We start from the raw sequence: 71434 nt of genomic DNA, 5'->3' as shown, positions 1-71434 counted from the left end.
ACTATAAGAAATTTTTTTTTTACTAAAACAATATTTCTTTCAAATATCTATGACTATTTTGAATGTCTATATTAGAAAATAGTGATGAAATGTGAGAATTATAAAACACAAATTACAAAAGTAAAACCCTTCCTCTTTCCTACCAAAAAAAAAAAAAAAAACTTAAGGACTAAGAAGACAGAAGTGATAGGTTATCAATGAGTTACCATCTCAAATGCCCTGTCTTCCAAGATGTTTCCTGTCAGACCGTTGAAGATCAGGTATTTCTACTGCCAATGAAAAGTGTGCATACTATGAAAAATACTTTTATTTTTGTTTAAAGAAAATATGATGATAAAATCCATTGACAAGAGCATGGTGAAAGAGTTCTGGGAAACCATACCTACAAAATGAGAATACGACAATTCTACATGAAATGTTAATAATCTAATCTGGCATTATATTAAAAGAAGAACCTAAAACGACAAATCAGGATTCACTCAAGGATACAAAGATGGTTGGTACTGAATATTTTTTGTTGTCTTTTTTTATACTTTTAGTGTCATATCAAAGAATCCTTTGCCAAATCCAAGATCACAAAGATTTACTTCTATATTTTCTTTCAAGAGTTTTATATTTTATTTAAGGTATTTAATCCATATTGTGTTAATTTTTATATATAGTGTGAAGAAAACATCCAAATTCCCTCTTTTGTATATGGTTATTCAGTTGTCCTAGCACCATTTGTTTAAAGGTGATTTTTTTCTTCATTGAGTAGTTTGGCACTCTCGTAAAAAAATCAACTGACTGTAATAAATGGGCTGCTTTGTCGACTCTCATTTTTTTCCATTGATCTATGTTTTTCCTTATATCACTACAGTATTGTTTTGATTTCTGAAGCTTTGTAGTAAGTGTGAGATCTCCAATTTTGTACTTCTTTTTCAAGATTCCTTTTGCTATTCTGTGTCACTTAAATTTGCATATAAACCTTAGTATCAGCTTGTTAATTTCTACAAAAATGGCAGCTGGAATTTTGCTAGGAATTATGTTGAGTTGTAGATTAATTTGGGGGAGCATTTCCCTCTTAACAATGTTAATTCATCCAATTTATGAATGTGAGTTGTCTTTCCACTTATTTTGATCTTCTACAATTACTTCATTATGCTTTATAGTTTTCAGAGTTCAAGTTTTGCCCTTCATTTGGTAGACTCCTTCCTGAGTATTTTATTCCCTTTATGTGATTATAAATTGAATTGTTTTCAGAATTTCATTTTAGAATTGTTGATTGCTAGTACATCTAAATAGAAGTGATTTTTGTATATAGATCTTGTATCCTGTAAACTTACTCAACTGGTTTATTAATTCTAACAATTTTTAGTGGGGTTTAAAAGACTCTTTATGTGCAAAATCATGTTAATTACAAATAGAGGTAGTTTTACTTCTTCTTTTACAATCTGGATTCCTTTGGTTTATTTTGTATATAATTATAATGGCTGGAACTTCCAATACAATGTTGACTAGATATAGCAAGAGCAAATATCTGATCATAGGGAGAAAGCTGCCAGTCTTTCACTATTGAATATGAGGCGTGTTCCTTCTATACACAGTGTTTTGGGGTTTTTATGATAAAGTAATGTTGAATTTTATCAAATGCTTTTTCAGCATCACTTGATAATATTATTTTCATCCTTCATTCTGTTGATATGGTGCATCACACTGATTTATTTGTGTGTGTTGAACCATCCTTGCATCCCAGGGATAAATCCCTCTTGGTCATGATTAAAGATCTTTCTAATGTATTGTTGAATTGGGTTTGCTAGTATTTTCTTGAGTGTTTTTGCATCAACCTTCATCAGAGGCATTGGCCTGTAGTTTTCCTTTTTTGATGTGTGTTTGTCTGGTTTTGATATCAGGGTAATACAGGCATTGTATGATGAGTTTGAAAGTATTTTCTCCTCCTCTGTTTTTCAGAATAGTTTGAGTAGGACTGGTATTCATTCCTCTTAAATGTTTGGTAGAATTCAGTTGTGAAGTCATAAGGTCTTGGGCTTTGCTTTAATATAGACAAAGACTATTAGGCTTTACTGTGTTACTTGTTATTGTTCTGCTCAGGTTTTGGATTTCTTCGTGGTTCAATCTTGGTAGATTGTATGTGTCTAGAAATTTATCCATTTCTTCTAGATTTTCCAATCTATTGGCATATACTTGCTCATAGTAGCCATGGGTGATTCTTTGAATTTCTGTGGTATCAGTTGTAATGTCTCCTCTTTCATCTCTGATTTTATTTATTTGGGTCTTCTCCATTTTGTTCTTCATGAGTCTGGTTAAACATTTGTCAGTTTTGTTTACCTTCGACAAAAAAAAAAACAACTTTTCATTTCGTTAATCTTTTGTATTGTTTTCTTCATTGCAAATTCATTTATTTCTGCTCTGAACTTTTTTTTCTTCTAATTTGTTTCCTTCTAATTTACTCGTTTTTATAGTTCTTTATGATGCATCATTAGGTTTTTTATTTGAAGTTGTTCTTTTTAATGTAGGCATTAACAGCTATAAATTTTGTTATTAGTACAGTTTTTTCTGTATCCCATTGGTTTTGGTATGTTGTGTTTCCATTATCATTTGTTTCGTAAAATTTTTCAGTTTCCTTTTTAATTTCTTTTTTGACCCACTGTTCATTTATGTGCATATTGTTTAATTTCCTAGGAGTTGCCTAGGAATTGCAGTCTTTGTGTCCTAGGCTTCCCTTCAAGTTTACCTGGGACCCCAGGGCACTTTGGCCTGTAGTAGCGTGGGTTGCTGAGAGACTCAAGTTCTCTACCCTGGAATGGGTGAATCCCCCCTAGCTAGGTATGGTCCAAATGCTCCCTCTGTGAGTGGGCACTGGCTGAGCCCAGCATGGCTTTGCTCTCTGCTACAACAGGGTAGCGCTGAGTTCAATGTGAAGTTTCCGGTTACTGTCCTCTTCTTCTCCCAAGTGTATGGACTCTCTGGGCTGCACAGTTGCTGTCAGGGGATGGGAGAGGGGTGGCATCGGCGATTTAAGACTGTCTCTGACCTCTTGAATGCCTGTTTCAACAATATGGATTTAAAACCAGGCACTGTGATTGCTCACCTGATTTTCGGTTCTCATGATGATGCTTTTCTGTATGCAGATAGTGGTTACAATTGGTGTTCCTGCAGGGGTACACAAGGTATAGCCTCCTATTCCACCATCTTTCTCTGTCCCTCTAGTTGGTTCTTGACAACTATTGATAAAACGTATTATTAAATGCAGTATCTGGGCCATCCCTAGGCAAAATGCGATTTGCTGTTTTCCACTAGTTCTCTTCCTTTATTTTTCCCACACTTCTGTTTCCCCTCATTACCTCTCCAGAAGATTTCAATATTAAAAGACACTTATAAAGACTATTTCACTATTTGAATGAAGTGCTAATAGAATTTTAGGTATCACTGGGTAGAGTATTTTTTTAACAATGCAATTTTGTGAGAAGATGAATTGATGTCATTCTGGAAGGTCTTTCCTAGAAGAAATACAATAGAACTCTGATTTTTTAAAAGGAGAAATGAACTTCTGGTATCATGAAACATATGCCTTATGAATGTATAATTTTGTGTTCAAATCAAGAAAAATATATTTAAATATTTATCCTGGGGTTGATGTGAGAGCAATTTGTTTCACAGTTGACATTACTGAAGGAAATACTAGGAGAGGATGAGGAGGAAATTCAGATTTAGTATTTATTAGTAAAATAAACTCCTACGCTAAAAGTTAACTTTACTAGCCAAGTTCCCTCATATCCTCTTGTGCTTGGAAGTTAAGATGGATTTTTTCCTAGGCTTGAAAGTTCTTGAACCTCTTTCCCATAACTTTCTTCTTCAAAATCCCCATGTTGTGCAAGATATTCACACTGTACTATTGCCACTAACAAGGCGAGGATTGTGGTGAGAATCTGGTCACCGTATAGTCTTGATTTATAAAAGAAACAAGTCAATGTGTTAAGAAATTAAGTCAGGGTAAGAGAGGGATCAAATAGTATAGTGTGGAAATGTATATATGCTGGAAATAGGCCAATCCAGGGGTCCTCATATGACTGTGGTGAATGGCCAGTGGAGAGACAAAGTAGACTAGGACTGAAGAGTGAGCAACATGAGGCTCCTTAGGATCATCCGTTCCAGTGCCCTCAGTTTACAGATGAGCTCCAAAGCTCACAATTGGATTGCAATGAAGAGCATGCCAAGAATTGAGCTGAAAGACCCCTAACCAAAATGTAAGATTTCTCTCAGGCTTATGGTCTTGCCCCTTTACCACACAATTTCTGTGGCTAGCCCTTTAAAATGATTCTTGATTTCCATATTTGTAAAATGAGAGTTTAACAGTTTATGTGTCTCTCCTTACTTTGTGTGGAGGATTCACTTATACAAAAGATGAAAGAAAACCCAAAACAGACTTCTGGAATTTTGTAGCCCTGTTGGTTCTTCATTTGCAGGGGCTGTATGAACAGCATGAAGTGAAACAAATAAATAGCAAATGCTTATTTTCTCCACTAAATAGTTATTTAAATGCTATTTTTTTTTTTCTGGGGTAGTAGGGATAAAAGCTTTGAAGAGTTCATTCATGAGGAGTAGGGCTTGAGAAGATTACTTCCAAGTTCCTGAGGGGCTCCGAGCCTGGGCAGAAGGGTATGAACACGAAGCCTCCTTAGGTCTATCTCAGCCTCCTGCCTTTATCACCCAATAGTGAGGCCCTGCTTGCCTTTCCTGTTCTCTTGGTTTCCAAGGCACCCTGGGCAAGTTATACCACCCTGCTACCCTGGAAACCGATCACTCTTTGTTTGCACGTTTGGACTCTCCTTTCTAGTGTCACTGGTAGGGGTGCGATCCAGGCGGACCTCATAATCTCCATGGTTCCGTCCATGATCTCCCCTCTCCTGCTGGCTACAATGGTACTTCCCAGGACCAGGTTGGGCAGGCAGAGGGGCTTCACTAGCAGACACAGTGGAGAGGCAGCCAGTCAAGAACGAGGAGGAGGTGAGGGACTAGGGTTCCAAGGGCTGTGGGGGGATACCCTGTTGCCTGAGTCCAGGCCGCCAGAGCCTCTTCAGGAAGGTCTGGAGCAGTAGCTAAGGAGTTAGAAGGTATTCCAGGACCAGTGAAAGTTAGCCAGAGCCGAGAAAGATTCCTTTCCTAGCTTGGTCAGTAATGTGCAGTGTGCCCTGCTTCTGGCGAGTTATTGTCCATCTCTGGGCCTCGTTTACCTCTTCTGCTTGCCCAACACTAAACTTCTTGATTTCAGTAAAGGAAGTGCCGCTAATTCCCCTTCCCCTCAAGGCCTGTTTGAAGACCCTAGTTGTTCTTTTGAGAACCTTTGGGCCCTGGTCCTTAATCCTTTCAACTGAGCAGAGGGTTCATTCCCCAGGACACCCAATTGTAGTTGAAGAGCGCTCTTTCTTTTTGTCCCTGGGCGAGAGTCAGGTCTTACACAGCTTGCCTCTTCTTTTCTCTCCAATTCCAGATAACATCAAGATGCCGAAGACTGAGGAAACTGTGTTCCATAATGATCCCAGTGTAGCAGAGAATGGGGCCCCTGAGCCTAAAACACCAGGGCAGAGCCAGAAAAGCAAGAGTTTCTGTTTACATGACCAGTGTCCTGGTAGGTCTAGAATCATGTCATCACTTCTATTGGCAGCAATTAGGCTAAAGGAATAGACAGCCTGTGATTTAAGGGCCTTTAAGGGATATAGAAGGCTCTTGCAACCCTGCATTTTTCCTTACTAATCCTTCTATTAGTCCTCTTTTGGATTATTCTTTGTCTTGTCTTTCTGCCCCCTCTAATTTTTACATGCAGGACTTAGGCCCCTAATGGGTAAGTAAAATTAAAAGATTTTGGTTTTAGAGAAAGAGACCAACAAAGCAAATTACTTGTGTTTTACAATAGTCGATAGTGATTCAGTCAGTTCAAAGCATGGGAAATAATAGCATTCTTGTATTTCGATTTTGTAAAGTGTAAATGGTAGATCTAGGACAGATCAGAAGTGATCCAAATTATCTGTTGCTTCAATTGTGTTCTGTCCTTTTCCAGGGGTGCTTTGTTGACATAGGAGTTACTACTGCTCTGGGGTAAAATTATTTAGATCTTTAATAATAGTATTTTTATGTGAACTTTGGGACTTTAAGTCTTTTTCACACCTTATGTTAGGCATTTGAAGCTTTGGCTTGACTAGTCCAACCTCACAGGAACTCAAACTGCAGTTCTTTTACAATAATCTCCAGTGAATTTAACCAAAGATTAATCTGCAGACCTCTCCAGATGTAGCAGTTTGATCTAACCTCTTGAAGACTGAAACGGGAAAAAGTATGAAGTTGAATCACGTGTGTATCTCTGGTGGCCACTTGGGGCCACTGCTAGTAAGCAGAATGGCACAATTCAGACTTCATAATACCTCTCAAATAAATGATGTCTTAATGAATTAATTAGATGGTGTACTTTAACATATGTAGCTTTTTCGTTAGGATAGAAAGGAAATATCAGTTGATGAGACTAACTTTTCAACAAAAGTCTCATCAACTGTTTTTTAAATGAAAAATAAATGGGCATACATAGACCATCTTCTTGGAGTGAGTTTTAGGATTCATATACGTGAGTTTTATTATATCTTGAGGATAAATAGTTCTCTCTCACCAAGTTATGAAACTACATTGAAATTGAGTTACAAAATCATTTTATTGCATATTTTATTTTACATATCAAGTAATAATTATAACTGCTATATATACTTTGTTTCACTAACGAAAGTACTCTGTATAATGAATTTAGAACATTGGTTCCCAAATTCCAACGCCAGGCTGTGACATAGTTCTTACCAATTTTGAATGAAATAAAACAATAAAGATGTTGTAATGAGTTTTCAAAATAATGCTAAATTGATTCAATTTAAAAGTATTCTTAATGGTGACTGTGTTTTCTTTATACTTTCTGAGGTGTTAAAATATGTTTTCTTTTTATGAAGTGATTATTTTGATGATGGTAGGGTAGTTTCGTTGTTTGTTTGTTTGCTTTCATGTCCATATGTGGAAAAACAAAAATTGTCAAATCATTATCTGTCACTCGTGTTGTTTTGAAATGTTGTCTGTTGACCCCAGATGTGGAAATTACTGTTTTGGAAGCAGGATTCAGCTTTAGAGCTATCTAGTAAGATTTGTGCGGTATTTATAAGGAGATTTTAGCCTTCATCTTGTGTGTAGCCCCTGAGGTAGGAAGAGAACAGTGGGAACACAGTTACTTTTAGATGCACATTAATTTTACAAATCACAACTTATTCATTATTTGCTGTGTTTCACTTATGGTTTTACATTTCAAGTGGAAGGTTTTGAAATCTGTTTTATATTTTTCAAAAACTAATTTCTTCCTCCCATGTCTGACTTCTCTGAGATGTTCAGTGTTACTGAAGAGCAAGGATTTCAGAAAACTTCTAATAGTAAAATGTTTGAATAAGTCTGTGTAAGATCCGTTTGATGAATCTAAACTTGGGAGCCTTACTTGGCAGAGTGAATCTCTAAATAAAATAAAAATTCTCCTTATGTGGGTTCCCTGTTGATGATGGTTATGCTTTTTTTTTTTCCAGAGAGCAGACCTGATGTCTTTTCTGTCACAGATCTGATAGAGACAGTTAATGAAGTTTCAAAGCTGAGCATCGCACATGAAATCATAGCAAACCAAGATTTCTGTGTGGAAGAGATCATTTTACCTCCAAACAGGTACAGATTATTCAGAGTTTTTTTTTTTTTCCATTTTACTCTTCCTGGGGCGTAGGTACATAGCACAAATGACTTTTGGTCAGGTTTGAAGCATCTTATTAACAAATTTAATGGTCGAGTATGTCTTATATAGTACCAACAAACCAGTGTAATTATTACTTTAAAAGGGTCAAAGCAGCAAATTATATTTAAACAGGTAATAATCCACTGCAGTTACAGATTGAACATTCCCAAATCTGAAATCCATTATGCTCTTAAATCCAAAACATTTTGAGTGCCAACATGATGCTCAAAGGAAATGCTCATTGTAGTATACTACAAGTATGCTGCAAATATTCCAAAATGCAAAAAATCCGTAATCTGGCTAGGTGCAGTGTCTCACAACTGTTAAGTTCCAACACTTTAGGAGACTGAGGCAGGTGGATTGCCTGAGCCCAGGAAGTCAAGGCCAGCCTGGGCAACATGGCGAAACCTTTTCTATGCAAAAAATACAAAAATCAGCCGGGCATGGTGGTGCATACCTGTAGTCCCAGCTACTCAGGAGGCTGAGGTGGGAGGATACCTTGAGCCTGGGAAACAGAGGTTGCAGTGAACTGAGATCGCGATCATGCCACTGCAGTCCAGTCTGGGTGACAGAGTGAGATCCTGTCTCAAAATAATAATAATAATAATAATATAATCCATAATCCAAAATACTCCAGTCCCAAGCATCTCGGAAAAGGGGTATTCATTCTGTATTGTCAGAATGTTCATTTCAGGATCTTAGTTAATAATGAAACATAGAGTGATTTTTCAGATCTTTTCAGACAGACTTGGAAGAAGTAACTCCTGGCCCTTCATCTTTTAATTGTCTACAGATTAAGGAGATGCAGATGAATAGATTTTCTAATAGTGGTTTTGTTCAGTCTTCATGGGTAGGAAATTTCAGGGGACATTTCTGCTTCATAATCAGTGTAATAAAGATTCTGCAAATCAAGATTAGATCCCTGTCGATAAATAGTGTGCTTCTACAATTAGGCTTTATATTGGTTTCTCTTAATTATATTGCTATTGCAATATATGATTAAGAATCATTCAGCATTTATGGATTGAATGCTTCTAGTGTTTATTAAGAGTTAAATGGGTTGATTTCTTTGTCCGAATCTGTATTTTATGGTATTTCTGATTTCCCACCTTAAATGCTTCTGTTATTTTGCCACTTTTGGGATTCTGTTACATAAAGCACCCCTGACTTTGTCAGTGGTTCTCTTGATCGTCATACTTCTTAGATTTGCCTTTGCCTGTTGCCAAGGATGGCTTACCTGAAGGAAGTTTTTACCAAAACTGGGGCCTGAGTTAGATTCATTTTTCTCTGATAGGTGTGTGGAAAAAAGTGAAACTAAGAGAATGAAGGTCTGTTAAAGTGACTAGGGATCTCAGGGGGTGGGTAGATGAAGCAGGATGAATGACATTATTTAGGGCTTGAATTTCACTGTGTATTCAAATTAACAGGCTTTTTCAAATGTAGTAATACAAAATGTATACTGGATAAGAGGTTGAAATAGAGTTTGGGGTTATCCATTAACTACAGATAGTTGACAATTAGTTTTCCCTTTGGACTTATAAAATTATACTAAGCACAGTTATTTTTTTGAGGGGAAATCTCATAATCACACATTTATTCAACAAACATTTATTGAGTACTTATTAGGTGGAAGGCAGGATGTTGAAAGCTGAAGACATATAGTTGAGTGAGTCATTATCTTTGCCATCAAAAGGCTTCTGTAGGGAAGATAGTCAAATAGCTACTGTGCAGAGTGATAAGTTACCTCATATTTAGTGTGTGGAGTTCTTTTTTTTTTTTTAATTTTTTATTTTTTTATTATACTTTAAGTTCTAGGGTACATGTGCATAACGTGCAGATTTGTTACATATGTATACTTGTGCCATCTTGGTGTGCTGCACCCATCAACTCGTCAGCATCCGTCAATTCATCATTTATATCATGTATAACTCCCCAATGCAATTCCTCCCCCCTCCCCCCTCCCCATGATAGGCCCCAGTGTGTGATGTTCCCCTTCCCGAGTCCAAGTGATCTCATTGTTCAGTTCCCACCTATGAGTGAGAACATGCAGCTGAGCACTGCATAGAACTCCACACACTAGTCCCTTTGAAAACTGGCACTAGTGTGTGGAGTTCTATGCAGTGCTCAGCTGCCTGGGGAAGGTTGGTGAAGACTTTCTTTTTTGTTTTTTTTTGGAGACGAAGTCTCGCTCTGTCGCCTGGGCTGGAGTGCAGTGGCCGGATCTCAGCTCATCGCAAGCTCCGCCTCCCGGGTTTATGCCATTCTCCTGCCTCAGCCTCCCGAGTAGCTGGGACTACAGGCGCCCGCCACCTCTCCCGGCTAGTTTTTTGTATTTTTTTAGTAGAGACGGGGTTTCACCATGTTGGCCAGGATGGTCTCGATCTCCTGACCTCGTGACCCGCCCGTCTCAGCCTCCCAAAGTGCTGGGATTACAGGCTTGAGCCACTGCGCCCGGCCGGTGAAGACTTTCTTAATAAGGTAACACTTGAATTGAGTCTTTTCAGGTGGTTTAGGGGAGAAGGGACTCTCCTGGAAGAGGAAATGTCATTTCAGAGGCATAGAGGGATGGAAGACAATTATATATTAATTATAAGTGGACTGTTATTGTTAGAGCACAGGACGTAGGAGGAGAAAGAAAGTTAAGGCAGGTGAAGTGGCAGAATAGGATCGTGAAGGGTCTTAAAGGCCACGTACACTGCTAGAGACAGGCAGCTTCTGAAAAACTTTAAATGAGTATGCTATTATGATCAGATTTCTATCTTGGAAAACTCATTGATTTTATCAAAAATATGTATCATTGTTGGGGTAAGGTTTTGTAGGTAGAAGGTGGCCATTTAATAGACCATAGCAATAGTTCGGGAAAGAGATGACTGTGGGTGGGGACTGATTCCAGAGATATTTTTGAAGCAAAATCTCTGGAATTTGGTGACTGAGTGGATAAAAGACATGAGGGGAAAGGAATTACGAAGGGCTGCAGTACATACCAGATAGATAATAGTTGAACTTTCACAGGTTAGATTGTTGTGTTGGAGGAGAAACTTTGAATTTTTATTTCATATATTTATTAATCACTTGTGTTTTTGTAAACAGAAAGCATACATTACTATTATATGTGTATGTGTACACATACACATACACATACATATATGTATGTGTACGTATAGATATATGTATATGTACATATGCACATACACATATGTATATGTACATATGCAAATACACCCACATGTGTAGGTATACACATACACATACACTTATATGTATATATACACATATACACATACCCATATGTGTGTATATGCATATACATATACATACACATATATGTGTGTGTATATCTACACATGTATGTGTATGTGCATATGTACATATACATATGTGTATGTGCATATGTACATATACATATGTGTATGTCCATATGTACATCTACATATATACGTACACATATAAGTACATATATCTATATGTACACACATATATGTATACTTATACACACATATATACGTGTATACATACACACAAATACACACACGTGTGTGTATACATTCACACACAACATATATGTGTATACATTCACACGCAACATATATGTGTACACATACACACACATATGTGTACACATACACACACAGATATGTGCATACATACACATATATACACACAGATATGTGTATACACATATACATCTATACACACAGATATGTGTATACACATATACATATACACACACAGGTATGTGTATACACATATGCATATATATACACAGATATGTGTATACACAGATACCCACACTGATATGTGTATATACATATACATATATACCCACACAGATATGTGTATATACATATATACACACACAGATATGTGTTATACATATACATATACACACACACACATATATGTGTGTATATATATTTTTGAGATCGAGTCTCGCTCTGTCACCAGGCTGGAGCGCAGTGGCGCTGTTTCAGCTCACTGCAAACTCTGTTTCCTGTGTTTAAGCAATTCTCCTGCCTCAGCCTCCCGAGTAGCTGAGACTACAGGCGCCTGCCACGACGCCCAGCTAATTTTTGTGTTTTTAGTAGAGACGGGGTTTCACCATGTTGGCCAGGATGGTCTCAAACTCCTGACCTTGTTATCCGCCCGCCTCGGCCTCGCAAAATGCTGGGATTACAGGGGTGAGCCACCACGCCCGGCCTACTGTTACATTTTTTAAAGAGAAAAAGTCTCAGATTTCTGGTTACAGAACTAAGTATACGTGAGGAACAAATATAAAGAAGGAAGATCAGGAGTTCAGTTTTGGGCTTGCTGAATTTAAAGTGTCTCAAAAGACCTTCAAGTATTATCAAGAGATAAAATCCTTTCCTAGATTTCAGGCCTGAAGGAAAAACAGCATCTGGTTCAAAGTTTTAAGTCTCTGACTGTGGAAACTAAGTCACACATCCAGGCTAGATGCAGAACTGGCGTTAGAAGTCAGAGTCTCAACTCCTAGTTTATGGTTCTTCTGCTGCAGGAAGAGAGCGTCTCTGGAACCCTGAGGTACCCTTCTGAGAGAATTTAGCCAATGCTTTTCCATCTGAGACTAACTTCAGTTTATTCAGCCCTTCTCAAGTGTAAACATAGGTCCTCCTAGCCTGTCAATTTAATAGTCTTTCATAATTTTAAATGTTGTTTGGGAAATTATGATCCTGTATCAATTCTCTAGGTAAAGAGCAATCTGCTCATTTAACCCTTCTTATAGTGTAGAAGGCAGGTTTGCGGAGGCAATGTACAATGCTTTTTGGAACCATCTGAAGGAACAACTATTGAGTACTCCTCCTGACTTCACCTGTGCTCTTGAACTTCTAAAAGATGTTAAGGAGGTGAGTAACCAACTCCCATTCGTGGATGGGAAGTTCCTGGGCATCTCAGAACCTTGGATCGTCAATGGCTATTAATATATCAAGTAGCATACTTTTTTTTTTTTAACGTGACCTACTACTTAAATAGATGGGATGGGGCAGCTTCCATTTTATTTGTATGAGATGAAACTTGACCATTGGGCGATTACTGTAACAATATATAACTCAAATAAACAAATTCTTACTGAAACTCCACTATGGTCTATGTGTTTCAGAAGCCCAGAGATGAATAGGAGAGCCCTTGCCCACAAGGAACTTACCTGTGTGAGTCAAGGGAACCTTAAAGATTCCAAATTTGCTATTTTATCCTCACACTTTGGAGTAAAACAATCTAAAAATGTCCTTATCCTTTATTAAGAATGCCTCATCTCCTTGTGGTGGTGTGTATTTCATATTTCTAATATCCTACACACTTAAAATCACGTTCTTATTTTTATTCATATTTTTACCTCATTCTACCTAAAAAATAATAATGACTACTAATACAACTGATCCCAATGAAACCTTGAATGGTAATTGTCCTCTAAACAGAAAGAAATAATACTCTCTAAGAGACTTAGAGACTCAGTTTTCTGCTCCCCTCCCCCGCCCCGCTCCGGCCAGAAGACATAATCTGGGATGCCTTTGGCCTAAGAGTATAGTTCATTGGAGAAAGTTTGAGGTTCTAAACAGAACTTGGCTCCTTTGATTTCCTTTGTTGGGCAGACCTTGCTATCACTGCTATTACCATGGCAGAACCGCCTAAGAAATGAGATAGAAGAAGCTCTGGACACAGATCTCCTCAAGCAGGAAGTGGAACATGGGGCCCTGGATGTCCCTCATCTTTCTAACTACATTCTCAATTTGATGACTCTGCTATGTGCACCAGTTCGAGATGAAGCGATACAGAAACTAGAGGCCATAACAGATCCAGTGCAGTTACTGAGGTGAGAGTCTAGATGTGCTGTCCCCCAAATCTGCCTTAGACACTGTGCTGGAGAACTCTGAGCCAGATGCTGTGATATAGCCCCCGTCTTATCTAGCTCTTGTGTACTGATGACCTGACTAACACACCTTTTCTCCTTTCTGGATTATTGGCTTTTATTTTCCAAGGACAGTCTCCCAGGGTTCCTTTGATGATCTTTAGATCAGTTGGGTCTCCTTATGTCATGATACTGTTAAGACATTAAGGTACAGTAATTCTTTCTCCTATAGATTGCAAATTGCCTTTTCCCAGATGTTGTCCTGTTTGTCCCAACTCAAACCTTGTGAGGGGACAGGAAAGAGGATTATCCGTGTTTCACAGCTAGAAGAACCAGGACCTGGAATAGTAAAATGACCTGCTCAATGAGTTAGAAATTCAGTCACCCACATCCCAGCTACCCACATATAACTGTTAACACGTTGGTGATTTTCCTTTCACTGACTACCCTTTTTTTTTTAAGGTGACAAAATGACTACAGGCGAAAGACCTCTAATATGGTAGTTAAAGTGTCAGGAGGTATAACTGTCCTTAGTTTTGCCATCAACTCACTCTATGGCCTTGGGTCACTGGCCACAGTACCATTATTCATAAGTTGAAGTAGGACTATTTGTTTTTAAGGCTTTTTCTAACTCTCAGATACTCTGCTTTTATGGCTCCTTGCTTGGATTCCACCCTTCCACACTAGATTTCCTTTAATAGTGTAAATGTTCTGTTTCTCCCTATGGCAGGGGCATCTTCCGTGTTCTGGGCCTAATGAAAATGGACATGGTGAACTATACCATCCAGAGCTTTCGACCCTACCTGCAGGAGCATTCCATCCAGTATGAACAAGCTAAATTCCAGGAACTCCTTGATAAACAGCCCAGTATGTTTAAAATTTAAGGGCAGGAGAGGGGAAATTTGACCTCAGGTCTGCCTTCTTATAGCAATAGAGGCTATTTTCTATTTCTTGAAAAGAAAGATTCTTCCTTGCCCTTAGTGGGCAAGGGGTAGGGAGAAGGAGTGTTTCTCTAAGATAGAAAGATCTACAAAATCACTTCTTTATAGACCAGGAGTATGTCTCAAAGCTGTCCTCTTCAAGCCTTGGAATTTTAAGATGCATATTTCCTTCTCGTCATAGGTCTCCTCGATTATACCACAAAATGGCTAACCAAAGCAGCCACAGACATCACTACACCATGTCTGAGTTCTCCTGACTCACCTAGCTCCTCTCGCAGGGTGGCGTGTTCACTTCCAAATGGGGCAGGTAACAACTCAGAGCCCCCGAGTCCAACAATGGTGCTATACCAAGGCTACCTGAACCTCCTCCTCTGGGATCCTGAGAACGAAGAATTCCCTGAGGTAGGGATGTGTGTTGGGGCATTGCCTTGTTCTACGCTATTCAGTGCCTCCATTCAAACCCTCCTCTTCTGATGGGCTGTCCTTCGCTCCCTCACCAGACTCTGTTGATGGACAGAACCCGGCTCCAGGAAATGGCGTTCCAGTTGCACCAGTTAACTGTCCTGGCCTCAGTCTTGCTAGTGGCCAGAAGCTTCTCTGGTGAAATTTTATTCAGCTCACCTGAATTTGTGGATAGACTGAAATGCATCACCAAGGCCCTAACTGAGGAATTTATCTCCAGGTAAGATTCGTAGATCTCTGTTAGAGGGAAAAATGTGTGGTATTGGGGATATAGGTAATATCAATACTATTATTGCTTATTCTTCATCACAAACCACACAAAGGCCCTTGGAAACAATCTGCAAAGATTTTGGTATCTTTGATAAGTTGTACTGAGGTTTGGGATACAGAAAATAAAACTTATTTTCCAAAGAGGAGAGTGTGGAAGCCAGTTTGCTGCAAATATTCCTTATGTGCTTGCTAAAAATGCGTCATTATATACTTGATTGAATGACAGTGGATTTGTGCTATGTGTATCCAGAAGTTGATCAGTTGGTCAGTGATAGTGACCATTCACTGCATGTGGGGGCAGGGATATTATACCAAAGTAAAAGGAGGAGCTGGAAGTCCAGGCCTCTTAATTTATTTGCAATTTAATTGGTGGAGTAGGAGAAAAACCGTGAAAAATATCCAATAGAGTCTTAAAACAATATTTAAATACAGTTGATGGCACTGGAGAATGCTGAGTAGATCCAAGGATGGAACCGAGCCCTTGCCCAATTTACTTTGCTTTCATCGAAGTGGCGTATGGTGCTGTATGTTTGGATCAAGTGGTACCTTGTGGGTAACAATGAGTGTATGTCATCTGCCCGGTGGCTAATGCTGTCTTCTGGTGGCAGAGAGCCGGAATTCTTCCTGGAATAGGCCTGGTTTGTGGTATGAGGCTCTCCGGACTTTGTCCCTCTGCCAAGCCCACTCTGCATTCTATCCCTCATTATCTAGGCCTGAAGAGACTATGCTGAGTGTGAGTGAACAGGTGTCTCAGGAAATCCATCAAGGCCTTGAGGACATGGGCCTCACTACTCTGAGCAGTGAAAACACAGCATCTCTTCTAGGCCAACTCCAGAACATCACCAAGAAAGAAAACTGCATTCGGAGCATTGTTGGTAAGAATCCCCATGGTCGTCGTGCAGAAAAGTGGCAAGAATGTGGGCGGGTGGGGGGAGGTGGGTAGACCTTACCCTGAAAGTGAGTTACCTAACCATTTAAAAATGAAAAGGCATGATCATTTGGAAAGTTGTTCGCTTTAGTTTCCTTGTCTATAATGTGCACGGTTCAAATAGATCTTTTTCAATTTGGAGAATGCATGTATGGTTTGGAGGCGGCTCTGCACCCAAGATATGTCATTCACAGGTGTTGGATACTGTCACAGTAACCCTACGAAGTCATTCCTGGTATTTTCTTTTTTCTCTTCTTTTCTTTTCTTTTCTTTTCTTTTCTTTCTTTTTTTTTTTTTTTTTTTTTGAGACAAAATCTCACTCTGTTGCCCAAGTTGGAGTGAAGTGGCACGATCTAGGCTCACTGTAACCTCAACCTTCTGAGTTCAAGCGATTCTACTGCCTCAGCCTCCCGAGTAGCTGGGACTACAGGCAGGTGCCACCATGCCTGGCTGATTTTTTTGTATTTTTAGTAGAGATGGGGTTTCACCATGTTGGCCCGGTTGGTCTCGAACTCCTGACCTCGTGATACACCTGCCTCGCACTCCCAAAGTGCTGGGATCACATACGTGAGCCACCGCACCCAGCCCGTTCCAGGGCATATTCTAGATGTCGGTCAAGATATATGGAGAAACCCTTTCTCTATCCTATGCTTTAAGCTACCATTTGGGCCCCTACGCCTCTCCATGGAAGTGATGCTGAGTTAGGCTGTAGGGTATGTTCCATGCTGGAATGGAAGCAGTGCACTTGGCCAGCTTGCTTTGAACTTTAGCGTCTGATCGTAGCCTGGATTGGGTGTATGGGCCTGAACGTGGTGCGCTGGTTGCAACATGTGTTGTTACTTTCAGGTACCGGGTCTACAGTCCTCTTATTAAGTTAAATGTGCACTAGGATCTCATGTCCAGCTCCATAATCTTATGAACCCCCCAGAAATTTACTACCTCAGCATCTTTTGATCATGCACTGTCCTTTGGGAGCTTGATGGCATTCCACTCCCCCAAACAAACAAAAATCGCATGTATAGAGTTTACCTGAATGAGCGGAGAGGTCAGTGAATAACTCGGTTAACGCAAAACTTTGGTGAGCAGATAGGGCAAAGGCATTGTGAATTTCTTCTGAACCTTGTTTGTTCCTCTTTTCATTGTTTACCCCTGCTCCCAGATCAGCGGATCCGTTTGTTTCTCAAATGCTGTTTGCTTCATGGCATGCAGGAGTCTCTGCTACACTTTCCTGGAGGCCTCATTCTCATTGAAAGGGAGTTGGCAGAACTGGGCTGGAAGTTTCTCAATCTGATGCATCATAATCAGCAGGTATTTGGCCCATACTATGCTGAGATCCTAAAAAACATCATCCATCCAGCTCAAGCACAAGAAACAGATGTGGAGCATAACTGATAGTGCTGGACCCCAGCCATGGCAACAGGGATCCAGGAGAGAGAGGTCAGCATGTTTCTGGGAGGACATCACCTGTGGTTAGTCGAACACTCAGCCCTCTTCCTTGCTACAACCAGGACACAGGGATGCAGGGGTCAAGCATGTAAACACCAAATGGCCCAATCCCCTTCACTAATAAACTTCTGAGCTGCAAGAAAATTTCAGTTCCTCCTGTGTTCTAGCCAAAGTCAGGTTCTGCACCCTCATCCCCTAACTAGCTGAGTGAGAATCCAGTGGGCCCTCTGTTTTCCCTTCACTGGCTGATCATTCTTCAGTATGCTTGCCTGAGCTGGAATCTGGGCATCAGGTGCTGGTAAGGGAAAATCCTGGGACTGTATAGAATAATGCCCCCTCAAAACTGGGAAGGAGCTAAGAGACCAAAGAATGACCCGGACAAGTTCAACTTGATAAGTAGATGAATTTATTGGGACTTACGTATGGGGCATTCCTGGGTGGCAGCAGGACAGCTCTGGGGATCTGCCCTGACACTCCTCTGCAAGCTGATTTTATGCTAATTTTCTGGCTCTTTGCCTTCCATATGCAATGAGACTCTTTTTCTTGGTATGTTTCCCAGTACGCCCTGGGATGTTTTGGTTCTCACGGACACCTTGGCTCCTAAGCTGGGCACCATGCATGGCCTTGGATCACCACCTGGCCTTCAGGGTTCAGGCAGCAGACATACAGCCTTAAGTAATCTGGTGGGGGAGGGGGGAACTCATTCACCTGCAGTCACTAGCATTATTTTCTCCAGTGAAAACTCATTTCCTTGAGGGCTTTGAAAACTCTTTGTGAGATTATCCAGAGAATGAATATAAGGGCATCTGGAAGTCAGAAATTCACTGAATTGCAGATGAAGAGAAGTCATAGAACTCCATTTCTAGCACCACATTTCCTTATAATTTTCAAGGATACAGCAAGAGTAAGAGTTCCCAGCTCCTGTTCTAATGTCCGGTTTTAAGCAGTATGAAAACTGGGGATTGGTTGAAAGTTGATATTGTGAATACCAACTTTGTGCCAACAAGCATTCAGCTAAGGACAGGTCTCAGCTTCCATGGGATTTCTGTTTCTTTCAAGTGATTCTAGGGGTCAGGCTTGGAGTCTCTGATAATGACAGTAAACCGAAGCAATTAGGTCAGTGAGTGTCATATCAAGTTCACCCCTGAACTTTCCACATCTCTAGGCTTAGAGCATCTCATTCTTCTTGACAGAATCGATGTGCGTATTCAAGCGTGGGGCCGCTGCCATGCTTTTTCCCACTCCTAGTCTGGGACTCCAACTGCCAAGTTACGAATATGAGCTGACTTGGCAACACAAATGATAAATGTTCTTGGTCCACAAGGACTTGGGCTTGTTTTTAAAGACTGCAGAGGTTCATCCCATCATTCCCAGGCCAACTGCAGCAGACAAGCAGCAATCTAGAAAATTAGGTAAAAAATTAGGTTTGGATTTGGACTAGGTTTGGATTTAGAAGGGACAGGGAGAAATAGAAAGTTACTTATGGGATAGACCCAAACTGGGTGAAAAAAAAAAATCATATCCTCATTATTTCGGCGGATGGAAGGAGCTGAGTACAATTTACTCAGCCCAAGAAAAGTAACAGATGAGACTGGAGTTCCGTTATTCCCAGGGAACCACCTGATTGATTTCCCTAGAGGGTGGATACCAGATGGGTGACATAGCTGGGTAAACAGAGTGCTACTTTTACTTTGGCTGGAGATAAGGCACACGGAAAAGCTGTGGAATGGATCACTCAAGTGTTCTAATCTTGTGACTAGATAATCTCAGGACAGAGACCATGGCAGATGAATGTTTTATAATTAATAAATAGGCAGTGAGCCTGGCCTAGTTAAATTTTCTAATCTGATTAGACAATACTAGTACAATTTTTTAAAAAAAATTTTAATTTCGGGAGCCAGATTATCTTACAGACAAGTGTGTTCTGAAGTGATCCCTGTGAAGATGACTGAGTAGTTGAAGGATGCTGACTTTCGGCTGCAATGAAACTTTGCTTTATACTTTATAATTAAAATGTGACTTATTTTGATTTCTTGGAGATTTTGAGTTTATTGGTTCTCTTGTGCTTCCACATGGAGGAAATGGGAATCCTGATCCTAAACAAGGAAAGATAGCTCCACTCAATTCTGTTCACCATTTAGGATGGATGCACAGTTAGATAGGTGGAACATGCACGTGGTTAAAAATGACATGCAGTACAGAGAAAATTTGGTTTCTTTCCCACCCCTGTATGTCATTTGTCCTACTTAGAGGAAACTATTTCCAGGTTTTTGTGTATACTTCTAAAGATATTCTGTGCATATGCAAGTATATATTATAATTATAACTAATATTTGTGAGTGTGTATGCGCCAGGCAGTCTTTTAAGCACTCTACATATATTATTTCAATTATTCCTTAACAATTTATCTCCAATCTACTTTTCCAATTTTAGAACAATGTGGTACAGAAAGCTCTAATTGAGGTTGGGAACCTGTGTTTGTTTGTTTATATATATATATATTTTAATCTGGTCTTCTTTGAGTGAGTAAGGGAAAATCATTTCACTTTCTTGGGCTTTTTCTTTGTCTTCATCTATAAAATTCAATACTTGACTAAATTACTGATTTTGTTGTTCAATTCTATAGAGTTATTTGTCAAAAAATGAAATCTTTCCAGAAAGACCACGAATAAGAGAGATCAAAGCTAGGCAGCTTGAGTTGAAGTAGAGCTGGAAGAAGGAGTTTTGAGGACTGTTTCAAAACCACTGGACTAGATGATCTCTAGAGGTTCCTGTATCATTTTCTTCTTTTCTTATGGCTGTTGTAACAAACTACCCCCTGAACTTTGTGGCTTAAAATAACATGCATTTATTCTCTTACCATCCTGAGTGTCAGAAGACCAAAATCAGTTTCAGTGGGTCAAAATCAGGAAGTCAGCAGGACCAGGCTCCCTCTGGAAGCTCTAACGGAGAATCCATTGCCTTGCCATTTTTAGCTTCTGAAGCTGTAATCTTTATTCTTTGGCAAGGCAATGGATTCTTCCCTGGAGCTTCCAGAGCTCCCATTCCTTTATCATCCAAGCCAGCATCATAGCGTCTTGTGTCAGTCATCACATTGCGTCCTTCTATGTGAAATGTCCCTCTCCTTCCCTCTTAATAAGGAAACGTTGTTACATTTAGCGCCAGGCAGGATAATCTCCCCACCTCAAGATCCTTAGTCACATTTGTAAAGTCCCTTTTGCCATATAAGGTGACAGTCAAGGGTTCCAGAGACTACAACATGGATATCTTTGCAGGCCATTATTTAGCTTACCACAGCCTACCCTCTAACTTCCCAACATTCATGTTCATTCTACATGCAAAATATATTTGCCTCACCTCAATATCCCCAAAAGTCTTGACTCCAACTAGAGTTGAAAATCTCATCTGTAAATCATCTAAACCAGGTATGAGACAGACTCTGGGCATGATCCTTCTTGAGGCAAAATTTCTTTTCATCAGTGACCCTGCAAGCTAGAAAAAAGGTTACCTCTTTTTGATTACAGTGGTGACACGGACATAGGATAATAGTTATAGACATTCCCCCTCCCAACGGGAAAAAAATGAAAGCAAGCAAAAAGTTACGAGCTCCAAGCCAACTTGAAATCCAATCGGGTAAACTCGTTTAGGTTTCAAGGCCTGGGAATATTCCTCCGTGGCTAGAGGCTCTGCCCTCTATGCCTGAGGTTCCACCCTTTAAGTGAACAGAGCCAGGCTCTGTCCTCAGAGTCATCTTTTTTTGTTTTTGTTTTTGTTTTGAAGAGTAATGCATGTTTGCAGCAGAATACTTTTATCTGCCTGTGTCTTGCCTGTAGAATTTTGGAAGTCCAACAGCCTTCTTTTATTTCATCCTCTCTCTGTCACTTTCAGTTCAAGTTGGCAGTGTTTCTGCTGGCATGGCATTCTTTGAAAACCTCATGGGTCTACTCTATGTGTTGAGGATTCTCTCCACTGGACAAGAGGTTACTTGACAGATCTTTCCTGGATAATCTTATCTCTATTCCTGGATTCTGCTGAGAAGATCGAGGGGATCCATGAGTCACATGCATGATTTCATTGAGCCCTGTGAATATTCTGATCTTTTCATCCTTTCAATGCTTTAGCAAAAGATTCTCCAGCCATATCCTTGGCTTTCTTCTTACTGCATGTTTTCCTGAGAGTAAATCTCCCAATTTTAGCATTTTGTGTAGTCTGAATAGGCTGAGAATTTCCCACATCTTAAAGTCTTGGTTCCTTTTTGCCTAACAGCTCTCATCCCTCAATTTCTCCTTTTATTCTTGTATTATGCTATAAGCACCACTAAGAAACCAGGCCACAGCTTCAACATGTTACTGGGAAATCTACTCAAATAAATATTCGGGTTCATCCCTTTTAAGTTCTGCTTTCCACACAAATGTAAGGCACAACTGAGCTGAGCTTTCTGCCCCTATGTGACAAGAATACCCTGTCTCCCAGTTTCCAAAAACATGTTTCTTCTTTCTGAGCCCTCAACAGCAGTGCCTTTTATCATCCATATTTCTACCAACAGTCTGTGATAATTTAGGTATTCTCTAAGACAATATAGGCTTTCTTTGCTGCACGAGTCACTCCCTTGTGCTACATTCTTTATTGAGATATAATTCACACAACAGAAGTTTCCTATTTTAAAAGATACAGTTCAGTTTTTTTTTCAGTGTGCTCACTGTGCTGTGTGCGATCATTCCCATAATCTATTTTGATAACATTTCCATCATCCTAAAAAGAAATCCTGTACCTATTAGCAGATCCCTGCCCTAACCCCCAGGAGTTACTAATCTACATTATCAGGGGCTCCTCTGTGAGCGGTATTCCTTGTGGCCTCACAGTGGCTTAGCCCTGGGATAAGTCCAGCAAGGGAGGGGAGCAAAGCAATGCACTGTGGCCAGAGTGGTGGCTGCCCCCCCAAGGCAAAGACCTTGGCAGCAGAGAAAGTAGTTAAGAAGGAAGTTTTTTTTTTTGGAGGGGCAAAGTCTCTCGAAGTGTGGGAAGACCCTCTCTGCATGCAGTCCCACGTAAAGACCTCAAATCCCAAGGCTAGAGAGGAGGTAGAGAGCCTTGGGGACTGGAATCTATGTATTTCCAATTTCCTCATGCCAACTTGAAGCTTAAAGACTGGTTTGGAAGATTTTGTTTCAGTTTCCCAGCTGCAAAATCTTCCATCGGCCTGGACTTCTGGGCCTTTAGGGCTAGCTGATTGGCCACCTTAAATGCCCGCCCCAAAGTCAGGATGGTCTCCTGTGTCCAGATCCTGGAGGAAACAGATTACAACCGAAATAATTTGGGGGTTTAGGGGCTGTTTCTTCTCTTTCTGATGCCTGTCCTGTGTCACCACGCCCCTACGCAGAGCACTGGCGCAGGCATAATCTGGACCAGAGAGATTATTATACTGGCAATGTGAGCTACAGTTACACAATCTGTAACTAAGTTGCCCCATTTAGTCTTCAAAAGAAGCCCCTGAGATTGGTTGCACTATATCCCAGTTTTTACAGCTGAGGAACTAGGCACAGTGAAAGTTGTACAAGATCATACAGCTAGTGAGTGTCTGAGCCCAGAATCAAACGGAGGCAGTCTGTTACCAGAGCTAAACACCCCACTGCCACCAGGCAGGTGGTAAGATTTGGGACACACATAAGATTCCAATGACGCTGGGAGTGCCAAGAGTTGTCTGGGATCCAGAGCCACACATCTTTTGGGAAACACCATTTTCTCTGACACTTAACAGCAACATCCACCCTAGTACTGAGAGGGCAGGAGGGAGCTCTGCAAAAGGTGGATTAGCCTGCTGGGGCTGCCATAATAAAGTATACAAACTGGGTGGCTTAAACAACAAACATGTATTTTCTCACAGTTGTGGAGGCTAGACATCTGAAATCAAGGTGTCAGCGATGGTGGTTCCTTCTGAGAGCTAAGAGGGAAGGATCTGTTCCGGGCCTCTCTTCTTGACTTAGAGATGGCTGTGTTCTCCCTATGTCTGTTCACATTATTTTCACTTTGTGCATGTCTTGTACAAATTTCCCCCCTTTTATAAGGACGCCAGTATGACCTCATCTTAAAATCTGTTGCCCGGGAGAGCATAGGCGCCCCAAAGAAGAAAATGGGAGAATGTCACATAAAGTATTAGACCGAAGGTTTGGTAAAGAGGGCCTCCACGTCGACAAAGGAGGAAGGCTGGGCAAAATGCAGACCTTGCCTGACCTAGGAGAACCTGTCACTGAAGTGCTGGGCAAGCCCCTTCCTTTCTCTGTGCGTTAATGTCACCAATTGTTATGTACAGAATTGTGGTCCCCCAAAAATCACACTTTGAAAGCTTAACCCCCAGTGCCTCACCATGTGATTGTATCTGAAGGCAGGACCTTTAACAAGGTAGTTCTGTTAAAACGAGGCCACTGGTGTGTGCTTTCATCCAATCTAACAGGTGTCCTTGTAAAATGAGGTGGTTAGGACATGTAGTATTAGAGATACTAGGGATGCACTCACACAGAGGGACTACCATGTGAAGACGCAGCAAAACGGCAGCCATCTGCAAATGAAGGTGGGAGGCCTCAGAAGAAACCAAACCTACCAATACCTTGATCTTGGACTTCTGGTTTCTGGAACTGTGAAATAATTAGTTTCTGTTGTTTAAGCCACCTAGTCTGTGCTATTTTGTTATGGTACCTCTAGCAAACTAATACACCGCTGAATACAGAGGAATTAGACTGAGTGATAGCGAAGACTTCATGTACACACCAAGCAATTGCTAAGTACGAACAAGGTACTGGCAGAGCGCTGTTGATGAGTCCAGCCTACAGATCTCCTGCTCAGCAGTGACATTCTCCTGGGGGGCAAGCAGTGTCCTGGGATTCCCTGACTACTGGTTTCCCTCAGGGCGTGCCTATATCACCTCCCTCCTCAACCCCTAGAAAGTGCGCCCTCTCACCACTACATCACCAGCTTTCCTTCATGCAGGTTAGGGTGTTAAAACACCCAGACACCGCTTCTCCCCACTTTATTTTATTTTGGTGTGGGTGAGGAACAGTGATCCAGGTTTGAGGTTACTGCTCTTGGATATGGCCATTGAAGGGGTGAAGGGTTTACATCCAACCACTTGCTTTCTTCAGCAGGGGGGTTACAGGAGGGTGGGATCTCAAGAAGTGCTGCATGGAGGAGAATGCTGAGATCATTAAGGGAATGATGCCATTAAAGTCTCATGAGCAGACGACTAGGACTAATGGAATCCATATTTGCAAAGATCAGCCGCAATTACGCACCAGGGCTGAGGGCAGGTGCTATAAGCAGGGACTCCAAGGGTAAGGATATCAGTTCAGAGGCAAGTTCTGGGACAGACTCTTAGGAGTGCAGAGTAATAACAAGAGCCAGAGGTATTCTGAGGGAAGGCACACAAGTTAGTTGGAGATGAGGGATGGAAAAGGGCCTGAAGGCTACTCTCCTCGGGAGTTTCTGCAGCTGCTTCTGGGCTCATTCCCCACAGAGGCTCCCTGTGAGAAGCACCCCTTGTTGGAGGTGTTTAGGAACTTGATGCCTTCCTACATGATGGGCAGGAAGAGAAGCAACATATGGGGAATAATGCCTCCTCTCAGAGCTAAGCCCTCATGAACTCCATAATCCAGGCCTCCCTGCCACCATATCCCTAAGCAGAGTGCTCCAGGGCCCGGGGACACGAGCAGAGCAGCTGTAGCTGGACCCTCCTGGCTGTGGCTGCCGTTTGCTGCCCTCCATCCTAATCAGCCCTTACTTATACCTCACACTCCTCACCATACCACAGATAATCTACCTGCAGCTTGGTACAGGCATCTGCAGTGGACGCTGTCCCCCACAGATTGTTTTGACCAGCGTGGAGCCCAGATACTGTGGAAACAAGGAGTGATGAGGCTTAAGAAACTCTGCATCACCACCCCTGGGTGGCTAGCCAATTCAGGACCATGCCTCTGGCAGTGTTCTCTGGCCAAAAGATCACCAGGAGCACACCTGGAGCCAAACAAACGTGGGCTTTTGACTCATTGCAGTGAGGGAGAATGTGAACCAGGGAGACCCATGGGGGATCTCCCAATAAGAGGGTGTTAGGGATGACTTATTTTAGGATTTGGGCTTGTGTTTATTGACTTTTGTCGGGGGCTTAAGGAAGTCAAGATTTGCTCTGGATTGGATTGCTCTTAGGAAGTGGGGATAAATCTAGAAAAACGAGGAGAAATGACAGGGTGCAACTTGAGAGACTGGCCATGGCCCGCCGCACTCGCTCTCGCTCATCCCCTCTTCTGGAGGCTTTAGCTGCCATGTTGTGAGGACATTCAAGCAGCTTTTGGCGCAGCCTACGTGGCAAAGGACATAGGTTACATATTTCGAAGTCAGAGCAAGTCTGAACAGTGTTTGTTAGTTGTTTGTTTCAATTCCCTAGCTACTCAGACAGATCTTTGCCTGAAAGGTTTAATTATAACTCCGTCAGCTAAAGAGGTCTATAGAGCAACAATCGTCTTCAGTTTTTCACAATTAAACGGCACCTGCATCTTCAGGCAGAAGAGCCAGTGGCTCATTTTCCAGAATTCAAGGTAGAGCATTTGGAAATGTTAACAGCTTTAACAAACCTCATCATCTAAAGTGCCAGGCCCTAGTCTAAAGTGCCAGCACTAGTCTAATTTCCCAGCCCACTCTTCTCTCCTGAGCCCCCAAACTCTTATTTACAGCTCTGTGTGGCACAGGGTGAGTGGTAGTACCCGCCACCCCATGCAGGCTGTGATCTGTGAAATGTATGACAACTAGGGCCCTCCAACACATATCTGGACCCCTGTGAATACACCTCCACTTTCGCTGAGCATGAACTCCCTTGTCTCTCACGTCTGCCTGTCCATCTGTGACTTTGTGTGTCTGCAGGGGAGGCACAGGCTAAGTATCTTCGTGCAGTGACAGGAGCTTTAGTTTCAGCAAGCGCAGAGCAGGGTCAGTTTGCATGCAAGGAGATAAAGCTGTGGCCATTACTGACTAAAAACTCCACTGGGCCCTAAGTATGGAGTAAACTGCAAATGCAGAAAAGTCACCAGGGAAGGGGTTTGTGAGGCTATAGGCTCTGGTGTAAAGGAATACACAAGTATGGAGCCGTGTCTGCATGTCTGAGGATGAGCTTCTCTATGGGGCCTTCCACACAAAATTTCTCATCAGCACACTGGGAAAATTTTTAACCCCTAACCCTTAGCAGCAGGGTCAATGGGGAACAGGGATATTGACCATAAGGAGAAATTCAAAAGGGGCCCCATGTTATGCTGGGCCCTCATCAGCTCCCTGGGGCTCTCTCTACACCAAGGGCATAAACATTTTAAATTTCATGCAAATAGTATGAACATCTTAAATTTCAATGGATTCTGCCAAGTGAAACTTAAAATTTTGACATGAAAACCCACAGTACATAAGAAGAGCCTGTTTCCTGACACCCTTCCCATCGGGAAAAAAAAGTCTACTCGACGTCCCAGGCTTCGCACTTCTGAAAATCTTTCTTTTCATTTAGTGCATTATCTCAAGTTTTGCATTACAACTTCTGTAGTTACTGTAACTGGGAACATTTTCATGGCATTTTATTTGGCATATTTGTTGCTCTTCATGATAATTCTAGGTTGACATCATTTTCTTATACCTCTATAAAGTTATTTCTGTGTCAAGGAGGTTAATGTCTCATCTGAAATATATTTGCCAAGTTGTCTTCCCAATTATTTCATATATCTTTTACTTTTTTTGCAAGTAGTTTATTTTTTAATTATAATAGATTTTTTATGATTAAAGAAGTAATATGGGTTTAGTGTTTAAAAAGTTAATGAAGAAAACCCGGAGGTCTTAGAACTTCAGCCTCTGGATTGATCAGTGTTAAAGAGCAGCCCCAGCAGTCAAGTTATTAATCAGCTCTAACTTTTCCCCTCCTTGTAGGTAGGACAGTGGTAATACCTATTGTGAAAGGTTTCACGAGGATTGAAGGAGATCACGTAACAAGTTTTATCCACAAAAAAGCAGATTGGTGACTTTATATATGTCTCTTGGCTCTTCCACAAGCCCAAACTTGGGCTTGTCCCTGCACACTACAGCTTCTCGGGAACCAGCCACGTGGTGATTATTGCTGAGTAGGGTATTGATCATGACTTTTCTTTTCTTATGTATAATTCATTTATTTCCAGACTGCAGAAAATATTTCACTATCTCAATAAAAATCACATTTCTGCCATCTTTGCTGTGACCCCAACCCCAGCCGAGTGTGTAAGGGAGGGGAAGCACAAACTGAGTGTCTTAGTGCAGTGACAGGGGCTTTAGTTTCAGCGAGTGCAGAGGAGGGTCACTATGATAGTCATGTGTGTCACAATAAAGAAGAGAATTGCTGAGTGAGGAGATTTCATCATGATTGCATTTTACTTTCTTTCAGCATTTGTGAATAAAAAAAACATTTAGTAAGTATTGTTATATTTTTCCAAATAATTTTCACTGAAGAAAACTTAGAAATTGGAGGTCACTGACCACTGATGTCAAGAAAGCTACATGGGGTGTGGTGTTATCTTTTCATATCCAGAAATATATTTACACAACGTTTTTGTGATGAAATTAGTATCCCAGAATCTATCACAAAATTACAAAAATTGTATGTCAGGGCCGGGCGCGGTGGCTCAAGCCTGTAATCCCAGCACTTTGGGAGGCCGAGACGGGTGGATCACGAGGTCAGGAGATCAAGACCATCCTGGCTAACATGGTGAAACCCCGTCTCTACTAAAAATACAAAAAAAACTAGCCGGGCGTGGTGGCGGGCGCCTGTAGTCCCAGCTACTCGGGAGGCTGAGGCAGGAGAATGGCGGGAACCCGGGAGGCGGAGCTTGCAGTAAGCTGAGATCTGGCCACTGCACTCCAGCCCGGCGGACAGAGCGAGACTCCGTCTCAAAAAAAAAAAAAAAAAAAAAAAAAAATTGTATGTCAGTTACTCTGGATGATTTCCAAATTAATACATTTGTTCTAAAAGTAAATGAAATGGAAAAATACGTCCTTATTAGATAAATTTTCTTGTATCTTCCTTTCACCCTGTTAAATTTAATAAGCAGGTATTCATTGGCCTGAGTCTGTTTTCCTACTTTGATTTCCTAGGTAACAAACTGCAACCTGACTTAGTTCGTAAACAAATTGAAAACCGAACTAGGAGTATAACGAACAACAGAATCTTAGCCAATCACAGGAGGCTCAGTTTCAGACCATCACAGGCTGCCAACTGATTAGACGATGTCCAAATAAAGCAGATGCCTAGCTGTAACCAATCAAGTTATTTCTGTACTTTGCTTCTATGTTCTGTCTGTAAATACTGCTCGAGTTGGGGAGCAGAACTCACGGAACCACTTCTGGCCCTGACTGATCCCTGATGTGTAAATTGTTCTTTGCTCAAACTTTGTTAAACGTAATTTGCCTGAAGCTTTTCTTTTAACAATCATTTTGCACAACAAGATGTCTGCTCTTGGTAATTTAGGTTTTATTTTCTAGATATATTTCCATGTGTATGATATTGTAAAGCTAGTTTTATAGGGGCATATATACTCTTCAAAGTCTGGTTCAGTATATATGCACACACTAATCTTTAATTTGCCTTTATATTTATATATCTCATTGCTTTTTTTACTTTTATCTTTACATTTGATCGTGATGTATACTTCTTCTCTGAATTATTTCACTGTAGAGTTTGAACAATACTTTTTCAGGTAGTCAGATGTATTTATATACCAAGCATTTGCTTACAAAATATGCTCCAAATATTTTTTTCAATAATTCACATTTTTATATGTGACCTTCGGGGGGGGGGGGGTGCGGTGTGGATGGATGTCTTTTTAAATTTTGCCTTAATTTATCTAAATAAATTTGTAATATAACTAAAAGCTTTTCCAGGGTCACAGGTCTAGTTTTAAGTACCCTGGTGTCTACGTCATGCCCACAAGGTACAGAAACATCCCCCTCACTTGACAGCGAAGATGATGGTGGAGATGAAATCCTGCCCCTTAGTTCTAGAGGCTTGGATATAGGGACACATGGATTGGTGGTGTGTGGAGTTCAGGCAGAAGCACAGGAAAATGACCTCCAGGGAGGGAAGGAAATTAACATTTACAGAACTACTTTAAACCAGAGACACTATACATGGTATCACTTTTAAGCCAAACACGCATTCAATTATCCCCATTGTTCACAAATATAGAATTAGGTCTAAAGCTTTTTTCCATTGTGTTCTGAAGCCTTCAAGCCTTTGAAGGCTGGGATCTCCAGTGGTTGAGTAGGTGATACAACACAATTGCTCAGTTTTATGTTTTCCACCATGGGTTGCATTGTTTTTATATTTAAAAAATCAATGAATAAATTAATACTTTTTTTGCACCGCCAGAACTGTGAAAAGCCGTGAGTAAATATTTGTGAACAATATTACAGACTTTGATCCTAATATGCTTGACCACAAAGGACTTTTGCTAATCAGTAGAGAATGGGGCAAAAGATGTCAACAGATACTTTGCCTAAAAAGCAAAATGATTTTCCAGTAAACCTATGGACACATGTCAGACTGTCCCTGAATCAAACCGAGGGTCGGGCTGCTTTTTCTTGAGTCCCAATAACAAGATGCCGATGAACTAGGAGAGAAGGGAGTTTTTATTTCTGTGACCGGTTGCAGGGAGAAGGCCTAGAAATTATCGCCAGACCAACTCAGAATTACAAAGTTTTCCAGAGCTTATATACCTTATAAGCTATATGTCTATGTGTAAGTGTGCATTCATCGAAAGACATAAGTGATTAGCTTCTCCTAATCTATGACTAAGATCTGAGTCCTGAAGACCTTCTTCTGGAGCCTCAGTACATTTACTTAATCTAAATGGGTCCCTGTGCTGGGGTGATTACCCTTATCTTGTCTCCTGGAGTCCCCAATAAAGCTTGTTTGTGGAGACCTGGGGAGTTTCTTCAGACCCCCAGTGAAAGTCGTTTAATCCTGAATGGTTCCTGTTAAGAATTCCTTCATTATCTTGTCATGCTTTAAGGCCCAGGAAAGGCCTAGGCAAAACTCTTGGTGGGCTTTTGTTACATTCCAGCCTTTGGATGAGGGCACTGGCTCTTTCAGCTTTTAATATTTAACTTCACCACTGAGTCAGAACTGAAACAGTTGATACGGAGGCCGGTGTTAGTGAGACTTGGCCTGCCACAAAACCACACTAATTGAAGAAATGAAAATCTGATGTCCAAATAAGTAATGAAGCCAATTTGAAGAAAATTATTTATGTGATTGCAAATTTTAAAAAGAACCTACAAACGAATACTTAAAAATATATTTAAGGTAGTGCTATGCTTTGAATATGTCCTTCAAAGTTCATGTGTTGGAAACTTAATTGCTGTTGTAACAATGTTGAGAGGTAGGACCTTTCAGAACAGATTAGGTTCAGAGCCCTCATGAATGGATTAATGCCGTTATTGTGAGAGTGTGTTAGTTATCGTGACAGTGGGCTCCTGATAAAAGGCTAAGTCCGACCCCCATTTTCTCTTTGTCTCACACACCCTATCACCATGTGACACCTTCAGTGTCCCCTGCCAGATACTGGTGCCATGCTCTTGAGACTTCCCAGCCACCAGAACAGTGAGCCAAATAAAATTGTCTTCTTTATAAATTGCCTAGCCTGTGTATTCTGATTATAGCAGTAGAAAACAGACTATGACAGGTAGGTAGACATCTTACCCAAAGAGAAACACATCTGAAAAATATACACCAATCTTTTTACTTTGAATATGTATGGGTCACAGTGATGGTATCATATAGATGGGAGATGTAGAATGATTTCATCTTCCTAATATATACATTTGTAATGTTTAGTATTTTTAATTAGGAAAATTTCTTGAGAGAAACACTTGAGAATACATAATAGCAAATTAACAACAACAAAAAAAACCATATATTTTTGTTTTAAGAAGTGTTCATGCTTTTTTTTTTTTTTTAAGAAAGATTATAACTCTTGACTTGGGAGTTACCCCTACCTGTGCAGGTGTGTGATTTGTATATTACAATTCCATCATTTAGAATGTTAAAACTCTCATGTGTGGACTTATCTTCTGCTCTCTCAGGGGTTGGGTGTCCTCTCTCGGGGCATAGAGAAACAAGAAGGGATTGCTCTTAAGCGATGGACAATTATAGAAATTTCTGGTTGATGCACTGCATATCAGTCCCCTTTATCACTGCCTTCCCCTTGCAAACTGATCTGTCCTGAGACTTTTGGGGTTATAATCTGACTCTGACAAACAGATAGCATCTGTGTACATTCAGTACTTTAAAAGGAAAAGGTGTGATTCCTTTTTTCTACTCTCATTCTGGTGGCCACTAAATTATCTTTCCTATGTCCTTTATACTTTCCATGTCTGTTTCTAATATGCCTTCTCTGAGATGGACTGAATTTTTTTTTTTCTGTCATTCAGCTATTTTCAGATATTTTTGTAACTTTGTCCTTCCTTAAGAATATGTGATAAGCAAGAGTTTATTAAAACTATGTATGGTGAAATCACGCCCATCCAATAGAGCTCAGTTCTAATGCTGGCAATTTCATGTAGCATCTGACTGAACCCTGACAAGCTTCTGCAACTCGTTAAGTTTTAGCAACCTAAGACAGGCCAAGAAGCTGGTAATTCTGCCTATCAGAATCCTGTTATGAGGAGCACATGGAGGAAGAAAATGTAATGTAATGCAGCAAGCACAGAACCTGGCATGCAGCAGGCCCTCAGAGTTCCCCCATGTCCATAGCTACAAGTACCTGGGTTCCAGGTCTCCTGACTACGGTTAGCTTGCTCTGCAGGGGTGACTCAATTGGAAACAGCTCCCTGGGTGTTGGTAGCAAACTCAGGGGGCACTAAGAACAGGAAGTAGAGTCTCTTCTGGCTCCTAGGGCTCTCCTCACTATGCCCTTCAGGAAAGGACTTATTTTGAAAACTCCACCTTGCTCATGTGACCCTGACAAAATGGTCTAAGGCCTACTCTTGCCTTGTTTGACAGATCCCCTCAATTTTCTCTGAACCCCAGCTCCAGATCTCACAGATTCTCCTCACAAACACCATGTGAAGACAGTGGTGACAGGTCACTTCCCACATGCCACACCATGGGTGAATTGGTCAGTGCCAATCCTTGGCCTCAGGATCTCACAGGGCATGAAGGGTTCTGGGCCCCCTCTCCCACTCCAACCCACAGGACAGCCAGCAGACTCACTTTCAGTTAGAGGTGGTAGGTGGCAAGGGCCCAGGCTGAGTGTTTTCCATTGTCCTGAGGATGAGGGCAAAGTGAACCCTGAGATACCTGTCTTAGTCCATTTTGTGCTGTTATAAGAGAACACCCAACACTGTACAGTATGTTAGTCTGTTCTCACACTGCTATAAAAATACTACCTGAGACTGGGTAAATCATGAACAGAAAAGGTTCAATTGACTCACAGTTCTGCATAGCTGGGGAGGCCTCAGGAAACTTACAATCATGGGAGAAGGCGAAGGGGAAGCAAGGCATGTCTTACATGGTGGCAGGTGAGAGAGAGAGCAAGGAAGTGCCGCACTTTAAAACCATCAGCTCTCGCGAGAACTCCTTCACTGTCATGAGAACAGCACGGGGAAAACCGCCCCCATGATCCAGTCACCTCCCACCAGGTCCCTCCCTCCACATGTGAGGATTGCAATTCAAGATGAGACTTGGGTGGTGACACAGAGCCAAACCGTATCACTGGGTGATTTATAAAGAACAGCAATTTATATCTTACAGTTCTGGAGGCTGGGAAGTCCAAGGTGGGGGTCTTGCATCTGATGAGAGCCTTCTTTCTGTGTCATCCAGTGGCAGAGGGTGGGAGGGCTAGAGTGCACAAGTGAGAGAAAGCAAGAGATCAAACTCATAGACTCAAGCCCTTTTATAATTGGTATTAATCCATTCATGAAGGTACAACCCTCATGACCTAAACACCTCCCATTAGGTGTTGCACTGGGGATTAAGTTTCCAACACATGCTCTTTTGGGGACACATTCAAACCAACCATTGCATTCTGTCCCTGGCTCCCCAAATTTATGTCCTTCTCACATGCAAAATACAGTAATTCCATCCCAGTAGCCCCAAAGTCTTAACTCACTCCAGCACCCAAAGTCCAGAGTCTCGTCTAAATTAGAGATGGGTGAGACTCAAGGCAGGATCCAGACTGAGGCAAATTTCCTCTAGCTGTGAGTCTGTGAAATCAAAACAAGTTGTCTATTCCCAAAATACAATGGTGGGACAGGCGTAGGATAGACATTCTCATTCCAAGAGGGAGAGATAGGCCAGAGAAAAGGCATAATTGGTCCTAAGAAAGTCCACAACCCGTCAGAACAAACAACATTAAATTTTGAGGCTTGAGAATAATGTTCAAGTTCTGCCTTCTGGGCACACTGAGGCAGGGATTGGGCCCCCAGATTCTCAGGCAGCCATGCCTCTATGGCTTTGCTAGGCTCAGCCCACCCAGCAGCTCTCACAGGTTGGAGTCTTATTCTTCCAGCTCTCCCAGGGTATCATTAAATGCCAGTAGCTCTGAAATTCTGGGATCTCAGTAGCAATCCAGCTCCCACGCCTCTACTAGACATTACCCAAATTGGGACTCTCTGCAACTGACTTGTTCCCACAGCTCCACCAGTTTACTGGCCTGGTGGGGACTCTCTCTGGCAGCTCTGCCCCTGTGGCAGGTCTCTACGTGGGTCCTCAGGCTGTCTGCAGCATTCTGCGAAATCTAGGTGGAGGCCATCACAGACCCATGGCTCCTCAACACTGTGCACCTGCAGAATTAGCACCATTTGGTTGCCGCCAAGGTCCACTGCTTGAGCCTTCCAGACCGGCAGCCTGTTCAGCACGCAGCCTCCCCTTGAACTATTGCTGGGACAGCCGAGGAGTGCTGCACGAAGGTGCGGGGAGCAGACACTTAAAGCAGCACGGGGCAGCAGATGTTGAGGTCCCGTGGGCGTCTCTCTGGAAACTTTGCCTTCGCATTGTGCCCTGGACATGTGACTGGAGGAGCAGCCTGGAAAACTCTGAAATCTCGTCAGGGCCTTTCTTCAGTGGTCTTTGTCTTACTGAATAGCACCCGTTTCCCTTCTATCCATGGTAATCTCATTAGCAAAGTGGTCACTTGGCCATGTCTTTAGTTTGCACTCCTAAACATGCTTTTTCATTCTTTACATGGCTAGGGTGAAATTTTTCAACACATATACCTTCCTCCTATCTTTTAATTTACAAATTCCATCTTTAAAGCAGTTCTCTCTCCTCTCATTTTTGCCTGAGTGGTCGAACAAAGTCACACAGTACCTTGAATGTTTTGCTGTTTAGTTATTTTTACTGCCGGATATCCTAGTTCATTAGTCTGAAGTTTTTTAAAGTTTTTTCGTTTTTACATTTTTGTGGGTACATAGTAGGTGTATATATTTATGGGGTATATGAGATATGTTGGAACAGGCATGCAATGTGTACTAATCACATCACATCCCCTCAAGCATTTGTCGTGTGTGTTACAAACAATCTATACCTTCTTAGGTACTTTAAAATGTACAATTCAACTATTATTGACTTTAGACAAAATGCTGTGATATCCCACCTTATTCATTCTTTCTATATTTTTTTGTATCCATTAACCATCCCCACCTACCCGCTGCCTCCACACTACCCTTCCCAGCCTCTGGTAACCATCCTTCTACTCTCTATGTCCACGAGATCACTTGTTTTGATTTTCAGGTCCTACAAATAAGTGAGAACATGCGATGTTTGTCTATCTGTGCCTGGCTTATTTCACTCAACATAAAGATCTCCAATTCCATCCACGTTGTTGCAGATGATTGGATCTCATTCTTTTTACAACCGAATAGTACTCCATTGGGTATATGTAGCACATTTTCTTTATCCACTCATCTGTTGATGGACACTTAGGTTGCTTCCACATGTTGCTATTGTAAACAGCGCTGCAACAAACAGGAGTGCAGATATCTCTTCCATATACTGATTTCCTTTCTTTTGGGTATGTACTCAGCAGTTGGATTGGTGGATCATACGGTAGCTCAATTTTTAGTTTTTTGAGGAACCTGCAAAGTGTTCTCCACAGTCGTTGTACTAATTTGATTCCCACCAACAGTGTACAAGGGTTCCCTTTCCTCCACACCCTCATTCAGCATTTGTTATTGCCTGTCTTTTGGATATAAGCCATTTTAACTGGGGTGAGACGATATCTCATTGTGGGTGTGATTTGCATTGCTCTGAAGATCAGTGATACTGAGCACCTCTTCATCTGCCTGTTTGCCATTTGCACGTCTTCTTTTGAGAAATGTGTATTCAAATCTTTTGCGCATTCTCTAACCGGATTATTAGATTTTTCTCCAATACAGTTGTTTGAGCTCCTTATATATTATACTGGTAATTAATCCCTTGTCAGATGGGTAGTTTGTAAATATTCTTTCCCTTTGTGTGGGTTGTGTCTTCGCTTTGGTGGTTGTTTCCTTTGCTGTGCAGAAGCTTTTTAACTAGTCGTGTGTGATCCCATTTGTCCATTTTTGCTCTGGGTGCCAGTGCTTCTCGGGTATTACTCCAGAAATTTTTGCCCAGGACAGTGTCCTGGAGCGTTTCCCCGGGGTTTTCTTGCAGTAGTTTCATAGGCTGACGTCTCAGATTTACGTCTTTAATCCATTCTGATTTGATTTTGATATAAGATGAGAGATAATGGTCAGGTTTCATTCTTCTCTATAGGGATACCCAGTTTTCCCAGCACCAGCGCCATTTATTGAAGAGACTGTCCTTTTCCCAATGTATGTTCTTGGCACCTCTGTCAAAAATGAGTTCACTGTAGGTGTGTGGATTTGTTTCCGGGTTGCCTATTCTGTCCCACTGGTCTATGGGTCTGTTTTAATGCCAGTACCTTGCTGATTTGGTTACTATAGCTCTGTAGTATAACTTGAAGTCAGGTAATGTGATTCCTCCAGTGTTGTTCTTTTTTGCTCAGGATAGCTTTGACTATTCTGGGTCTTTTGTGGTACTATATACATTTTCGGATTGCTTTTCCTATTTCTGTAAAGAATGTCACTGGTACTTTTGTAGGGATTGCATCGAATCTGTGGATTGCTTTGGGTATTATGGACATTTAAACAACATTGATTCTTCCAATCCATGAACGTGGAATAACTTTCCATTATTGTGTCCTCTTCAATTTCTTTCATGAATGTCTTATAGTTTTCATTGTGGAGATCTTTCACTTCTTCTGTTAATTCCGAGGTATTTAATTTTATTTGTGTCTATCGTAAGTGAGATTAATTTTGATTTCTTTTTCAGGGTGTTCGCTATTGGCGTATATAAATGCTAGTGAGTTTTGCAGGTTGCTTTTGTATCCTGCAACTTTACTGAATTGGTTGATCAGTTCTAATAGTTTTTCTGGTAGAGTCTTAAGGTTTTTCTAAATATAAGATCATATCATCAGCAAACAAAGATAATTTGGCTTCTTCCTTTCCAGTGTGGATGCTCTTTACTTCTTTCTCTTATCTGATTACTCTAGCAAAGACTTCCCGTACAATGTTGAATAACAGTGGTGAATGTGGGCATCCTTGTCATGTTTCAGATCTTAGAGGAAAGGCTTTCACTTTTTCCCCATTCAGTATGATACTAGCTGTCAGTCTGTTGTATATGGCTTTTATGATGTTGAGGTATGTTCCTTCCATACCCAGTTTGTTGAGGAATTTTATCGGGAAGGAATGCTGAATTTTATCAAATGCTTTTTCAGCATCAGTCGAAATAATCATATGGTTTTTATCTTTCATTCTGTTGATGTGATGTGTCACATTGATTGAGTTGCGTATGTTGAACCATCCTCGCATCCCAGGGATAAATCCCACTTGGTCATGATGAAAGATCTTTCTGATGTATTGTTGAGTTGGGTTTGCTAGTGTTTAATTGAGGATTTTTGCATTGATATTCATCAGAGATATTGGCCTGTATTAAGAAGTCACTGTAAGAAGATGCCTGAGAGTGGATACTTGGTCAGTGTAATGATTTTAATACGTGCCTTTTCTATTCTTCAGAAAATAGTCTCCTTTCATATTTACTTTAGAATGTCATGACCCCCAACCTATGGAATTAATTAAACAAAGAAACACGTCCAATACACTATTTCACATTCAGAAGGTTTCACAGTCTTTCAGTGTCGAACCTTCTGAGCAAAGCCAGGACAACAGGCTCTAAGCTGACAAAAAAGTTTACCAGTATCTTCCATAAAGATGTCCTTTTCTTTCATATAGATTCCATCCGCCAGTCAGGCCAGACCTTTCAGACTCTGACTTGTAAAAGAAATCTTGTGTAAGGAAAACTTACCAGTTTGCAACTAGTGTTTGGTCACTGCTGAGAGAAACAAACGTTAAAAAATAAATAAGTAAATAAATATGTCTCAGAGAGTTAAATAGGCATACTTGGAAACACGACAGGCTAGAAAATGAATTTAATATGGCAGATTTTATTGGGAATGCATCATGAGTCATAGGAGTTCAGAAATCAGGAAGTGCAGGGAGAAGAAAAAGATCACAAAGGCAAGTTTATGATTACATCCACCAATCGAGAAACCGCTTGCTCTCCAACTAATAGAAGATCAAGAGATGGTCAGATCTTGGTAGACCCACAAGAGACGTCAAAATAAAATTCTCAAAAATAAACATCCTAGAGACCTCCAGTTCTGGCCAAGCTGGAGTTTGCCCTTTCCTCCCAGAAGGTCCCTCTACATCAGAACACCCTGAATGTAACAGCAAACCAGCAAAGGGAACTCTGAAACGTGGAAAGGGGAAAGCAGACTGACTCGCGCTCTCAGGACTCGAGCAAGAACACAGGCAGCGCATTCCCTTGGTTTTTCTAATTCCACCCAATATCCCAGACAGGGTACTGCAGAAGCCCACAGTCCAGAACCACCAACAATGGCAGACACAAAGCTCCAAGAAAAGCCTATTTCCTCTGCCGAAAGACCAGAAAAAGCGTGATCTAAAGACTGAAAAACTTTTGTGACAGATTCCCCTCCCCTACACTAGACAAACAACAATGGAAAAACCTTACCTCCCCCACCCCCCGAGGTTTCAGGGAACAAGAAGGAAACTTGTCTTCTATCCTGCCTCTCTGAAGCAGATGGTGATGATCCAATTTACCTGTCAGGGTAGTGTCAGTGGTGTCCAGCAGCAAGATGAGCCTTCACCTTCACCTGACATCAATAACACTGAACAAGGCAGTCCAAGTTGGGACTAGTAAGCATTCCATTTATCCCCATCTCTGGTGTCAGTGATACCCAGTGGAAAATTGAACCTTTGCACTCATCCAAACTCAATGAAGTGGTGTGAGGTGGGGCTAATCGACACTCTGCTTTCCCCCTCAGGCATTCTCTGCAAGCTAGGCCCTATGGAGAGCTGTGCCTCCGCGTCCACCCATCATCAAGATGGAATCAGGTGGTGGGAGGCAGGGTTTGTTGGCAGTCTCCTTTCCCCCTTCTTCCCCTGATGTTCTCAGAGACCAGTGGGGACCTAGGCTTCTGTCCCACCACACTGCAGCAACAATACGTTGAGTCAGCCATCCAGTTCCCCTTTCCCTGAAGCCTAGCAAAGAACTGTGTCTATACTCCCCCACCCCAGCTCTGAGGTAACAAAGTGTTGTGAATTGGTGCCCCCATTTTTATTGGAAATGTTCTCAGGGGGGCTAGGGTAAAAATTCGGCTCCCACCCCAGCCATCTGTGAAGAGGCAAGGTGAACCAGCAATCTAGCTTGTTAGGATGGTATCAGAACAGGAATCTGCACCTATCACCTTACGATATGATGGGACCACCATCATATATGTGGCCTGCCACTGAACAAAAATTCATTATGCGGTGCATGACTGAATATGGACTATCTTAATGAAATGTCTTCACAGCCTTATGAGGTTGAATTTATTACTATTCCCAGTTTAAAGATGTATAATAAAAGTTTGGAAGAGTTTACCTGGCCAAGGTTATTTAGCTACAAAGTGGTAATGCCACGGATTGAATCCTAAGATATCTGATGCCCATTACCCCATCTACTGAAAGATGACACTGTACTGCAAAAATTAAAACAGATATAGCTGAACTGCTTCTTTACCTGTAATTAGAGTAAAAGAAAACAACAAAGCAAAACATAAAAACAACACAGTGACATGCTAACTGTCATGAAGAAAAGTACCACATGTCTGATAAGGTAATCAGAGATGTACACTAAGTAAGGAAGGTAGCTATATTGATATCTAAGGCCAGGCTGTTACAGAAAAACACATAATGGTATGGGAGTATGCTTGCTGAGCTAGTTTTAGAGCAACAAAAAGGAGGCTAGTGTGGCTGGAGAAAAATCCATTTATTCGTTCAAAGTATCCACTGAAGCAGGCAGTGATATAGGCACTTAGGATACATTAACGAGCAATAGGCAAAGATATTCGCCCTTCTGGAATTTGTATTTTTCCACCATGGGAGACAGACAATAAAAACCAAAAACAGCATATGAGTAAAATATATTGTATTCCAGAAGATGACTGTGGGGGGAAAAATCAAATAGGGAAGAAGTGGAATCAGGAGTGTGGCCTGAGGGTTGGACATTCAAACAAATATTGGCTGCCTTGCAATTGATAGTATCATTAGATGAGTGGAAGTTTTCTCCTTTGTGCCGCCTTTGCCAGGCATCAATGTAAATGCTCTATTGGCTTCACTGCAGAGAACAACACATTTTTCCTATCTTTGGTCCGGACTCAGTTCCTTCTTTAATATATCAGAGAACCAGAGACACTAATATCTGACAGCCTTTTGCCATCAAGTGGCCACGGATTTTTAAAGTAAACATCTCCTGCTACACGTCCACTAAATTTGAGCTTTTAACTGCCTGTGTTGAGACATGGCCTGGTAGAAACCTTCGCTGGGGCCGGGCGCGGTGGCTCACGCCTGTAATCCCAGCACTCTGGGAGGCCGAGTCGGGCGGATTACGAGCTCAAGAGAGCGAGACCATCCTGGCTAACATGGTAAAACCCCGTCTCCACTGAGAATAGAAAAACTAGCTGGGCATGGTGGCAGGCGCCTGTAATACCAGCTACTCGGGAGGCTGATGTAGCAGAATCGCTTGAACCTGGGAGGCAGAGGTTGCATTAGATGGGATCCCACCAATGCACTCCAGCCTGGGCAACAGAGAGAGAAACCATCTCAAAAGAGGACAGGCGAGGGGAGGGGAAGGGAGGGGAGGGGAGGGGAGGGGAGGGCAGGGGAGGGGAGGGCAGCGGAGGGGAGGGGAGGGGAGGGGGGGAGGGGAGGAAAAAGAAAAAAAGAAAGGGAAAGAAAGAAAAGAAACCCTAGCTGGCCAGTACCCAGGCCGTACACAATGGAATTGTGCCTCACTTTTCACCTAAGACGAAATCAGCGCGTGGGGCAGGCTTATAATCAGAACACCCCTCCCTTTCCACCTCACCCACTCCCACCCCCTTGTCCCACAATCCTTCCCGCCCCTCCCGCTTTCCCACCCTTGCTTTCTCCCCCATCTCCTTCCCTGCTCCCCGTCCCGCCAGCTCCAGGAGAGGGAGGGACAGGAACCTGGCTCCGCCTCCCAGTATGGAGCTGATTGGCCAAAGGATGTCACCTGACCAAGCTGAGCCAATTGAAGTCCTCTCCCCACTGCTTCCAGAAGGAACCCTTAAGACGCTGGGCGCCACTCACCAGATTGCGTCTTGTTTGTGGCAAGATTCTGAGAGGAGGTGTAGCTCCCAGGCTGGTTCCAAGTCTTCTTCCAGTTAGGTAAATTACAACAATATCTTTTCTATAAATTTTCTTTTCTTTTCTTTTTGAGACGGAGTTTGGCTCTCGTTGCCCAGGTTGGAGCGTGATGTCGCGATCTCGGCTCACCACAACCTCCACCTTCCGGGTTCAAGCGATTCTCCTGCCTCAGCCTCCCAAGTACCTGGGATTGCAGGCACGCGCCATCATGCCAGACTAATTTTTGTATTTTTAGTAGAGAGGGGGTTTCTTCATATTGGTTAGGCTGGTCTCCAACTCCCGACCCCAGGTAATCCGCCCACCTCGGCCTCCCAAAGCGCTGGGATTACAGGCGTGAGCCACCACGCCCGGCCCTTCTATAAATTTTCTATAAATTAGGCCTATTTGGGCCTACATTACCTAGGGTCAAGGTTTGGGGATTAATAGGAAAGGCAAATCCAGCTGGATTTCTCCGTGGTCCACTCTCCACTCTACTCTCTATGTATCCCTTATCCTCACGTGTGATTAGCTTCAATTGTATGGCTAATCACTTCATGCTCTCTCTTTACAATTCCTCAGGCAGGTTTTCTCTTCTTCAAAAAGTTGTATTTCTCTTTTGCATCTTAGTTTTGTTTACGGTTAATTTTGACATAGTGGGCTTTAAATTGTAAATATTGGATTGTATAGATATTTTTCTTTCTATTGTATTTCATGCCTTTTATGCTTAAAAACGCTTTCCTCATCCGAAGAGTAAATACATATTCACCTATGTGTTGAAGATGACTGGCCTTTCATCTCTTATAATCTTTTTAATGAATGATGTGGTATGAGCATGTATCCCTCTTTGTATGCATCCTTCTAGCTATGTTTCAGTTGGTTATTGTTAAGCAGCGTGGTTTATAGGTTGCCAGCCCTTTAGCCACTGATTTTGTCTTTTAAAATTCTTTACTCTGAAATAATTTTAGACTTAGAGAAAAGTTACAAAAATGATTATACGGAGAGCCCTTGCCTGGATTTCCGTAATGTTAACATCTTATACAACCATAGAAAAATTACCAAAACTAATTACTACAGTACATTGATGTACTAATTAACATTACTACATCGATGCTAATTACCAAAAGTTAACATTGATGTTATTACATTTATATAACGTTGTATAATTGTAATTATACATGCATATATGCATATACATATATGTATACATATAATTATATGTATATAAATGTATAATTATATACATTTATATAACATTACATATTATATAACGTCGATGTTATAACTATTAGCTAATCTACAGATTTTATGTGATTTTCACCAGTTACCTCACTGATGTCCTTTTTCTATTCTAGGATCTTATCCAGGACACTTCATTGCATTTGGTCCTCATTTCTCCTTAGAATCCTCCAGGCTGACACTTCCTCAATCTTTATTGATCTTTCACAGCCCTGACACTTTCGGAGATACCAGTCAGGTGTTTTGTGGAATGTCTCTCAATTTGTGTTTGTCTCATGTTTTCTTATGATTAGATTGAAGTTGTGCATTTGTAGCAAGCACACCTGTTTCATTCTCCTCCCTTTCCCAGTGGTGAGGGAGGGATTCCCACCCTAGTGTTATGGGGGTGACTGAACACATGGTACCCTATACTGGACAGACGGAATCCACAGCAATTTATTAGTCACATTTACTCACAGCCGGAGAGAGGAGGGCACCTCACGCCAGGTAGAGCCACACAGTGTCACACTCTGGAAGAGAGTGTACAAGCAGGGGCTTTCAGGGGGAAGTCTTTGTAGTAACCAGAGGATGAAGTGACCGTTGGTTCAGGGGAGGACGATTGGCTTGTTTAAATAATTCTGCAGGCTGGTGGGGACCTGAAACATGCCACCCAGAGATAAGCAGGCAATGTGTCTGTTCAACACGATAATAAGGAGGGTACTTTGGCTAGGGGGCCTTTCTCCCTGGGAACCCAATAGGGAAGATAACCTGTGGTGAGGCCATTCAGGGTCCTCCTGTTCTTCCCCAGATGTCAAGGCATCCATCTAATTGGGCCTCTAATTTTAGGTCTTATGCCACATTACCGCATATATGATTTTGTTCCCTTCTGTGTGGATCATATCGGGTACATGACATCCATGAATTGTGTTACTGGTGGTGTTCACCTTGATCACTTGGTTAAAGTGGTGGGAGTTATGTTGCCCCAGTGTAATGCTACTATTTTCTTCTTTGTTAGTAATAAATATAGTATGAAAAGTTCTTTAAGAAGAAACACAATAGATCTTCTTGTATTCCTGTTTCTTTGCAGACTTTGACCCACTACTGTTAAAATCTGTCTAGGGATCTTGCCTACAGCAAATATTACCTAATGGTGATTTTCTGTTGTCCTAATTTCTGCTACATTTTTAAACTGGAATTCTTCTGTAAGGAAGAGCTATCTTTACTCCCTCATTTATTTATTTCTTCAATTTATTTATCTCAGTATGGGCTCTTGACTAATTATGTTATACATGCCGGGCTTAATACCTAGGTGATGGGTTGATGGGTGCAGCAAACCACCAGGGCGCAGGTTTACCTGTGTAATGAACCTGCACATCCTGCACTTGTATCCCGGAACTTGAAATAAAATAAAATAAAAATGTAATCTAATTATATCATTATTTTGTTCCTTGAACTGTTCTAGCCTTGGCCATTGGGAGCTCATTTTGGTTGGTTCTGTGGTCTTTTGATATGACCCTATCCTTTTTTGGTACCTTTTTCTGGCACTATAAGATGTTCAGATTCATCATGTGCGTGCCCCCCTCGCCTCACACACACACCCCTTATAGCCCTGGATTAAAACAACTTCTACAAGGAGCCCTGGTTCCCTTTCTTGGGGAATGACATTTACCAACCACCAGTATCTCGGTGTGCGTTCATTATTAATGGCGTTTCATTGCCGCTAAGGCTGTCTCTCTATGGAAAGGGGTAGGAAATAATGTATGTATATACCCATGCCTATAGACACGTGTACATTTATTTTGGTATCTATCTGTATGTATAGCTATTAAAAGCCAGGAGCTTGTATTGATACTTTCAATTCCAGTCATTCTAGACTTACTGGTCGATTCGTTCTCCGACCTGGCTTTCATTATCAAATAGTTTATATACCTGTTTATTTCTGGTCAGTAGATACATAAAGTAGCATCTGAATTGCTAACAAATGCCCCTGTTGCAAACATATTAATAACTTATATTTTTGTACAGTTGTTTTTGTCTTTGGCCTTAGAGGATATAGTCAAAATACTGCTATCCAAAGTTATGTATCTTAGATCTTTTCTTCCTCTCTCCTTCAGGGTGGTTAAGATACTCATTTGTAATATTGTTAGTTGAACCTGTTTCTGTTTGATTTGGGGTACCCTCACCCCAATATCCTGGTCGATTTTAATTTTTTATTTATATTTTGGGTATGTGCAACATTACTATGATCCAAAGAGTCAGGGGTATACAAAAACCTGTACTTGGGGAAGTGTCACTCCTTCGTCATCCCTTCTACCCTGTTGCCGTTCCCCATTTCTTTCCACTTCTTTCCCTGGCCCTCCCTGTCGGGTAATCAATCCCTTCGGTTTCCAGTTTAAATTTTCTTGTAATGATTTTGCCCAAATGAGTAAATACATACACGTTTTCTTATATTCTCTTCTTACACGAAGGATAGCATACTATACATGTTCCTTTGCACTTTGCCTTTCCTACTTAACAGCATTCTTGGAAATCACTCCGTATTGTTTCACAGAGATCGTCATCGTTCCTTTTTACAGCTGCATTGTACTCCATTGTGTGGCTGTACCACACATAGTTTATTCAACCACTCGCCTACGTTTGGGCATTTGGTTTTTAATATAGAAACCAGGTCTCGCTCTATAATCCAGGCTGACTGAAGTGCAGTGGCAGAATCATAGCTCATGGTAACCTCAAACTCCTGGGCTCAAGCAATTCACAACTGTCTCAGCCTCCCAAGTGGCTAAGACTACAGGTGTGTGCCACCATGCCTGGCTGATTAAAGACTTTTTTTTTTTTTTTTTTTTGTAGATACAGGGCCTTGCTATGTTGCCCAGACTGGTCTGGATCTCTTGGCCTCCAGTGATCCTCCTGCCTTGGTCTCTCAAGTGCTGAGATTACAGGCATGAGCCGTGGTGCCTGGCCTGTATGGGCTTTTAAATTCCTTCCAAGATTTTACAGTTACAGACATTGCTCCCGTGAATAAACCTGGACATGATTTTTTTTTTTTTTTTTTTTTTTTGTATTGGTAGAAATGTACCTTCAAGGTATATTTCCACTAGTAGGATTTTTGGGCCAAAAGTTAAGTGCACATGTAGTTTTTTCAGGTATTTCCAAGTTTCTCTCCAGAAGGATTGTACTGGTTTTCGTTTCCATTAGCAATATAGGAGAATGACAGTTTGCCCACAGCCTCACTAACAGAACACGTCGCCTTAGTTTTGAAACTTTTTTCTACAGGTTAGGTGAGAAATGGTATCTCACTGTTTCTGTGATATACTTTTGTCTAACTATGAGTAAGTTTTGACACTTATCATATGTTGAGGACTGTTTTTGTACTTTTGGTTGGAATTATCTGTTCATATATTTCCCCCATATTTTTATTGCTGTTGTGGTCCTTCATCCCTCAATGTTTAAGAGTTCTCTATATATTTGGAATATTATCCAGTTCTCTGCGATATATGCTGCAAGTACTTTATACCAATTCGTCAGTTGCTCTTTGATTTATTTATGATGCATTTGCATCACTTTCGTTTATCCTTATGTGGTCAAATCGATAGATTATTGTCTTTTTTCATTGCCTCCGGAATTTGAATCTTAGTTAGAAAGCCTTTCCCTACACTGGGGTTCTGCCGTGTTTTCTTTTCTTTTCTTTTCTTTTCCTTTCTTTTCTTTGGTTGATATGGAGTCTCGCTCTGTAGTCCAGGCTGGAGTACAGTGGTGCGATCTCGGCTCACTGCAACCTCTGCCTTCCAGGTTCAAGTAATTCTCCTGTCTCAGCCTCCCGAGTAGCTGGGATTACAGGCGCCCGCCACCTTGCCCGGCTAACTTTTGTATTTTTAGTAGAGACGGGGTTTCACCATGTTGGCCAGGCTGTTCTCAAACTCCTGACCTCAGGCGATCCACCCGCCTCAGCCTCCCAAAGTGCTGGGATTACAGGCGTGAGCCACCCCCCTTCCCCGACCACTGCCATGTTTTCTTCAAGAACTAACATGGTTTCATTTGTTATGTTTAGATCCCTAACCCATTTGCAGTTTATTCTTGTGCACGCTGTGTTATATGGATCTACCTTTATTTTTCCAGACGTCTCAGTTGTTCCAGGACCGTTTATTAAATGTCCATCTTTGCCCTAGAGAGTTTATGTGCCATCTTTATCATGTACTAACTTTCATACGATTTGGTTGTATTTCTGAGTTTTCTGTTCTAGTCCACTGGGCTATTAGTCTATTCTTGCACCAGTGCCACAATGTTGTAATTACAGAGGCTTTATAGTGTGCTTTTCTGGCTGGTATCATAAGCCCCCTCTCATAGATTTTCTTTTTCACATGTTTCCTGGCTATGCTTGCATGTTTTCAAAAAGTATATTAACTTTATTATCAATTTACCTAAATGCATAAAAATGTGTGCTGGCATTTTTGAGACTGAATTAAATTTATACGCCAGTTGAGGAAGAACTGACATCTTTTTAATGGCGAATTATTCCATCTAGGACAGTGATTTAGTCTGTTTGGACTGCTATTACAGAATACCGTAGACTAGGTTGTTTATAAACAACAGGAATTTATTTCTTGCAGTTCTGGAGACTGACAAGTTCAAGATAAAGATGCTGGCTGATTTGGTGTCTGGTGAGGGCCCTCTTCCTCATCGATGGTGCTTTCTAATTGTATCCTCAACATGGTGGAAGGGACAAGGCAGCTCTCTGGAGCCTCTTTTATGAGAGAACTAATCCCATTCATAAGGGCTCCACCCTCATGACCTAGTCACCTCTCAAAAGGCCCCACCTCCTAATGGTATCACCTTGCGGGTAGAGATATCAAGATAGTAATTTTGGGGGTACACAAACATTCAGACCGTCTCAGACAGCGTATGTATTTCCATTTGTTCAAGTCTCCTGTGGTGTCATTCAGGCATATTTTACAATTTTTCTTGTATACATGTTGTTACCAAGTTTATTCCTAAACTTTAATCCTTGTTGCTAGTGTATATGGGGCCTTGTCTGTGAATGTGTCCTCCAGCTGCTTATTTTTTGTGTGTGTATTAAAAGACTGCTGATTTTTTTGTATGTTAATTTTATACTTTGCTACCTTACTGACTTCTTTTACTGGTTCAGTTGATTTATCATTGTTTCTATAGGGTTTTTCGGGTATGCTATAATATCGTCTGCACATAGAGATGGCTTTACTTTTCTTTGTAAAAAGTAAGTTTTATTGTGTATATCTAAGGTATACAACATGGTGTTATGGGACACATATAGATAGTAAAATAGTTACTATAGTGGAACAAATTAACATACCCATTATGTCACTTAGTTACCCATTTTTGGTTTTGGTAGCAGGAGGCGCTAAAATCTATTCATTTAGCAGAAATCCCACATCGTATCTAAAATCCATTCATTTAGCAGAAATCCCACATCGTATTTAATAGTACAATTGTATAAACTGGATTCCAGCATGTTGTGCACGAGATCTCTAGTCTCTTCCATCCTATATATCTGCTGCTTTGTATCCTCTGACCTACATCTCCCCCTTTCCTCCTCCCATCCCCTCCGCCCCACCCCGACCCTGATAACCACTGCTTTATTCTGTGTCTCTGTATATTTGAGTTTTATTTTACTTTTACTTTTAAGATTCCACATATAAGTGAGATCATGCAATATTTCTCTTTCTGTATCTGGATTATTTCACTATTATTTCATTGTTATGGCATAATGTCCTCCAGATTCATCCATGTTTTGGCAAATGGCAAGATCTCCTTTTTAAAGTGTATATATACAACACAGTTTCTGTATCCGTCTGTCCCTTGATGGACACCTAGGTTGTTTCCATAGCTTGGCTATTGTGATTAATGCTGCAGTGAACATGGGAGTTCAGATACTTTTCAAAGATCAGCTACTTTTAAAAGGTGGTTATTTTATTTCCTTTGAGTAGATACCCAAAAAAGGAGTTTTTGGGTCGTATGATAGTTCTGGTTTTCACTACCATATATATATATATTTGTAAAATAGAAAAATCTAGAACTACCATTTTATTTCTAAAACAGAAAAAGGAATCTATTAGGTACCTCCATACTATTTTCCATAATGGTTGTCCCTATCTACATTCCCATCAACAGTGTACAAGGGTTCCCTTTTCTCCACAGACTCGGCAATGTTTGCCATCTCTTGACTTTTTGATAATAGCTATCCTAATGGTTGTATGGTGTTGCCTCATAGTAGCTTTTATCTGCATTTTCCTGATGATTAATGATGTTGAGCACTTTTTCATATACCTGTTAGTCATTATGTATGTCTTCTTTGGAGAAATGTCTATTCAGGTCCTTTGCCCATTGATTAAATTTGATTGTTTTTCTGCTGTGGAGTTGTGTGATTTCCTTACAAAATTTGGATATTAACCCCTTGTTCATATATGTGGTTCGCAGGTATATTTTTTCCCAGTGTGTAAGTTGCCATTTCATTTTCTTGATCGTTTCCTTTGCTGTGCTTTTTAGTTCTTCGTATTCGTTCCTAGGAAAATGATCAATTTCTCTAGTCAATTGACTAATATTTGTAATACAAGATTGAATAGGTGTGAGGTAGTAGGCATGCTTTCCTTGTTCCTGATCCCAGGGGAAAACTTTGAGTGTCCCTCTGCAACCCCATTAAGTAAGTTGCTAGCATTAGGACTTAGGTATATATGTTTTATCATGTTAAGAAAGCATCCCGTGGTCCCTATTTTCTTAAGGCTTTTCTGTTTTTTAACAGAAAGAGGTATTGAATTTTTCCAAAGGTTTTTCAACATCTGTGTTGATAACCATATGATATTTGTCTTTAGGTGTATTAATATGGTGGATGATATCAAGGTACTTTCTAATATTGAACCAATCTGTATTGATGGGATAAATCCCACTTTGCCAAAGTATATTATGATTTTTTAAATGTGTTGTTGGATGTTGTTTGCTAATATTTTATCTAGCATTTTTGCATCTACACTTATTTATCCATGTCACACTTGCTTCGTAAAGGGAGTTATGAAAATTTCCTTTATAATGCTGTGGAATAGTTTATAGAGCATTGGCACTCTGGTACTATCTGATCTTTGACGGTTTAGTAGAATTCACCTGTAGTAGCATCTGAGCCAGGTGCTACTTGGGAGTTATTCCTTAATAACTTTTTCTATTTTTTTTTTTTTTTCTGTGAAAATTGGCCAATTTAAGCCTTCCAGCATTAGAGTAAAAATCTTGATAATCTGTATTTTCCTAGGAATTATTTATTTCATGTGTATTTTACTGTTGTTGGTAGAGAGTGAAGTGAAGGAGGAGAAAGCACTGGGGCAGAATGTGGGGTTGAGGGGATAGGGGTAGGGTTGGTAGTGGGGCGGTGGGAATTCATGAACTTGTAAGTCGTTTCTCCTGGGCAGGGCTGTGGAAGCCTGATGGGATCCCGCCCCCACACGAAAAACCCTACCCTTGCCAGTCACCCTGCCTGATTCACCGTCTGTGCCAGGTGATTCTGTCCTCTGCCCCTCCTCAGACCATGTTGTTATTCAGGACACTCGAGACTTCCTAGATCCCAGTTTGTATAGACGATTCCAGACCCAATCTTAGTTTCCGTCTCTTTTTCGATTATGTAAAGATTCTCTTTGTTTCCATGATTTATTTTTCTACTAAACTTTCTAAACGTGGGCTCAGGGGGGTGGGCGAAAGGGAGAGAGGGGAATCGGGAATTTTTTTTAAAGAGAATTTGATATTCAATAAAAGTGTCCAAGTCGTCATGATGTGAAGATTCAGAATTTACTTGTTATACTTTGTTTGAACTTCACTGGCTTTAAAAAGTACATTTGGGAGTGGGGTGACAATTTTTTGTGTGTGTATGCGCTTAGGATGTCTCAGTGGCTTATAGTAGTATAGCTTGACACTCTTTTGTTTCTGCTTCTTCCCCCATCAACCCCTGATTTTCTAATGATGGCTTCTTAGATTCCTTCCTGAAAACTCTCTCCTTTTTTTCCTGTGGAAAAGTATAGTGAACGGATTTAAGTTAAACAATCATGGGTGATAACATTTGGTACGTCATGAAAGCGGTATTGGGTGAATGAAGTTGAGCAAATAGCAAGATTGTGCTTAATCTTACGGGGTTTTAAATGTTGCTTGGCAGATGGTCAGAGAATGTTGTCACTTGTGATATTTGATACTACATGTAGCTTGAATAATCTATTTTTCTCTCATTTCAGCATTTCCAAGTTTGTTCTGTGAGACTCTAGGGTCAGGACAAAGCAACAACAAAATGTGCTCTACTCTAAGGAAGTGTGGGACATACAGCACTGAAGGTAAACGAATACTGTAGGGGTTTTTTAGATGACATGCTAATATACAACACGAGTCTCAAAGGGAGGGCTGCTTTCCCCAACTTGTATGGGAATGGAACATTTTTTTCCACAGAGCATTTGAGGTGCCAGTGTTCTTCAGGAAATATCTGGGGAAACCCTGTTCAGACTACATCTTCTAACACTGTAAAACCTTGTGCCTTTGTTTACTCAGAACAATGGAATGTGGGTTTATAATAGTTGTAATCTATTCTGCTCATTAAGAAATTGATTATTGCTCTTTAATTCATTTTATCTTATGTCGTCAGTCAGTCTCTGCTGCTTGAATCTTCCTACTTTTTTACTCTTCAGAGATACCGCCAAGCATGCGTCTGATACCATGGTGGTGGCAAACAATATGTGCCTAAATGCAAGTCATTAGGAAATGTTACCTGTGGCAGCAAATAAAGTGTCCCACTCTTGAAAACAAGATACAACTTACGTGTCAGGACAAGCAGATGCAGTACCTATTGTTACTTAATAATTACAGCTGCCATAGTTTGAGCCCCTGTCATATGTCGAGCACTGTGATAACCTCAGCCGTCATGCAAGTTGCTGCATTTAACCCTCAGGAAAATCCTGAGAGGGTGTTATTTTAATTGACAGATGAGACATATGAGTCAGGAGAGGCTGAGTGTAACGCCGTGCTTATTGGCCACCCCCAGACCTCAGCGGCTTATTTCTCATTCCTGCTGCGTGTTTATGGCAGGTGCAGATCCTTCACGGGATGGTGGATGTAGGGTTCTGAGCGATTCTTATTGGAATGACTCAGAGACCCAAACTAATGGAGCAGCCACCATTTAGAAAAGCGTTACTCACTGCGTCAGGGTGGGAGAGAGCCCTAGAGGGTCTCAAGCCAACAACCAAAGGTTCTGACCCAGAAATAACCCATGTCACTCATCACTCACAACCCATTGGCCAGAGCTAGTCACATGCACGGCCCTGCCCCAAGGAAGACGGTCGGGTCGGGCAGTCCTACCAGGTGCCTGGTACAGGGGAGAATGTAAACACTTGGTAAATGGCAGCACTGACAACTGCATGAAGGAATCGAAGCCGGGAGGGATTAAGTACTTGCCTAACATCACATCAGCCGTAAGTGACAGAATCAGGATTTGAATCCACCCAGGTATGATTTCTTTTACATCCTTTCTGCTTCTTTCTACACTGCCTGCTCTTCTCTTTAAGGAAGCTTACAGTAAAAATTCTTTTACATCAATGATGCAGTGCCCTCTTCCTTAATCATCTGATAGTTTAAATGAATAGACACGATGGCGCTGGTTAAAAAGACCAATATTGATAAGCCAGAGGTCTTTTCCAAACGAGGGAATGTATTGGATATTTGAATATCCATTGTATTCAACTATAAAAATAAAACCAGGTGGTAGATGAAAGGACTTTTCATTGATCATTTACTTAATATGGAATAATCTCCATGTCTTTCCATTATGTTAAGGAAAAATGATAAAAATTAGAGCCTACCTTGATGAAACTGAAAACAGATGTGAGAGAGTTGAACAAAATTGCTAGATGTCGGTGTTTCAGAAGCACAGGATAATGATAAAATCTTTGGCCACATGGGCAGAGAAAATTAGCGAGATGGTGCAGGTAAGCCACTTTTGGAATGAAGATAGTGTCACACTTACAGTGACAGAAAAGATTGAAAAAGATCACATTATGAAAAAGATGTGAAAATTTGAAAACTTAGATTACATAGATGAATTCCAGGGGGAAAATATATGTAACTTTCCAAACCCAAGGAATAGAAAACCTTGGTTTATTCAATGTATTCTTGACAAGGCAAAATTACTAGCCAATCCGAATTAGTTACATAAACGCAAATAATATGAATCAATTAATAGCAAACTAAACCAACAATGGGTAAAACAGATAATACAGCATAACAAGGTTGTGTTTAATCCCAAGCATGCAAGCTGAGTTTAACATTTTAAGAGATCCGTAATGTAATCTAACACATTAGCTGAATAAAGGGAGGAGGACAGGACAAATACCACAAAAGATCCAGTTAAAAAAAAAAGTATGCAATAAATTAACCAACCGGGATTGAACAACAACAATAACAATAATTCTCAGCAGATCGGTAATATAGAAAGCTATCTCTTTAAACTGACAATGGGTATCAAAACAATACACCCCATCAGACACCACCCTTAATAGTAAAACATTAGAAGTATTCTCCTTACAATCAGAAAAGGGATAAAGATGACTGGTATGTCGAATTCTGTTCAAAGTCGTACTGAGTCTAGTGCAGTAAGCCATATATCATACTAGGCAGTGCGGTAAGCTGTCATACATGCATGCCTACACACATAAATTAATACATGTATAAAAGTGAAAATAAAGCTGTCAATGTGACTATCTTCATATGAAACTCAAGCTACAGAAAATTAAAATTAATAATGGAGATCAACAAGTTTGTTGGATATAAGATGAATATACACAAACCATGTTAACAAATAGAAAATACCATCTTTATTGTAAATATGCCATTTACAATAGAAAACATGTCTTGTGAAACATACGATGAATCTGCTTACTTGGCAGCCATTCCAACATTCTTAAACATTCTTATATGCTTTCCTGTACTGTAGAGACTAGAAAGTTGGAACATGAAAGGAAACATACGTGCACATGACCACACACATGTGTGCACACACTTTCTCTTTCTCTTTCTCTCTCTCTCTCTCTGTCTCTCTCTCTCTCTCTCACACACACACACACAAATACACTCTCACATACATACAATTTACCGGAGTCCCTTGCAGTTAGGGTCCCAAATGGGACACTGATTGCATCAAGCATATGTGCGAACATGAGACTCAGAGGAGGAACTGAATAACATGGGAGCCATATGTGGGGTGGACTACCTGTGATGAGGGAGGTCTCCAGTTGTTATGGGGTAGCCATTGCAGAGTTTCTAGAACTCAGTCTCTGTCATGCATGTCAATTAATGGGCAGGCAGCAGTGGAATTTCAGCAGTAGCAGTTCCATAACGTGGGTGGACTTCTCCTGGCTGTGCAGCATCTAGGCCTGCTTTTCTGGCCCTCACAGAGTTTTTGTAAGCTATGTAATATTTTATTACAGATATCTTGTTTGTATAAAAGAACTAGAGTGAATTCTGGCATAGGCAAGTTGGGACCTTGATTAACACAGTGCTTGGCAGCAAAATTGGTTGCAAGCAAAAGACCTTGAAGGAAATGGGGATCTGGGATAGATTTGGCCCACAGGACATAGTTGCTGACACCCGCTCTAAGCTAATAGACTCATTGGGTCCCCAAAACAGTGCTGAGTGGGAAGTGAGCAAAATGAGGAGGCAGCTATTCCTAGGATCCTCTGGCAAGCATAAGCCAAAAGCTGAGGCTTTAGCACAGTTGTTTTCAACCTTGGTTGCACACTGCAGTTCACGTGGAGAGTTAAAAAATGTGGTTGCCTGGATCTAACCACGGTTCTGCTTTGACTGTTCTGGGTGTGTCCTGGTGCTAGTGAATTGTCTAAGTGTCCCCAAGTGGCTGTAATGTGTAATCATGGTTGAGAACTGCTTGAACAGTTTAAATGATAAGAATGCAAGCCTTTTACAATATTTAATTTTAAAATGTTATAATTGTGGTTTCAGAATGATAATATTACAATAATAATAAATACATAGTTACACTGGAAAATATGAAATAAAGATTCCATGTAAGAAATCGAGACGATTGTCTTTTTCAAAGAGAAAGGAAATGGGAAAACACAGTGGTAAAGCCGAGGCCACCACAGTTTGTGTCCGGCTTGAAGCTAAACTGCCGGCAAGGCCAGAGCAAGGTATGGATTAAAGCTAAGTAAGTGTCTGTGAGCCCAGGGCTGATTCAGCAGTGGAGCCTCCTCTGCAGAAGACAGCCACAACCCAGGATCAGAATGGAAGGATGGCACAAACTCAACAAATCCAATAATTGGCACTGAGGGAACAGAAAAAATGGAAGAGGCTGAAACAGACATTAAGATAATATTTCCCCAGAGAGACAAAGGAGTGATAAAGGATGAAATTGTGTCTATTACAAAAGAATAGAAGACTGCCCAAGAAAGATGGCATTTTGAAGGCAAGGATCTCCTTTCACTTCCTCCTGAGACTTCATTAAAACAACAACATAAAAGGTGAACAAATTGTGGTATATCCATCAAGGGGCTTTTACTCAGCAAGGAAAAGTCAAGAACATGGATGGGTCTCAGAAACAGTATGCCGAGTTAAAGAAGCCAGACCCAAAGGGGTACAGCTTGTATGAGTCCATTTGTATGAAATCCTAGAACAGGAAGACGAATATATAGTAACTGAAAGTATATCAATGTCTGCATGGGGCCAAGGGATGAAGAGGAGATCAACTGGAAACCTTTTGGGGTGTGTTATAGGTTCTATATCTTGATTGAGGTGGTAGCTAGCCCTAATCTCTGATTTTTACATATAAGAAACCTGGGATCAGGAGAAGTTGAATGAGTCGTCAAAAGTGAGGTTAGCTTATTAATCAGAGAGAAGATATTCACACCTGATTATCAGTAATAGATGGTTTCCATTATGCTGTATATGGGTCAATAGGAAAAGTGCTTCTCCCCAAGCACTTGACAAAACCCTGACCCAGCCATAAACATCCTCTTATACAAGTATAAAGCATAGGTGTGAAAGTATAACCATTCTGCATTCCAGCCACCTACTTCTACACATGGTTGACATTCTCACATGTCCCTTTACCCTGACTTGTTTGTGTTTATATTTACAAATGAAAACGTAGTTTTTCATTAATATTTTCTTCTGAGGAATCATACTGTAATATACAGTTTTGTAACCTGACTTTGTTTTTCTTTCCCTTTGTATTGTGTGGTGTGACGAGTATTCTGCCTTGCTGCTTATAGTCTGCCACTTAAACCTGAAACATTTCTTGCATAATAATACATTTTTTTCCTCAAAGATTGGAAACAGGAACTTAAGCTCCCTACTGAATCCTTCCACATACCCTGTTTCATGCTCTGAGCTTTCAGTTTTGGTTCCCTTAATCCATATGTCAGATGATTCCCCACTGGAGCCGGGGCTGCCCTGTTTTACTACTGCCGCTTTGTAAAATACATTAATAGCTGACGTGGCAACTGGATGCCACTCACTCATCTCTTGTCATTTACAGGAGGACTAATAACAACGAATGCAACTAACATGTATTTCTCCCTCGATAAACGCCAGATGTTGTACTAAGTTCTCGACGTAGTAGTAGACAACTTATTTATAGTGCTTGTTAGGTCATGGGCATTTCTCCTGGTGCTTTTCACATATTTCCATGTGTTAACTCACTTAATTTTTACAGTAGCCCCATGAGGTAGAAACTGTCACTATCTTTGTGTTAGGGGGAAAACAAGCAAAAAGAACTTGAGTCACAGCGAGGTCAGTTATTTGCCTTGGGTCGTAGCATTTAGCACCAGGATTGAAATCCTGATGGATCTGACCTCAAATCCTATGCCCATAACCAATAATGTGCGACTCTGTGTCAAGGCTGAAATGAGCGGTATGACAGGGCCCACTCAAAGTCTGCTGGGCAATGATGGGTGTGGTTTCTGGAATGAATGTCCCGACTCCAGCCTTCTGTCCAAGAGACTCATCATTGCACACTGTTGCCTTGTATCATCTCTCCTTTTTTCAGACTGTGTGGGAACTGTTTCTCTGGTGTCAGAGTGAAGTAACAGGGACAGACTTGAAGTGAAGTAACAGGGACAGGCAAGATGTACATGGACAGGAAGGAAGGAGAGTTTTCAGAGGGGAGCGTATCACCAGGATGAATTCAGTTCCCTGGATGCATTGTCAATGTGTGTTTCTTTGTCTTCTCTGTACTCACCCTCTTCTTTCTGACCCACACATCCATCCCTTGGCCTTTTCACCCTGTATGTCAGGTACTCATGCCCCTTCCTTGCCATGTCTACTTCATTCCAAGGGCAGTCATTTCTACTTCTCCCCTTGACCATATCAGCCACTCTCTGGTCCCGTCATCCTTCTGTCCCAAAGAACCTGTAAAGCACAGCCATATAATTATATGTATGTATTTAGACAGAGTGTGATTTATGTAATACATTCAAAAAGTGAAAAGTCTGGATCAAAGTGTAAGAATGACTTCTGAATGGTTAGGCATATTGCAGAAAATTAGACTCACACACGGTTAGTGGAAGTGTATATTGGTATAAATATCATTGAAAATCCTTAGGAAAATATCACTTTATGCTTAAAAGTACTCATGTGCTTCTCCTGGGAAACTGTAGAGCAGGGACTCAAAATCGTAGACCCACTTTGAAGCCCTGGCTGTGTTTCACTGGGTTTTTTGGCCACCCCCGCTGGAGGTGCTCTGCAACCCTGGTCAATCTGTGGATATTGTTCCATTACTTTTGTGTACAGGGAACTTCATTACTTTCTTATTTTAAAACTGTCAGTTCAAATATTAAAACACCGAGAGGTAAAAAAGAAAAAAAGCACTGAAAAGCATATTCTGACCAAGAAACAAAATATGGCCATATATAATGCATAACACATGAAAAGAAATGTGCAGTGGGATCCAGTGTTGTGTGGCAATGGGTTTACCAACATGATTTGGAGTACGCGTATCTGTAACCTAATTGTAGAAGCATGTAATACAAAACACTAACGCTTGCATGGGCAACACGGACACACAGACCACACATTCTTCCCTTTCTCTGAGACAGAGATGATGATGCTTCCTGTCTGTCACAAGGTTGAGTGAACACAACATGCCTTTAGGTCCAGAACATTCTTCCTACAGAGACCAGATGTCCAGAAAGCTCTGTCTGCTGGATTCAGGGAACGCCTCTCCTCATTTCTGTCACCGCTATTTGCAAAAGCCTCCTTCTCTGAGATCTTCAAAGCTGCAGTTCTAGCCACAGTCTGCAGGGAGGTACTCAGTTCTATTTCTAAGGATACATTAATGAAAAATTATTAATGTTGCAGAAGAAAAAATTAATTCATTCTAGTTTTGCAGGCAGGTTATGAAATAGTTCTGCAGCCCGAATAGCTCTGGAATAAATATAAATAGAGGTCGGTAGAAATGGTTCAGATGGATGTATTCTCAAAAGTGGTTTTGTCGATGATCTCAAATCTACATCACATGCATTCATTTAACAAATACTAATTAGGTCCTTCTTCTATGCCAGACACTACCAGCCCAAAGTGACTCCTAATCTGAAAACCCATGGCCCAAACAGATTACACCCATCTGGTCCAAGACAGAGAACTCCACCTTATCCAAGACACCTGGTTCCCACCCCAACAGGAGTGACTAGCACAAAACATCATCCCTGGCCTGCTCACAAAAAATCTGTCGATGAGACCTGAAAGCTTGCCATTTCAGGGAGAACCAGTGCAGTCTCTGGAGGAACACTCAGGGTATGGAGGCAGACCAATATACATGAGGACATAATTCCTGTTCTGCCACTGACTTGGCTGGGAAATGTACCCGACATCTGTGAACCTTTTAAATATTCATGATCTGAAAAGGGACTGTGGATAGAATTATCATGGATTTTCTGTGAGGAGGTCAAGAGAAACCTAGTGAGTCTGCCCAACACTGAGCAAATGTTGGTTGCCACTGGGCAAGGGTTGGTTTTCTTCGTATCCCGTTCTTTCCGTGCCATAGCAGGGATGCTGATGCCATGCACTCAGTGGCATGGCAGTGATGTAGGCAGAATTCCAGACTAACACAGGAAGTACCAGTAGGAACGCACGTGATGTCATAAAGGGTACTCACTACTATGTCTGTGTGGGAGGATCAGCCAGTACATGGTGGGGCCTGAGCGGAAACCCAGGCGGTCTGGGTGAGAAGTACTAGCTGCTTTATAATACTCTTGAGATCACCTGTAATTCTGGCAGCACAACTGTGAGACAGGGATTGTGCTGAGATGCCAGAGTTCAGCAAGTGGACGTGCGCCTGTGTGTGTTTTGTCTTCAGCATCTCTCTCTGTCCGGTCCCTCTGTGGCTTTTTATCACATGTGCTCTTGTCCAACACAAGGCCTTGCCTGAGGCTGTAGCTGTAGCTGTTGGCTAGCTCACTTTTACACCTTCTTCCCCTCAGTGACGTTATTTCTGAAGTAACGCGTGTTCTCAAAAATGACTCTGACTCAGGAATACCTGTGCTCCATATATTGACCATGTGCCCTTAACCCTCACTTTAATCTTTGATTTTTTTCCCTTTCATCTATGGACTTTCATGAAAATGAGTTGGTTTCTGGACATCCTCCAAATGTCACCAATAGGGGTCTTTGTTGTTGTTGTTGTTGTTGTTGTTGAGTACTGTTATGGACTCATAGCTTTTTAACATACTGATGGGCTCCAAACCCCGGTTAAAGCATTTTTGAGTAAAGGAATGACAAGATTTGACTTACACCTTAAAAAGTCACTCTGCCTCCTGTGTTGAAAATAGATGGTAGGGGAGTCAAGGGCAAAAGCAGAAGGACAACTTGGAAGGCAGCATAATCCAGGAGACAGATGTTGGTGACCTGGCCAGGGTAGGTAGCAATGGAGCGGGTGAGAAGTGGCCAGACTCTGGATATCTTTTAAAGGTAGAGCCAAGAGAAGATACATCCATCCTGATCGGTTGGATGTAGAGTGTGAGAGAACGAGAGCACTCCAGCCCCACCTCCAAGTTGTGGGGACCAAGCATCAGGAATGTCTAGGTCAGACGCTCTGCCCACATTTAATTTCACTTCTAATGGCACACAGGGAAAGTCCCAACAGTCGAGAGGAGCAGGACTGTCCTGACAGTGGGTCACACACGGTGAAAGCAATGACCCCCCTACAGAAGTTCATCTGAGGCCTGGCCATATCAGTACATTGCAGAGAGGTCAGCAGTGACCGAAATTTTATTCATAAGGGTGCCCTGAGACAAGGTGTACATTTTGAAATTGGTTGAGGTCTGCTTGACGGTCCAGGAGATGGTCTACCTTCGTGAATGCTGCAAGACAGTAGAGGGGAAAAGAAAAGCGCTCTGTTTTCATTGTTGGCTACAGTGTGTTGGGTACAGTGTTTTATTTATGTCATTTAGATCCTGTTACTGTAGTGGTTTTCAATATCTGCTGATTTTCTTTCTAGTAATTCTGTCACTTGCTTAGGAAGAGTTGTCTCTTGGGCTGAAAGCATTTCAGGCTGGGCAAAAAGAAAGCTTGCTCTGGATATTTCAAACTGAGTATTGTTGAGGGCAAGGCTGGAGGCAGGAGGGCAGCTTGAGAAGCTGTTACATCAGACCCACCTGTCATTAAAGCTTGTACTACACCGGCAAAGAAGTATAACTTGCTGATTGTTCACAGAATGCATTTGGAGATTGGATTTGGGAGGTGCGAGAGAGCTTGTCTCCCAGGTGTTGGTGTGGTTGTTAGGTTAGAGAAGCCTGAGAGAAGGCAAGATTAGGACCCCTTCCAGGTGTGTGGCTAGTGTCTAGTCCAACCCATGGACACATGCACCTCTGTTCTTTATAATTCCTGCTCTATTTCTTAAGAGGTTCAACACAGTTGCTTCCTCTCCCAAGATTCCTCCCCTGATTGTGCCACCTGTGAGATAAGGCTGTTGTATCTGGACAGGCAGAGGAGTTTGTTTTCTGGGGTTTGTGTGGCGGGTTGGCACTTTACTTGCCCTACCATGGAGTTAGCTCACGTCATGGTAAGTGGACCATTGATGTGTCTCAAACGTGTCTTTTTGTTCTCAGTTGCAGAATGCCATGACCATGGTAGCCCTTTTCAAGGAAGAAAGAAAGGTGGGAATTCTGTCCGGGATAATTTTGACAAGAGGAACTGTCATCATGAACATGGTGGGTATGAGCGTCCACCTTCACACTACCAGGAGAATGATGGAAGCGTGGAGATTCGGGATGTCCACAAGGACCAACAACTAAGACAGTAAGTGACCAGGCAGCTTGGTTTGCAAGTAGCAGCTCCCGGGACTGTGCAACCCTTTCATTCTCTGTGGTCTTCCTTTTCTTCTCTCATTAAAGCACTGAAGAATGCTGGAAGTGGAATAGTGGCTGAGCAATCCTAATTGTAGCCCTGGCGTCAGTGAGTGGAGCATGTAGAGAAGATGTTCTTAGATTTAATGGATACCCGCCTTCTCTCCTCTTCCCCACAGCACTCCGTATAGCATCCGATGCGACAGAAGAATGCAATGGCATAGTAAAGACGAAATCTGTATTACCACGTGGAGAAATAGAAAACCTCCAGGGAGAAAAATGAGGCAGAACACACAGGATGGATACACAAGGACTGACTGGTTCAAGGTCACAGTGAGTATCTGGGTGGGGTCTGCATTAGGTAGACTATGCTGGAACCTGATAGAAGGAAGACCACTTAAAACACCCTAAGCTGATTATTCGGAGGAGAGCTTCGGAATAGGGGGAAGGGAGTTTAGGGAATCCATATTTGGCACAAAAATAAGAAATCATGTCAGCGGTCCTTTCTTTAGAGGTCTAAGCTAAGTAGAAGGTCGGAAAAAAAGAAAGAAAAAAAAAAACAGCTGGTTGGTTCTGTTCTCCATCCTTAGTTTCATGTTGTCTCTCCCTTCTCTCCTATTTCTTCTTTTTACCTTTAGATTCCTAACGGGATAAAGTATGACAAGTCATGGCTAATGAATTCAATCCAGAGCCATTGCAGTGCCCCCTTCACTCCGGTTGATGTAAGAGAGGATGGTGAAGCCAGATGAGTGGGCACGGGGGACGAGGAGAGGCCTAGCTCAGCAGGGGCCATTGGCCTCTGATGCTGTTGCTCTTGCCTTCACTCCCTGTAGTTTCACTACATCCGAAATCGGGCATGCTTCTTCGTCCAGGATGCTAGTACTGCCTCCATATTGAAGGATGTCAGTTATAAGATTTGTGATGACGAGAACCGAAAGGTGTGTGTTGAGGGCATTCCCTGTACTTAGTCTCTGGGCAGGAAGACAGGCCAGGGGGCTGGTCGTCCTCTTTGGGATTAGAGGTCCTGGTACTTACCACGCTGCCTCCCTGCAGATATGTATATTTGTCAATCATTCTACTGCACCCTACTCTGTGAAGAATAAGTTGAAGCCAGGCCAAATGGAGATGCTTAAGGTAATACAGACTCAAGGATCATTGTATGCTCACTTCCTGGACCCACCTCTTCTTCCCCTGGTCCCCTCTTTCCCTGTCACCACCACCGCCGCCGCCGCCGCCACCACCACCACCACCACCACCACCACCACACCACCACCACCAGAGCCTCAGAGCCTCTGTCTTCATCTCTATCTCTGCAGCTGACTATGAACAAACGGTACAATGTCTCCCAACAAGCTCTTGATCTCCAGAATCTCCGCTTTGACCCAGGTATGGCTGACAGCAGCAATTCTAAGGCAAGCGGGGGCAGAGTGGTCTGCCTGAGAGGGAGACTTAGGGATGGCAATTTACGGAGCGGTTGGTGCTGACTCTGGTCCAGCCATGGCCCTCCCAGCCTTCTGATTCCCTTCTCCTGGCTTCTTCAAGACTTGATGGGCCGTGACATTGATATAATCCTGAATCGAAGAAACTGCATGGCTGCCACCCTGAAGATCATTGAAAGAAATTTCCCTGAGGTGAAGCCTTGGGCCCAGTGCTGGTATTTAGTTAGAGGGGTGGAATAGATAGGGTGGAGGGCAGATTTGTCTCCAAGGCCCAAGATAGTAGCCCCCACTCTAACTCTTCTTGACCCAAAGCTATTGTCTTTGAACTTGTGCAACAACAAACTGTACCAGCTGGACGGCCTGTCTGACATTATAGAGAAGGCTCCCAAAGTCAAGACCCTGAACCTCTCCAAAAATAAGGTGAGAAGGGGGAGCCAGATCAACTTTGGATGGAGGGTGGATGGCAGTACACATCAGGATAATGGCAACAGGCAGGCAGAGGTACCTGTGGGTGACTATGAGGGCTGGGGGAATTCGGGACCCACGGTCCCAGGTGTCTCTCTTTCCCTGGCCCTCCTTCTCCAGTTTCCTCCCCATCTTTCTTAGCTGGAGTCGGCGTGGGAGTTGGGCAAGGTGAAAGGGCTGAAGCTCGAAGAGCTATGGCTAGAAGGGAACCCCTTGTGCAGCACCTTCTCGGACCAGTCCGCCTATGTAAGGTCAGTGGCAACCCCTATCGCCCTTCCTGGGCACCTTTGCTCCTTGGGTGACTGAGCTGTGTCTGAAAGTGCCCTTCTGCAGGAGAAGCAGTGTTGGTCCTCTAGGAGGACCACAAACCTCCCCTCCTACACACACACACACACACACACCACACACACACACACATTCCTTTCTCTGTGTTACTCACTCATCTGTGCTTAGAGGTCTCCTTTCCTTCCTCTGACATGCTCCCCTTTTCACCTGCTCTGGGGTGCGTTTCCTGCCTGTCTCCACCAAGCCTCCTCCAGCGTGCCCTCCGTGAGTGTGCTCCAGGAAGTAGGACTCCCCCACCTCCCCAGGACCAGCAGTGTTCAGATCCTGGTGCCCTGGACTGAGAAGAGTCCTTTAGTCCAGGGCCTCATGCTGAGACAGGCCTTCCTGCCTCCATGCTGAGATGGGGCTTCCCTCCCCTGTCCTGAGAGGCGTTCTCCTTCTCTTGCTCCAAAAAGGTCCCCCCACCTGTCCTGGGCTGGCATGGGGGCTTCCCTGTTTCATACTGAGGGCCAAGGCCCTGGGTGGCTGCTGTCATGCCACCTCTTCCTCTGGCCCAATGCCAGGAGCTGGGCCCTCCTTGGGGAGAAACCTGGGTTTCCTGAGTCAAGGGACCAGAAGCGGGCCATGTTCCTGAGGCAAGAGTGGAAGGCAGAGGGCCGAGGAGGTTGAGGAGACAGAAGGACAGACCTCTCAGGGCATTGCCCCTCCTTCCCTCCACACCTCACATCGTCCTACCTGGGCCCTCAGAGGAGTCCTGGGTAGCTCCAGACGGGTACATTCCCCAGTCAAGGCACCAGCACAGAGGGGCACAAGAGTCAGGGACCATCAGAAGAGAATGCAGTGGTCAGGAGAGGGGGTCCCCAGGCTCTGAACCCCATGCTGAGCTGAGGCCTGATCCTTCACTCCTCTTGGGAGAAGGTCTCCTGTCCCCGTGGCTGCTCTGTTTCCCATGCCCAGCTCAGACTGAACTCACACAGGTGAGAAAGCCTCCAGCTGCATCCAGTCAGCCCCAGCCCAACAGGTGCATGTTTTCCTTTTCTGCCTCAGTCCCCAAGGCCAGCCAGGGGGCAGTGAGAGAAAGGGCTGCAGCTGGAGAGCCCTTTTCTCCTCTATTCCTCCCTAAACTCCACCTCCGCAGTAGAGCGTCTTTCCTTTCCCTTTGCATTGCATCCTGTTTCTCCCTTGTCTCTCCTCTCCTATGTCTCACCCATCTCTCCCTCCCCTACCTTCACCCCATTTCTGATGTCGTCCCCTGTGCCTTCCCCTTTCTGCCTCCTGAGCCCGGCCTCACTCACCTCCCTGTCCCAGCATCCTGGGCCATCCCTAAGGGCTGACGTGGTCTTGGCCAGGGCCTGGTCAGGCAAGTTGATGGACAGCCAGTGAGGTAGCAGAGCCCTGGGCTCCCACCCCATTTTCTGCTCCCTGCAGAGCCTTCCACGGTGACTTGGACAAAGGGGAGGGAGGGAGGGAGGGAGGGAGGGGAAGAAAGCCCTGGAACCTGGGCTCCCAGTGCTGTTTCGTGTGGCACTGGAGAAAAGGGAGTCAGGACAGTCTAGATGGAAGCTAACCAGGAGGAAGGAGAGGGAGGAGAGTGAGAGGGAGTGGGAGAGAGACTGTGCCACCCTGAACTGTCAGTCACTTCATTCAATTTTTGGTTTTGGACAGTGCCATCCGGGATTGTTTCCCCAAGTTGTTACGCCTGGTAAGTATGTATAATACCGTCATCATTGTCTCCTCTTACTCAAGAACATGACCTCCACACCTGCCCTTAAGTCCTTTGGGTCTTGCCTAGATTACATGCTTGTATCAGACCCTCATCCATTTTACAGGCAGGGATTCCTGAAAAAGACAAGAATATTCTCCCTGAAAATGTGTACACACACAAACACACACACACACACACACACACACACACACACACACATTTGCATGTAATAGTAGAGATGTCCAGCACTCCATGAGAAAGCTGCCCACTGGAATTTCCAGGCCCATTTCCCACCTGGCCTCTGATGCTTGTCTCCCTGGGCATGTTCATCTTACTGGTCATCGAGCTCCACCTCCTTGGTCTCCACTGCTGACTTCCTCTTTCCTTCTCCAGGACGGCCGAGAGTTATCTGCACCAATGATTGTTGACATTGACAGGTCTAAGATAATGAAACCCTGCAAGGTGAGGAAGAAGGACCAAGCAAGATTTGGGGTGTTGTAAGGGAGGCTTTGTCCACCGCATAGATCCAAATTGTCTTTTGATTTCAGGAAAACTTTACTGGATCTGAGACCCTAAAGCATTTAGTCCTGCAATTCCTGCAGCAGTGAGTATCCCTGGAACCCTGGGACCATGAGGAAGGGGAGGGCTGAGGCAGGCTGGGCTACCCATGCACAGGTCAGCTCACGGGAGTTTTCAAGTCTCATCAGAGGTAGCCTATCCTCACTGCTTCCCCACAGGTATTACTCGATCTATGACTCTGGAGATCGACAGGGTCTCCTCGGTGCTTACCACGATGAGGCCTGTTTCTCCTTGGCTATTCCTTTCGACGCCGAGGACTCAGCCCCGTGAGTATCACGACTCAGACCCTGCTCTGGGGCTGTGTGTCTCCCCAGCAGACACAGGCCAACTCCTGGAAATGCCCGCACTGGGCGGGCCACCCACTCCTGCTCCTCTTTTTCTCCTAGGAACAGCTTGCGCAAGTACTTTGAGGATAGCAGGAATATGAAGACACTCAAGGACCCCCGTAAGTGTGTGATGGGGAAGAGTGGGCAAGGTAAGGGGGTGTGATGGGAACAATCACAGGGGCCAAGGACCAGGGTGTGGCAGCCCCCTGCCCCGCCCCGCCCCACCCTGCCGTTCCTTGCTTCTCTTCTCCTCTACAGACCTGAAGGGGGAACTGCTGAGGCACACAAAACGTGACATTGTGGACTCCCTCAGTGCGTTGCCCAAAACTCAGCATGACCTCAGCTCCATCCTGGTGGACATGTGGTGCCAGACGGTGAGCACCTGCTTCCTCCCTTGAGCAGGCCCAGAGAGCCAGAGGTGGGTAGGAGGTTAAGGAGGATCCTGAGCACCTGAGCTCTTCCCTTTCAGGAATGGATGCTCTGCTTTTCTGTCAATGGGGTTTTCAAGGAAGGTGAGTGTCTGTATAGTCCCCTCCCCAGATCCCCCGCTGCTCCCTCCCCCTGGCTGGGCTCCCTCTCAGAACTCCCCCAGCTTCCCTGATTTCATTCCTTCCTTTCCTTCCTCTTCTTCCCTCCGTGTTTTCCCACCCCCACTCTGCCCTCAAACCACCCTGCTCTGACCTAGGTCCATGCCTGTCTGCCCTGCACAGCTCAGGCGTGTGTTAAGGACACAGACTGTGGAGTTTGGCAGCTCTCATCCCAGGTCCTTACTCTGTGAACTTGTGGTTGGTTACTTAACGCTTCAGTTTCCTCATTTGCAAAATGGGGCTAATAACCTATCTCTTGGGCTACTGTGAAATAGGCATTAAGTGAACTTGTGGTTTTCACAGGGCCCCACACATGATAGGGGCCCTGTCACTGGGAGCGGGTTGTTCCTGTTGCTGCCCTCCCCATTCCTGCCACATCCACCTGACTCCAAGTGAACACCTGTCCTGGTCTGCCCCGCCTTCTGTGTGAGTGTCAAGCAAGACTCTGACGGGGGATCACCGTGTGAGCATGTTAAAGCCTGTGCAACTCTAAGGTGGTGGTGTTTGTTGTCTTTGAAGTGGAAGGACAGTCTCAGGGCTCTGTTCTCGCCTTCACCCGGACCTTCATCGCTACCCCTGGCAGCAGTTCCAGGTTAGTGCTGTGTTGTGGGTGGGAGCACCCATCCAAGCTTGGGGCCCATGTCGTGGAAATGTGGTGGGTGCAGTCCTCAGGGTGTTCTCAGTATTGTGGAAGGCCAACAGGAAGATCCAAGGAACAGTCTAGCCGAGTGTTTAAGAGTGTGGGCCCTGGAGTCAGAATACAGATTCTGTTCCTCACCCCAACATTCACAAACTATGTGACCTTGATCAACTTATTCGACCTCTCTGTGATTCAGTGCCTTTTTCTGAAAATTGGAATAAGACTATCCACTTTGTTGGACTGTTGTACAGGGTAAATGCGTTGGGGTTAGAGCTAAAGGTCTAGTGAAGCTGGTAGACAGCCTCTCCAAAGGCGGACTCTGTGGGAGGGTTAGAGGGCACCAGCCAAAAAATCTGGGAGGCAGGCACAGTTAGGGATATGGAAGGAATTTGGTTGTTGCGTGGCAGTGGTTAAGAAGGATCCTGTTGTTGGGGGTGTGGAGTTATCTACCTGTCCAGTTTGAGGGTGCATTTTTCTTTCCTGCAGTCTGTGCATCGTGAATGACGAGCTGTTTGTGAGGGACGCCAGCCCCCAAGAGACTCAGAGTGCCTTCTCCATCCCAGTGTCCACACTCTCCTCCAGCTCTGAGCCCTCCCTCTCCCAGGAGCAGCAGGAAATGGTGCAGGCTTTCTCTGCCCAGTCTGGGATGAAACTGGAGTGGTCTCAGAAGTGAGTGCTGGGGGTACATGGGGATGGGGAGAGTTGGGACATTAGAGGAATGAGTAGTGGAAACTCACATGCAATTTGGAAAAATAACTATCTAGATATTTTGCTCCCAAAAAAACAGGGGGGCCCATGAAAAAGGTATCATATTTTTCATTAAATATTTTTTAAAATGGCATAATGCCCAGATGACATTACCTTCCATTTGTAAAATCTGAAAGAATCAACCACAACAAACTACTGATAAACCAGTTCAGCAAGGTTGAAAGATACAGCATACAAAAATCATTTGTACTTCTATGTAGTTGCAATGGACAATCCAAAAAATGAAATTAAGAAAATAAGTCCATCTACAGTAGCATCGAAAATTATTAATAAAGTATGTAGGAACAACTTTAAGAGAAGAAGCGCAGATCTTATACTCTGAAATCTGCAAAACATTGCTGAAAAAAATTAAAGAAGACCTAAGTACATGGAAAGACATCCCACGTTCATAGATTGGAAGACTTAATATCATTAAGATGGCAGTACCACCCAGAACAATCTACAGATTCATTGCAGTCCCTGACAGAATCCCAACTGACTTCTTTGCAGAAATTGACAAGGTAATCCCAAAATTCATGTGGAAATGCAGTGGACCCCAAACAGCCAAAACCATCTTGAAAGAGAACAACGACGTTAGAAGACTCACACTTCCAGATTTCAGAACTTGCTACAAAACTACTTTAATCAAGATCGTATGGTACCGACATAGGAACAGACGTGGGAATCAATGGAATATAATTGAGAGTCCACAGATAATCTCACATATTTATGTCTAGTTGATTATCATTCAGGGTGCTGAAAAAATCCAATGGAGAAAAAAAATAGTCTTTTTTAGCAAGTGGTGCTGGGAGACGTGGCTATCCACTCGCAAAACAATTAATTTTGACCCCTAACTCACATCATGTGCAAACACTGGCAGAAAATGGATCAATGACCTAAAATAAGAGCTAGAACTGTAAAACACCGTAAGTGTACATCTTCATTACCTTGAATTAGGCAACCGTTTCTTTTCTTCTTCTTTTTTTTTAATATTAAAGTTCTAGGGTACATGTACATAACGTGCAGGTTTGTTACATATGTATACTTGTGCCATGTTGGTGTGCTCCACCCATCAACTCGTCAGCACCCATCAATTCGTCATTTATATCAGGTATAACTCCCAATGCAATCCCTCCTCCCTCCCCCCTCCCCATGATAGGCTCCGGTGTGTGATGTTCCCCTTCCCGAGTCCAAGTGATGTCATTGTTCAGTTCCCACCTATGAGTGAGAACATGCGGTGTTTGGTTTTCTGTTCTTGTGATAGTTTGCTAGGAATGATGGTTTCCAGCTGCATCCATGTCCCTACAAAGGACGCAAACTCATCCTTTTTTATGGCTGCATAGTATTCCATGGTGTATATGTGCCACATTTTCTTAATCCAGTCTGTCACAGATGGACATTTGGGTTGATTCCAAGTCTTTGCTATTGTGAATAGTGCCGCAGCACAAGCAACCAAAGAAAAAAATAGGTAAATTGGACTTCATCTAAATTAAAAGCCTTTGTGCATCAGCAGACACCATCAAGAAAGCAGAAAACCGACTGATGGGAACAAGGGAAAATATTTGCAAATCACATCGCTGACAAGAAGAACCCTTACAACTCAACAACAAAGAGACAAGCCACCCAATTAAAAAAATGGGGAAATGATTTGAATAGACGTTTCTCCAGAGAAGATGTACAAATGACCAAGAAGTGCGTGAAAATCTTCTCAACATCATTAGTCATTAGGGAAACGCATATCGAAACCACAGTGAGTTACCACTTCATAGCCACTACGATAGCTTTAGTCAGTAAAAGGAAACATTACAAATGTCAGTGAGAATGCAGAGAAATTGGAAATCTCATGTATTACTACTGGGACCATAAAATGGAGCAGTTGCTGGGCAAACGATTTTGGTAATTCCTCAGAATCTTAAACATGGAGTTACCACATGATCCAGTAATCCCACTCCTAAGTGTATACCAAAAGAAATGAAAATATATGCCCATTCAACAACTTGCACATGAATTTCCATAGTGGCATTATTCCAAATAGCCAAAAAATGGAAACACATCGATTGACCTTTAGCTGAATGGATAATGTGGTACATCCATACGGTGGAATATTATTGGAATATTATTCATTCATGAAAAAGGATGTAGTTGTGATATACGCTATGACGTGGATGAACCCCAAAAACATTATGTGCTAAGTGAGAGCAGCCAGTCACAAAAAGCCACATAATTATATGATTCCATTCATATGAAGTGTTCAGAATAGCCAGATCCGTAGAGACCGAAAGCAGAGTAGTGGTTGCCAAGATCTGGGGAAGAGGGAGAACAGGGAGTGATCTCTAACAGTTAAGGAGTTTCTTTTTGAGATGATAAAAATAGTTTGGAATTAGATAGTTGTGATGGTTGCACAATCTTGTGAATAGACTTAAAAGCACTGAATTGTACACCTTAAAATGGTGACTGCTACAGTATGTGCATTATATCTCAATAAAAAAGAAACGTATTATTGAATTTCCACTTGTTATTTCTTGAACATCTTTCTTTATCAATGTGTATTAAGCTCCCTTGTTCATTTGAATACCCCTATGTTTCTGATTTGAATTCCAGTGGGCATTAATGTCAGGGATAGGCGTTTTGGTTTTCCCTAGGCCTTTTTTCATTGTTACAATAGTGCTCATATTGGTACATGTGACCCAGCAAAAAGGTAGCATACATTAAGGGTGGCATTGCATAGTCAGCGTGTCTGTCCTGGGGTAGTAATGGAGAGCACCTGTTGTTCTCCCACCCCAGGTGCCTTCAGGACAATGAGTGGAACTACACTAGAGCTGGTCAGGTCTTCACTATGCTCCAGGTGAGGTCTGGGAATCAAGTGAGTAAAAGACAGCTGTCTCTGGGTCGTCAGGAGGGCCAAGAAGATGGAGGCCGGGTAGTGTGGGGATGGAACTCAGGGCACCTGGCTCTACTAACATCCCAACTCCTGTTCTTTACTTTCTCTAGACCGAGGGCAAGATCCCAGCGGAGGCCTTCAAGCAAATCTCCTAAAAGGAGCCCTTCGATGTCTTCTTTGTCTTCGTTCACATCCTCTTTGTTTCCTCTTTTCACCAGCGTAAGGCCTGGCTGACCAGGAAGCCAGAGTTAACTTGCAGGCCGCATGACATAACCACCCAGAGAGCCAGTTGCTCTGTGTATTCGCCCCACTCATGATCGCCGTTTTATTTTCATAATAAAGAGTGACGTTACACGTTGTACTTTGTGTGCCCTGGATTGCTCTTCCCCTGCCCCAACCGTGAGCCAGCGGGGCCAGGACTGAAAGCACTGCATCCCTGTTCATCCCTGGCTGGCCTTAGCAGATACATCAATCTGGCTTGCCTTCATAGGTAATTTTGTCAATAAATCCTGATGAAAAAGGACACACGCTCCTTCCAGAGATTGGCCTTGAGAGACAGTGGGACTCTGTCAGATGCTCGACCTGGAGGCCCACAGAAGCAGGCATGTTACCTTGGCACACCAGGGGCTTCCATCCACCGTCCCAACCCCTCCCTTTCCCGAAGATGCACTTTTCAAGGAGGAGTCTCAGGGTAGCACCTGCAGTGGGGGTGATGCGGGGAGACTCAGC

The 71434-nt window shown here is 42.5% G+C and overlaps 2 protein-coding genes across 5 annotated transcripts; both read left to right on the top strand.

Annotated features, from left to right (window-relative positions):
* Positions 1–4933: 4933 nt before the first annotated feature.
* Positions 4934–17852, top strand: LOC117085262 (T-complex protein 11 X-linked protein 2). Of its 3 annotated transcripts, none has more exons than XM_033213954.1 (10): positions 4934–5007; positions 5492–5629; positions 7602–7734; positions 12540–12660; positions 13405–13625; positions 14392–14528; positions 14784–15004; positions 15103–15284; positions 16046–16209; positions 17422–17852. In XM_033213954.1, exons 2-10 carry the CDS (start codon positions 5503–5505, stop codon positions 17652–17654), a joined length of 1539 nt encoding a protein of 512 aa, XP_033069845.1. In that variant the 5' UTR covers positions 4934–5007; positions 5492–5502; the 3' UTR covers positions 17655–17852. The 3 variants fall into 3 exon arrangements, with proteins under 3 accessions (XP_033069845.1, XP_033069862.1, XP_033069855.1); XM_033213971.1 differs by lacking the exon at positions 4934–5007 and adding an exon at positions 6176–6348 and having other exon boundaries at positions 5538–5629; positions 12545–12660; XM_033213964.1 differs by lacking the exon at positions 4934–5007 and adding an exon at positions 6176–6348 and having other exon boundaries at positions 5538–5629.
* Positions 17853–50954: 33102 nt separating this feature from the next.
* Positions 50955–71066, top strand: LOC117085246 (nuclear RNA export factor 2). 2 transcript variants are annotated; one of them, XM_033213937.1, is made up of 21 exons: positions 50955–51046; positions 60815–61004; positions 61231–61384; positions 61690–61773; positions 61885–61989; positions 62105–62185; positions 62368–62437; positions 62594–62682; positions 62803–62910; positions 63097–63206; positions 64906–64942; positions 65339–65407; positions 65494–65549; positions 65683–65790; positions 65911–65969; positions 66109–66224; positions 66320–66362; positions 66957–67029; positions 67564–67746; positions 70609–70669; positions 70816–71066. In XM_033213937.1, the coding sequence occupies exons 1-21, from the start codon at positions 51004–51006 to the stop codon at positions 70858–70860; spliced, it is 1884 nt and encodes a 627-aa protein (XP_033069828.1). In that variant the 5' UTR covers positions 50955–51003; the 3' UTR covers positions 70861–71066. The 2 variants fall into 2 exon arrangements, with proteins under 2 accessions (XP_033069828.1, XP_033069836.1); XM_033213945.1 differs by lacking the exon at positions 50955–51046 and adding an exon at positions 58863–58937.
* Positions 71067–71434: the final 368 nt, after the last annotated feature.

The sequence above is a fragment of the Trachypithecus francoisi genome, unplaced genomic scaffold, assembly GCF_009764315.1.
Source record: "Trachypithecus francoisi isolate TF-2019V2 unplaced genomic scaffold, Tfra_2.0 Contig00535, whole genome shotgun sequence".
NCBI lineage: Eukaryota > Metazoa > Chordata > Mammalia > Primates > Cercopithecidae > Trachypithecus > Trachypithecus francoisi.
This window is presented reverse-complemented; position numbering and strand designations above follow the sequence as displayed.

Excerpts from the sequence above, each read along its gene's own strand:
- LOC117085262 (XM_033213954.1), top strand. The coding sequence starts at position 5,503 with ATGCCGAAGACTGAGGAAACTGTGTTCCATAATGATCCCAGTGTAGCA. Across the intron at positions 5,630-7,601 it reads TTTACATGACCAGTGTCCTG|AGAGCAGACCTGATGTCTTT; the intron begins GTAGGTCTAGAA and ends TTTTTTTTCCAG. Across the intron at positions 14,529-14,783 it reads ACTCCTTGATAAACAGCCCA|GTCTCCTCGATTATACCACA; the intron begins GTATGTTTAAAA and ends TTCTCGTCATAG.
- LOC117085246 (XM_033213937.1), top strand. The coding sequence starts at position 51,004 with ATGTGCTCTACTCTAAGGAAGTGTGGGACATACAGCACTGAAG. Across the intron at positions 51,047-60,814 it reads TGGGACATACAGCACTGAAG|TTGCAGAATGCCATGACCAT; the intron begins GTAAACGAATAC and ends TTTTGTTCTCAG. Across the intron at positions 61,774-61,884 it reads CCCCCTTCACTCCGGTTGAT|TTTCACTACATCCGAAATCG; the intron begins GTAAGAGAGGAT and ends CACTCCCTGTAG.